This window comes from Miscanthus floridulus, unplaced genomic scaffold, assembly GCF_019320115.1.
Source record: "Miscanthus floridulus cultivar M001 unplaced genomic scaffold, ASM1932011v1 fs_698_4, whole genome shotgun sequence".
NCBI lineage: Eukaryota > Viridiplantae > Streptophyta > Magnoliopsida > Poales > Poaceae > Miscanthus > Miscanthus floridulus.
The window spans coordinates 7043-61387 of NW_027097129.1; the positions used below are offsets into that span (position 1 = coordinate 7043).

A 54345-nucleotide genomic window follows, 5' to 3' on the forward strand; every position below is an offset into this window, starting at 1 on the left:
GGCAGCGACGGTGAGGTGCTTGGAACATTCTCTGGCCACACGAGTTCATCGGTGGAGTTTGGAGAAACTCTACCGGCCCAAGATGACCAGAACATCGTAGGGCCAAGGGTGGTCTTGGCCATGGTGGCCGTGCGGGCACGGGGCAAGGACATGCCGGCGTTCTCGAATGCCGGGGCTAGGAAAGGGGGCTGTCTTGGCTCTGGTACTGTGTACGTGTGTGCGTTAGTGTGCCATGGGGCTAGAGTTCCGACCATGCATCCCCCAGGTGCGGGAACACGGCATCGGCGATCGTGACACGCTCAACAGCGAGGGCGGAACATGGCAGAAAAGGCAGGGCTCACCGTTGTGGCAGGGTGGATGGGCTAGTGGCGCATTGGAGTGTCGTGGCCATGTCGAGACAATGTTGTGCCATGCCGAGTAGCAGCGTCGACGTGGTTGATCGAGGCAACGTCCTCCACTCTGGTGACACCAGCAATGTTGGGCGGCTTCGGCGCTCCTTCTTCTTCCTCTTCTTCCCCTTTCTCTCTTGGCTCGGGTGTGTAGTGGATGGCCATAAGGTGGCGGTGGGGCAATGGGAGAGCTCTAGGGCTCTAGGGTTAGGTTTTTATAGTGGAGCGGCGATCATGGCAAGCGGCGGATGGCGGGGAACAGGGCAGGGACACGTGTAGGGCGATTAGGGGGCTCCAGCTAGGGTTTTTGGTACGGTGGGGCGTGAAGGTGCCTTGGCACCCTCGTTTTCGATCGGGCTAGTCAAGGGAAGGCACGGCAGTGGCAGGGGCGCTGTAGAGCGCGTGGGCCATTGCGCTCACATCATGGCGGCAGGTGGGCGCCAGCTGGGGAGGTTGGTGGCATGGATCACTATCGTGGCAGCCATCCAGGGGTGTGCAGGGTTGGTGGCTCGGCACGGATGGTGGGAAGTGGCGCTAGGGCCTGGGATCCTTCCCATGTGCCGGTGCTCTGCTTTTGGGCGCAAAACAGAGGAGAGGGGGGACCGAAGGAGGGGGATGACATCAGGGGTCATCCGTCAGCGAGACAGGGAAAGACGATGGTGTGGTGGCGTGTGGGCTGGCTGCGTGGGCCACGCGCAGTCAGGCCAGGCCTGCTTGTGGCTGCGCGTGGGCCAGTAGAGGAGGGCGCGAGCCGGATCGAGGTTGTTGGGCTGCTATTGCTGTTGGCGAGCTGGGCCAAGGAGGATGGGGAAGCGAGCTAGGCCTACTGTGCGCTAGTGGGACAAGAAGATGGACAGGCCACAAGCTAGGCCAGATGGCTTTTCCATATTCCTCTTCCATTTCCTTTCTTTTTCTATTTCTATTTCCTATTTTCTAAATAAATCAAGGCTCCTATATTGTATACATGTGTCGCCAACATGTACACCCCCTAGTGGGGTCCACTAGAGGTCAACTAGGGGTGGTGGGGCCTATGTCAAGGGTGGGCAACTCATGGGCATTGAGTTGATAAAGATAGTTGGCTGATTATAGAAATTAGGTCAAGAGATTCATGAGAGATTCCAGAAGGAGTCAAAAGGATTGGCTATGGACTTGTGCTCTCCAACACAAAACCCTAAACCAACTAAGGAACCCCCAACAAACTCCTACAAGCAACACTATATGTATGCAACAATTTATTTATAAATTGTTCTTTGTTTGACCTAGTATCTATATGCTTCACACATTTGCATGAGAAGTTTTAAAAAGTTCGTATTTTTGGCTTCTTCAAAAATCCGGTTTGTTACACCTTGCATGATAACATCTTTGGAGAGATCATTGATATGAAGATCGCCCATGAGATTTGGAGTTATCTCAATGATAAGTATGCGATGATCTCCGATGATGATGATGAGCCAAAGAAGGAGGCACATGAGTGTGTCGAGCATGATCACAATGTGGTGATTGAGAAAGATTGCTCTATCTCATGGTCAAGTGATGATGATAATGATCATATCACAAGATCACTTGACAAGATTGATGATGATGCGACAAGTGATGCCAATGATGATGCTACGCCATGCACACTTGATGGTGACAATGATAGATCATGCTCGGGGTATGAGAGTGATGTTTCCTTAAGCTCTCCAACTACATCACATTGCTTCATGTCACAAGGTGACACTAAGGTATCTAATGCAAATGTGATTGATCTTGATTCATATGAGGAGCTTCTAGATAGATATGGTTGCATGATCAAAGCTTTAGAAAAAGAGATGGCTAAAACCAAGAAAATTAAAAATGAAAACTCTTTTCTAAAGAACACATGTGAACAACAAAAGCATCTACTTTATGTTACTACTTGTTCACATGAGGAGCTAAAATTGGCTCATGAGGAACTTAGTGTTGCTCATGATAACTTGGTACAAGACCATGCTTTTCTCACTATGGAGATTTCTAATGAAAAAACTAAAACTAGTGAGAGCTCATCACATGGGTCAATTGATCAATCACATATCGTTGCTGACCCGTGTGATGTAGGCAAGAAGCTTGTATCCACCTCTTGCGATGATTTATTAGCTATGCCATGTTCTTCGTATATAGATGCTTGTTCTACATCTATGTCTTATGAGACTAACCTTTTAAAGGAGAACAATGAACTCAAAAATGAAGTGAAGAATTTGAGCAATAAGTTAGAGAGGTGCTATAACTCAAAAGTCACCTTTGAGCACATGTTGAAGACTCAAAGAAACTATGATGACAAATGTGGCCTTAGCTTCAAGAAGAAGATGACAAAGGGCGAAAGAGAGAGAGAGAAAGAAAGATGAAGAAGCTACAACAAAGAAAGCTCTCTCACATCATGTGCTACCGGTGTCATGAAGCGGGACACCTTGCAAATGGTTGCCCTAACATTGAGAAGCTCAAGAAGATAAAAGAAGAAGAAAGGCTCAAGCATGTGAAGTACTTCAAGTGCCACACTTGGGGTCATCTTACCTCAATATGCCCAACCAAACAATTGGTGAAGCAACTAGAAGAGCCTCAACTAAAGCCACAAGTTGAGCAAGAGAAGACACCCAAGAGCAAGTCAAGATCAACCATGAAGATGGTAGTGATTTGATGATAAAGAAGAAGAAAACTAGAAGGGGTGGAAAAGCAAGAGAAAGAGCAATGCATCCAAGGATGAATCAAGATACAAAGCATGTGAGCAAGAACAAAGAAGAGAAAATAAAGAAGATTGCTCACATGAGGTGCTATAGTTGTGACACATTGGGCCACCTAGCTTTGGGTTGTCCAAACAAGCTTGAGAAGAAGGCTCAAGCAAATAAGGAGAAGCAAGGCAATGAGAAGCACAACATGAGCAAGGAAGAAAAGGCTTAAACAAAGAGAAAGTGCTACTCATGCTGGGAAAGGGGACACATGACACATTCATGTCCCCTAGGTAACACTCCTAAGCCTATTTCAATTGAAGATGATTCTATACTTAGGAAGGATGGTAATGGTACCTCTATGGTTGCTATTGCAAAATATCCCGATACTCATACTAAGGCATTGCCTAAGTATGCTACTCCTAACTTGAGAGGACCCAAAATTGTTTGGGTACCATCAAAAGGTGGATGATTGTTTGTAGGTACCATCGGCATTGGAGGCTTGATTCAATTGATTTCATATCGATCATCATATATTGAGTCAAGATGTGAAGCCTAGTGCATTCCTATCCCAATGCCAAGCCAACAATTAGTGAAGTCTAAAAGTGCTACAACATACAAGTGTCATATTCAAGTTGTTGGTGATTCATTGGATATATTTAATGGCTAGCAAATTATTGAGTTGAAGCTTGCTACTTGGATGATCATGAGCTAACCAAGCTACTAGATAACTTAGTGAAGCACATCTCCACCAAATTTTGTGGTATTTGGATTTGTACTTTGGGAGATATGCTTATTTCTTTGAAGAGTACAGAATCTGCCAGAAAAGTGACAAATGTTGAATTGATCTAGAGTCACTTTGATTGAAAGGTCCTCAAGTTGGAAACATGTTTACAAGTGTTTGAGGTACCTAAGTTTGGTTTTGAGATGATCTAGAAGCATGACAAGCAAAGAGTACAAGGCCATTTGATTGTGGAGTGTACTTTACACACATTTGATACTTAAATTAGAAGATCAAGATGAAACTTAAGATAAAGATAAAGTTTAAGTTCTAGTGACTATTGGAAATCATTTGGTGGAAAGAAATGGACTTAAACAGGTAAAAAAGGACTTAAATAAGGAATCAAGGTTACTCATCAAGTTAAGTCCATAACTTGGATCAATCAATCAAGTTATTTCAAGTGAGTGTCAAGAATGGTTCTTAGAGAGAGGTCACTTCTCCCTATTGTAGGGGCTTGCCACCTATGAGTAGGTAAACCAAGTGTGGTACTTGAAAGGCTAACATGGAAGTGGTGATCCAAGAAATATTTGAGATGCTTAGTTGAAGCAATCAAAAGGGTTGACCAAGAAAAGCAAGCAACACCCAAAAGAGAGCTAATCATAATATTTCAATTGGTATTCTCACGTTGATGCTCTCATGCAAGCATTGATCATAAGATGAAGAAAGCCAGCCACAATAAGAAAGTGTACTTGATCATAAGTGGTATTCATTTCATATGGGTGAAGAATAGAATTCAAAATGGTATCTATTGGTCTTCACTAAGCTTATAATTAGACTTCACATTGCTATTAGAGTAATGAATTGAAATCTATATGACCATCCTCTACTCCAACATAGCAAAGGTATCATTGTAATATGCATGATCATTTCATCCCTTACTAGTATGCGGTTAGTGCATATAGTACATACTTCATAGGATCATGCGTAATAAATGAAATTTTTACATTCATAGCCTACCGCTATTGCTTGAATGATTAATTGATCTAGTGGTTGGTATATGAATTTGTTCATGAGCTAAGTAAACCCAAGTACTTGATTTAATTTGGATTGCCAACAAGTGACAAGTACAACATTGGCAAGATAACCCTTGCAAGAGGTGTGAAGAAGCTTGTCATTGGTTCAAACCAAACTTGGAAGCTTAGGCAAATCAATTTAGTTTAAGAAGCTCATGATAGTGATAAGAGTACAAGTGCAAGACGACAATGCAAATGGATATCTAGTTTGTTTGTTACAAGTGGTATCTAGACTCAAGTATTTCATCAAGAATCTACAAGTGATGTCTAGATCAACTCACAAGTGATATCCTATAAGTGATACTCATGAAGACAGCAAATGTTTAAGAAATAGTTTTTATTAATAAATCTAATAAGTGGTTCCATACTAGAAGATTCTTTCAAGTGGTATCACATCTACACATGGTATCAATCATGCAAGACGATGGTTCCACAAGTGATCCTCAACTTTAAGTGATCATCAAATGAAGAATGCATCCCTCACCTACAAGAGCTCAAGTGTATCAAATGGATGACCCATGCTATCACATAGAGGGAGGTGTCATACAAATTGATATCAAGATGAAAGATCCTATGTGTGGTATCCTAAGAAGCCCTACATAAGATACAAGTGGTACAAGTTACACGTGGTATCTACAAGTGGTGTCATTCCAACAATCAAAATGCAAGATTCAAGCCTCAACCATCTACCCCAAATGCATACCTTTGCATCAATAAGAAGCACACCTTTTATGGAAATTGATGACAAAGGGGGAGAGATTGTACAAAGATATGAAAGCTTTAAGATTGAAATTGTACAAGGGGGAGAGATAAGATATGAAAGCTTTGGAGAGGTTGGACATGGACATGGACAAAGAGAGAGCAACATTAAAGAAAAGAGATGGACAAGGGAAGCACACATGTAGGGGGAGCAAGCTCATGAACTTTGATTGATTGCATTTGATATGTGCATATTCATGTGCTTGCTTGCATTGCATAAGTTATTAAATTCAATATGCATGCTTGTGTTATGTATGCTAGCTGTAGAATTTGATTGATGAAATGAAAACTAGCATGCATAGGATGATAGCTAGACACTTGGTATGCTTTTCAAGTAATGCTAGTACCTTGCTTTTAATGTTGATGTCACGAGGTATCTAGTGCTTTTTATTTCCAAGTGTTATCTAGCTAACCATGGTGCTAAGGATGAACTTAAAGGTGCAACTCCGATTGGTATCACACTTCAAAGGTTTACTCTATACACCTTAGCATCATTCGGTAGTAATTACTCTCCCACATTTCCAATCTATGCATATGTGCAAACTTCAAACCAAACACTCTAGCACATATGTAGGGGGAGCTAATACTACCATCTCAGGTTTGTGGCACTTGTCCAAAATCATTTTCACATGGCAAAATTGCTTGGGCAAGCAACATGAATCCAAAAGAGCTTAATTTCCATATCTTTGTAGAGTTGTCATCAATTACCAAAAAAGGGGGAGATTGAAAGGTCCTTGTGTGGTTTTGGTAATTGAGTGACAACCTAGGTGGACTAATTGTGTTTATGTGAGATACACAGGTGATTGGTCTATAGGTACATGTGTGTGAGCAACATATGCCATGGAGGTGAAAATGGCTTAGAGATGTTGCAAAGCTCACACATGTGATGATGAAGGAGCTCATTACAAATGAGACATGACATTGAGTCATGTGATCAAGGTGGAGAAGATCAAGACATGATTTGGCTTGATGGACTGGTTGCAAGCGTGAAGCAAGTTGGAGGCTTTGGAGCGATGGACCGCATGGCGGTGAAGCTTAAGCAAGACTTGGCGCCGATGGACGAAGGCAACAGTGAAAAGCAAGTGAAGTAAAGATCGATGAACCAATATGATCATGTGATGATATGAAGTAGATCATATCATTGTTGATCATGTTGGTGCATGTGTTGCATCAACATTGGAGGAGATGGAATGGAAGGCGCAAGGCAAAGGTATAACCAAGGGCATTTTATTTCATCGGTCATAGGTGTGTAGAGAAGTTGATGACTAGATTTAGGATAGATGGCCGTACTATAAAGAGGGGCAAACTTGTTTGCATATCGGTGATCTAGTGCCACTCGAGTGATCTAACTTTGCATCGTCATGAGGATTGAGTGGCGTGGCAAGTTGAGTGGCTAATCCTTTAGAAAATGATTGTGAAAATACTAACACACATACATATGGTGGTGTACACTTGGTGGTGTTGGCACATTTATAAAGGAGATGAAGTTGGAGTTGATGTGGATCAACTTGGCGATGAAACGGAGGCGAGAAAGGTTCGAAACTCCACCGACGCCCTATACAGAAAAGACAGGGTCTCATACAGTGGACCGAACGCTGATCACATGGTGACCGGATGCTAGGGTCTTGCATCTGGTCAGTGGCGGCAGAGAGCGTGCAGGCGTCGGTCTTCGACCAGACGCTGGCGCTAAAAATGACCGGACGCTGGCAGGGTGCATCCAGTTAGGGTGACATACGATGATGTAGGCGATGTAGAAAAGTTGGAGAAGGACCAGACGCTGATGCTACGTCCGATCGTGACCGACCGGACGTGTCCGGTCACGAGTGGAACCTTACTGGAAGTGACCGGACGCTGGGGTCCTGTGTCCGGTCACACACTGTGCTGCGTCTGGTCACAACTTAACCATTGAGATCGAGCGCTCATTATTTGAAGTTAGGGATGATGTGGCAGCCATCCATTGACCGGACACTGAGGTCCTACGTCCGGTCAATCTGACTGGACTGTCTGGTCGTCCCGGAATTTGCCTAGTAAAGGGGTAACAGCTAGTTTAGCCCATGAGGCTATAAATAGAAGGTGGTCTCGGCCATGGCTTGTGCTGAGCACCTCAGGGGACTTTGTGCCCATGCTTGTGAGTATTTGGGAGCCCTCCATCTCACATATGCTTGATAGTGATCATCCGATTGTGTGAGAGCGATTCTAGTGCGATTGCATCATGAGGTTGCATCGAGTGGTACTAGGTGATTGAGTTACAAGCCGGTGGTGCTTGTTACTCTTGGAGGTTGCCACCTCCTAGATGACTTTGTGGTGGTCTCCGTCGAAGCCCGTAAGAAGCTTGTGTGGTGCTCCGGAGAAGAGCTTTGTGAGGGGCATTGTGCTCGGCCCGCGGGAGTCGCGAAGAGCAACTCTAGTAGAGCGAGACACAAAGGGTGACAAGTGGTCTGGTCGGATCAAGTGCTAGAGCTTGTGGTAAGCACTCCACGTGGGAGAGTGTGACTTGCGGGTCACCACTAGCAAGAGGACCGGGGGCAACCTTGGAGCTTGTCTCAATGGGGACGTAGCGTGTTGGCAAGCACATGAACCTCGGGAGAAAATCACCGTGTCAACATTGTCTTCATCATCTTCTCGGTGGTTTGCTTTCCGCGCAACATAAGCTTGTATTACTTTCATATACATTGTGCTTGTGTAGTTGCTCTTGTAATTAGTTAGCTTGTGTAGCTTGCTAGTTAACTTTTAGCTTGTGTAGCATAGACAGCTCCCTTGCGTGGCTAATTTGGTGTGTGTAACCTTGTTAGTCATATTGCTTAGTTTGTGTAACTAAGTAACTTGCGCTCTATAATTTGACTTGTGTAGCCTTGTTATTGAGCATTGCTAGTGAGCTTAGGTGGCTTTGTGCTTTTGCTTACTAGCATATGTAGGAGCTCCACCATTGCTTGAAGTACTAGTGGTATAGGTTTGTGTGACCTTGCTTCTAGAATTGATTAGGTGAGCTCTAGCTAGCCCGGCACCTTAATTGTTTAATGAGGATCTTTGCAAGGTGCTAGAGAACATAGATAGAGGGGTGTAGTCTTGGCTAGAGCGATAGTTTTAATTCCACATTTGTTTCGGTAAGCCGACACGATTAATTTAGAAAGGACTATTCACCCCCCCCCTCTAGTCCACCATCTCGTCCTTATAGTGTTGGGAATGATGGTCCATTGGGAGGCCCCTTAATACTGGTTTACCGGTAAGTACTTCGGTTCACTATATTCTTCGAGGCAGTTACATATGATGAGATTATTAATGGCTAATTCATTATCGTGTTCAATGCAGCAATGGAACGGGCAGGATACACTCCCTATAGCTCTGTATATCTGGATGGAAGTAGTGTTAGTTAGAGGGAATGCGAGGCGCAAGTATAGGGAGTACATGGACGGTCTCGATGTCCTGACACAACACCAGGTTACGCTCTCTTTACTATCATATATGTGTCTTGTTCAATATACACTATATCACAACCTAACTCAATTATGAAATGTTCAGGTGCATTGGTGTCCTTGGGATGCTCTGGAGCTCCAGTACTATCTCAGTCCTATCACTAGGGATGAGTTAGACGAGTATCGCTGCAACGTCCCTCTTATTTTCTTCCACGTGGTCGAGATTCACTTGCCCATCAGGGTCTGCAGATAGTTTGGAAGAATGACAGGCTACCCACCACCGCTTTACTCCACCAACCAAGGATTGCACGGGTGCATTATCGATTAATAACAAAGCTACAATTCAGAGGTGTGTGTGGTACAACTAACATTGTTTTGTTGTAGGTATGACCGCAGGAAGAGGTACAAGACCAAGGATTGGCGCATGACACACAACGCGCACATCCACTTGTGGGAGACTAGGGAATGATAGCCGATCTATGTGGGTCCTCCACATGACCAGTACACCTTCGACGAGTACCTACGGTGGCTTCATAGGTCTACGAGAACACATATCAAGCCCCCATACACTGAGGAGGCGATTAACGAGGACTCGGAGGAAGATGTGATTGAAGATGTGTATGACGTTGTCACTAGGGAGGACACACAGCTACAGAGAGCCCTGCTTCTAAGATATGTGGTAAGATACTTGAATGGTACAATTTGTTATCCTTTTGGTATTAAATATGTGTACTAAAACTGTCCAACCGCATTTTTGTACCTAGGCGACACAATTGTCAAGGATGTCCAACGAAGCAGCGTTCTGGCTTCACGAGTCTAGAGGACAGGGCCAGGCGTTCTTGAGGCTTTTGTGGAGGTAAACATAAACTTGTCTGTTCCCAAAATGTTTCTTTAGTGTATATGCGTTTAGGAAATGCACTAACTTTAACGTCTATTAATGCAGAAGGTGAAGAAGAGCTGTAGGAAGCTAGCTCAGACGCTAAGCTGCATGGACACTCCTTATGTGGAACCGCCACTCCCGGCGCGGTCGGGTGGCACGTCTTCAGCCTCTTTGAGGACACCAGCCGGCTCTTCTCAGCCGGTGATAGGTGCCACTTCCGCAGTGCATACACCACCACATCATAGCGCTAAGAAGGACCCTGCAACTGAGGACGACGATGACCCAGGCTTTCGCAGACAGCACGGCCAGTGGGACGATTGACCGCAGAACGAGATCGACATGTGTCAGCTAGGTGGTGCCCCGCTTGGTACCCAAGGAGCCTCATAGGTACTAACAAATGTAGTTTCTTAAAATACGTAGGCTCCATGAACTAGCGATCATAAAGATTATAAGTAATCGTGCGTGTCATATACTTGCAGGGTACGAGCCGTACGCACCGGCAACGTGACCACACTGATGTTGGCTACACTCCCAATGTGTTGCCAACAAATCCGAAGAGACAGAGGCGTCCGAGGGATCCTTACACTCCTGTGTCTTAGTTTGTTAGGTCGAACGAATATTGGCATCCGAAACTTGCAGGCTTAGTTGGTTATGTTATGTCGAACTTATGTTAAACCAATGAAAATTTTATGTGGCAGCTTGTCAACTTGCGCACGGACTGTATTTATTTGCTTCATATTCGTTTCAATGCGTCGCGGTAGCACTGCCGGCGAGGTTAAGTAGCAACTAGTTCGGAAACCGACAGTCCTGGCTTATCTCGACGCCAGTGGCCGACGTCTTGCGCGAGGGGTCGAGGAAGCCGGGGTCCATAGTTGCATCGCTGCCGATCCTACAATATGGGGCCAAAAAATAAGTGATTCGTTTTTAGCCCTTATAAAAAGAAAATAGATTCTTGAACCTCTTTCATGCTCATGTCACGTCGAGGTACTGCAAAAAAAAGAACCGCAAAATCCGATCTAATTTTTCGTAATCGATTAGTTAACATGGTGGTTAACCGTACTATGAAAGACGGAAAAAATCATTGGCTTATCAAATTCTCTATCGAGCCGTGAAAAAGATTCAACAAAAGGCAGAAACAAATCCACTATTGGTTTTACCTCAAGCAATACGTAGAGTAACTCCCACTATTGACGTGGAAAGTTCCGATTAAACCGTCTAGGTACTACCACGCCATGCGCCGTGGCGCATCACTGCCGTGCCAAGATCGGTGGCGTGGCAGACCCTGCCACGTCACCGGTCAGCGGCCCCGGTCTTCGCCACATCAGCCTTCTGCCGCGCCACCATGCATGGCGCGGCACATGCATTTCGCCGCGCCATGGCAATAGGCGCGGCTAAAAGTATTAGTTTTAAAAAAAACGATGTTAGATTTAAAATTAGTTTATAAAAAGTGTTAAATTTACCCACTGATAGTTATGAACAAAAGTTAGACTTCAAAAGTTACATACGAAAGTTGTTATGATAAGTTGTCTACAAATATTATTAAAAATATATTGACTAAATCCTACCAATAAGTTATATCTCATAAAAATTATACGTAAAAGTTATGTGGAGAAAATGTTATACGTACAAGTTATGCGTATAACTTTATCCCATAGTAAGTTATATATATAAGTTGTGCGCATAACTTTGTTGCGTAGTAAGTTATACGTTTAAGTTATGCATATAACATTGTAACTTTCTAAAGAGAAAAAAAAGTTGTGGTTTTTTTTTTTTTTGCCAAAAATGGATAGTTGCTGGATGTGTCTTATCAATCGCTGGATTTGAATAGGGTGGTCATTCGTGAATTAATGGAGTTGTTCATGCTAGTTTGCTTTCTTTCTTTCTTTCACGCACAGGCAGAGTTGCACCAAAAGAGAGCTTATTTTGTTCCCATCAGTAGCTTGCGTGCTATATATCCTTCACCTTGTATTAGCCTTGAAGGACGAAATATCCTTCAAAGAGTTGTTATGCTCCATGAGACGATTCACGAACTTCATCGAAAGAATTTAAACAGGGTTATTTTCAAGAAAGATTTGAAAGCTTATGACAAGATAAGATGACCTTTTCTATTCCATTACGTATGAAAGGCTTTTCGCCCAAATAGATCCAATAGGTGCAAACCTTCATCTCGGCCGGTAGTGTAGCAATCAATGTAAATAATGAGGTTGGGCATTACTTCCAAACAAAGGAAGGACTCCGACAAGGAGACCATTTGGCACCTCTTCTGTGTTGGCCATACTTATTAAGAGAGCAAATCAAGAGGGTCAGATAAGTGGTGTGGTGCCCCATCTAGTGGATGGTTGTTTATCAATACTACAATACGCTGATGACACCATACTCTTTATGGAACATGATCTACATGAAGCTCGAAACTTGAAACTACTACTTTATGCTTTTGAGCAGGCATCTGATCTAAAAATAAACTTCCATAAGAGCGAAATATACTGCTCAAGAGAAGCCAAGGAAGAAGAGGACAAATATACCGAGCTTTTTTATGTAAATCTGGGAACTTTCCTATGACTTATCTAGGAATTCCGATTCATTTCAGAAAGCTAATGAATGCAGATTGGCACAAGGTGGAAGAACGTTTTAAGAAATTGAGCAGCTGGAGAGGAAAACATCTATCAACCGGGGAAGGACTAACCCTGATTAATTTGGTTCGGAGTAGTCTACCCATGTATATGCTGTCTTTCTTTGCAATTCCAAGAGGAGTGCTTAAGAAGTTAGATTATTTTAGGTTTAGGTTTTTTTTTTTGGCAAAGTAACAACCAAATAAGTATGAATTGCCAAGTGGAGCATACTTTGTCATCCTAAGGACCAGGGGTTAGGAATCCATGATTTGGAACTGAAAAATATTGCACTCCTAAGCAAATGGTTGTTCAAGCTGCTGACAATGGATGGGATTTGGCAACAAATAATCAGGAACAAGTAGTTAGGCTCAAAGCCGCTATCCCAAGTTTTTTTGTGAAAGTAGGGATTCTCATTTCTGGGGAAGCCTCATGAAGGTCAAACATGATTTCCTTCAATTTGGCTCCTTTGTAATTATAGACGGTTCCTAAGTGTGGTTCTGGGTGAACAAATGGCTGAAAAATTCATCTCTAAGCGAACAGTATCCTTGCCTATATAACATTGTTAGACATAACAAAGTGTAGCATAGGTTCTAAGTTCACCACTTTTCTCACGGAGACATTTGATTGGCCCTAAATTAACAGCCTGGAATGATCTGTTTCCTCGCGTTGCTAATCTCAGGCTCACTCAAGATCAAGATGTGTTCTACTCAACTTGGACCCAAAAGGCCAATTCTCGGTGAAGTCACATTATTCGGCTTTGATCCACCAAGATGTGCCAAACCTAAACAAAATCATATGAAAAACAAAGGCCCCACCGAAGATAAAGATTTTTATGTGGTACATTCAAATGGGACTTATCTTAACAAAAGACAACTTAGCAAAACGCAATTGGCAAGGCAGTGATAAGTGTTGCTTTCGTCACAAGAGCAAGACAATTAAGCATCTTTTCTTTGAATGCCGCTTTGCACGGGCAATTTGGGGTTGTATATAAGTTACGTTAAATCTCCCCCAGCCTCGTAGTATTCCTAAACTTTTTGAGAGTTGGGTTCGAGGGTTTCAGAAGATCTCAAACCTATAATTATGTTGGGTGCAACTTGTTGGTCGATTTGGTTACGCAGAAATGATTTTTTAAATAAAAAAAACTTGTTTACTCTCCCTTGCAGATAGTTTATTCAGTTACGTACATAGATTATCCTCCAAAAGCCCTATGCACGGGCTTTGATGTTGAAGGCATCGCAATAGTTGATGCAAGCGGCTACGGTGTTTTTCTCCTCACATATGGGTGGCGATCTAGGGCCAAAGTAGTCGGTTTCGATGATACCTAGTTTTAAAGTTTGATGACCAAAATCATTTAATCAAGTTTATTCATTCCAGATCTACATGATCAGGCAGGTCATCAAGGCCAAAGTCTTTTTGACAGCTAGTCAGCCAAAATAAATCTCATGAACAATTCTGCAAATTTCATACAAACTGGAATCCCAGAGCACAAAACATGTTAACTGGGACGCCAACCAAGTACTTTAAATTCACGAGGTATTCCATAATCCAGACCAGATACCATCACTGCAGGTCTCCAATAACGACAAATCATCCATCTACAAATAGAAACACAATAATCTGAGCTCAAGCTCTAAACTAGCATCATAAAAGTTTGCAGTGATGAAAGCAACATTTGCTCTATGTTTCATTTATAATGGGCAAAACCAAGGCAACAGAGATGGCAAAACAAATAGCACAGTCTAGTCTTCATCCAAGATGACCTCCACCGCACTAATCACAGGCCTATAGAGATGCAATAAAGTCAAGAAACATACAGTACAGAGATAAACAATATTTATATTGGAGAAATAACCTCATTATTACTCGCTATGCCTATCAGAATCAACTAGCACAGAGGACATTTTGTAAGAAAAATGGAAATTTGCTAGAAATTTGTAATAAACATATCTTATCATGGATGTTCCTTCAAATCGGAACGGACCTGTAGATCTGAGGTGACGGGATAATAATCTGCTACGTTCCATCTAGAGACTGTCACACGTCATCATTACCAACTGGGCCAATACAAAAGAATCAGTCTCCTTTTTTTTCCTCAAATTTGTAATTAATGATTATGTTACATTCAAATTTATAAACGCTATTATTAAATCCACCAATAGTTCGACTTCAGCAAACCACAGGCAAAAGTCCACACAGGAAAGAAATCTTTCGTTTGGCCAAAAGGTCCACAAAATCAATAAGAGATCACTCAGAGTGACAATGGGAATCTTAGACACGGCACAACAATCGTGGCACAGCAGCTCTAGGTAAAGCATTTTGCAATTCCACAAAGGAACAATAAAAATACCTGGCTCAATACAATGTATGGCTTATAAAAATGCAGACTTCTTTTGTTCCATATTGTACATCTTAATGTGCAAGTGCAGTAGTTCACAATAGATGAATTTAGATGCAATTCCATAAGATAAAGATAGCGGGCTCTTCTTTCCACAAATCATTCTGACACGTGAACTAGTGATGGAACCTAGCCATCAACAGTTATTATTGATGGAATCTTTAAAAATTATTCACCTTTTGGGTCCCTGAAGTTCATCTATCTTGACCTACAACAATGGCCATGTGGAAAGTATAAGATTAATTTCAATATGAAAACTTTGCTACCATATTTCAGTTTTGAATTAGAAAAAGTTTATGGTTTCCATGGTGGTAATGAGACGGGTACTAAAGGCAAACTAAAAACACATATAGGCACAAACCTTAGGAACTGCTTAAGGAAGTCACACACTATCCTACCCTTGTTCATATAAAAATGTTTGAAACTACTTGTCTAACTAGAAAAATGGCTATGTTATAGAGGGAAAATATGAAAAACATCTAGAGCAATCAAACTCAAGGACTCCAAAAGGATGTAAAGCTGGTTTTATGTAAAAGGTGATCTGATGTAAGCTAAATATGTAATGTATATGATAACATATTTTTAGGACATCCTACAATGGTACGGAAATTATCTTGTGCAGAGCTTCAGTACTCCTAGTCAGAGCAATGTGAGCTCGTATTCATTTAATAAATTAAACTAAATCTGACACGGGAGCAGAAAAATTAGGTTTACAGAAGTAGAAGAATCAGGTTGGCGTTCCATTGTGGGAGCTTGAATGTCAATCAAGGAAAAAGTGATAGCCTGTTTGTTTGGTCATACAGCATTAACTTGCCTTGCTAAATTTGTTGCAGCAATCAACATGCTTGAGACCAAAATTACCCGCAGAAACATCAAAATTTTACCACTACTCTGGATGACCTAAAAGGTATGCATCTACGAAGGAAACGGGTGAGCGTGTGAACTTTGATCGGGCTTAAGCTGTCTCCTAGGTGGCAACAAGCAAATATGGTAAATAACAAATTAATCCAACATTACGAAGCAAGGAAATGAAACTGAGACCAGGGCAAATCACCTTCTGATAGCCAACCGAATCCCTTGCAAGCCGGGGCAGCGAGTAGCGACGTCATGAGCGCCGAAGCCGTGGCGCTGTGCATGGGCATCAGGGACTCCAGGCACACGCTGCTCATCTCCACCGGCGACCTAAGAACGAAACAACAGACAATAATATATCTGAGTAACAATTTCAAACAGAGCAAGCCAAAACAAAAAAGGACAAAAATACGACGGCTCCACGGGCCCAAAACCTAAGATAGTGGGCACCTTAGGAGTGCGCGGGGGGCAGAGGTGGGCAGCCGCCTCGGCAGTGGAGCAGGTCCGGCACGCGAGGCGGCTCTTGCCGCCGCGCTGCGGAGGGACGATGAGCCGCTGGACCGGAGGAAGGATCTCGCAGCGGAGGCGGAGGCGGCCATTGCGGCGGCGAGGCAGGCGGCTGCTGTGTTGCTCTGCGCTGTGGTGGCCCGTGGCCCGTGGCCGGCGCGACAGAAGAGGAGTGCGGGACTGCGGGGGCGGTGGGAGATGCTAATAAACCCTACGGCTGTGCTGGGCCGGTGGTGGTTCGTCGTTTCGACCGATCCCGCGTGAAATTGGCCCGGCTTGGGCTGGGGCGGGCTGGCCGCATGAGTTGGCCCATGCGCGGACGGGCCTGGCTCCTCTGCCGAAGGGATGGTTTGATTTGATCCTGTGAAATTATTTCCGGGCGGGTTTCGTACGTGAGCTGCACGGCAATCTTGCCGTCTTGCCGAGATGGGCGGTCGCGGAGAGATATATAGGAACGGAACCTACCTCGTGTGGTCCATGCACGTCAACAACCGGACAGCAAAGTTAGGCCTGGGGATGAGAGCACCTTTTTGCGTTGGTTGTGGCGGCCTAATCCAAAGCCTACGCTACCAAATTATGAAAAAACATCCAAAATACTAGTAGTAGTATAGCTGTATAAGCAGTGGTGGCGATACTGCTGCTGCTGCTCAAAAAACAGCTGGATATGTTCATGTTGAAAAGCACTTTTCAGCCGAACCTCAAGACGGGGCTGCCGAGTTTAATGGACCGAACGATCTGTTGCCCTGCATCAAACAAAGTGGCAGCGGGTACATGACATTGGGAGTCTTGGACTCTTGGGACGTTGGTTGGTGCGTAAGCGTAACGAGATGGACGCAAGTGTACGTCCAGCAGGCAACAGTTTTGTCATGCACACTGGCCCGTCAAAATTATGGCCTGCATGTCGTACCGTTTGTCCGCTAGACTGGATGGGACGAAATTATTGCGCGTAGCCGATTGACGCCGTGAAAATGGCAAATTTTGGGAGCGAAAATGAAATTAAACGAAACAATTTAAAGTGCTCAGGTGGTCCGTGTTCGTGCAAAATAATGGGATTGATATCAATAATGCCCTTCAATTCGAGGACAAAACAAAAGGTTTGATGTCTTTTTTAACCCTTTTTGCTGGAGCACGAAGTGCCTTCGACCGAGGACGAAAAGTTGGTGCATGATAATGGATTAATTGGCTGCTGGTTGGCGTAGCATTAACAAGATGGATCTAGTGTCCAGCAGCAGGCAGCAGTCCACAGTTTTGTCAAGCATGCACACAGGAACGTCGAAATTGTGGCCTACCACAACATGTCGTTCGTCCCATTGTCTGCTGATGAAATTATTGCGATCTACGGGGCGTACGGATCAACGTGAAAAAAATTACAAAAATCACCCTGCGTAGTAAGTTCGTACAGTTTTTAACCCACTGATCATTGCAGCCACACGAATTGGATCAGTGTGCACCGACAGATGAACAGTAGGTGGATATATGGTGGCATTTTGATCTGCAATACACAGTACACACAGTTCTATTGTACGTACGCACACCACTTCTTCATTCATTGGTTGCGTTGCGTCACCATTAGTGCACGTAGGCGTGCACAGAGCAGAAGACAGAAGCAGCCAGCTGGTTCCGCCCACAGGTACTCGGCGATGGAGCACACGATGCGATCATCACTAGTACTAGTAGCAACACACGACTGAGGACTGACACATGGCACAATGCAAACTCATGGAATGTATAATCCGTTCTGGCCTGCTTCCTCCTGGAAGCCGTTCGTGTTCTGATCCATGGCTCCATTCCCGAACTCCTCGCCGTTGCCGTGCTGCTGCTCCTGCTGGTAGCCCGCCGCCGCCGCATCGCCGTAGCTACTGCCCCGCCTGCCGCCGGCGGCGCCGTGGGGTCGGCCGTACCCGGAGCCGAACTCCTCCTCGTCGGGGCGCGTCCGCATGGGGTTCGACTCGCGGCCGTAGCCGTACCTGCCGGCGTCCACATCGTAGTAGTAGCGGCCGTTCTGGTACAGCCTCGTGTCGCTCATCCCGTAGCCCCGCTGCTCCTGCTCCTGCTGCCTGCTGCCGCGGTGGAAGCCCGTGTAGTACCACGGCGGCCGGCCCCTGCCGCTGCCGTTTTCCGGGTACGGCTGGACGCCGTCGAGGTCTCCTCCGGCGGGGGCAGCCTCCTCCTCGGTGCCGGTGGTGACCGGCACGTCGGTCGGCGGGCGGCCCTTGCCGCTGCCGTTTTCGGGGAACGTCCCGACGCGCTCGCCGCGGCCTCTTACAGTTACAGGGGCCGCCTCCTCCAGGGAACCTGCTGTGGCCGGCGTCGTCGTCAGCTTCTCGGCGTTGCGGTGCACGCCACGGCGGAAGTAGTCCGGCGGGTAGTTCTCCTCGGGGCGGCCGTAGAGCCCGTACCCGCGGCCGCTGCCGCCGGTCGAGGGGCGCGAGAACTCCGGCGCGGCATCGGTGTCCGCGGGCGCGGCGTTGGTGGGCACGGCAGCCTTGTCGGGCTCAACGGTGGATTCGGGACGCGTGGTCTTGCTGAAGAAGAAGCGGCCACCGCCCCACGCGTCGGCCGAGCGAGGCGCCGCGACGGCGAGCACGGCCACTAATAAGGCAGCGAGGAAGAGGTGGCGAGCAGCAGAGGCAGCCATCGGGTCGGAAACCGTCGGTGGTGAGTGTGTTTCCGTGCGCGCCCACTTATTTATAGCGCGGTCCGGTCCTTTCCGGGTCCAGCGACCACCGGCGGTGCAGGACAGTTCAATCAGGTCTCGCAGCTAACAGCGGTAGAAAGCTGATGGGAACAGAAAGGCATCCTAGACAGTGTGGGTGGTCACTGGTCACTGATCAGGTCGGGCGGGGCGCGCCGATGATGGCGGGGGATTGGATTGAGTGAGGGAGACGGGCCGGGAGAGCGTGCGCGGCGCGGTGTGCACGATGGGATTTGGTGCACGCTGGCTATAGCTGAGAGAGGCTGTCAGAGAGCATGTGAGATCTAGGAGACACGCGGAGGGGCTCGCATTGATGGAAGAAGTCATGGCTCGTGTGGTATGAACAGGGAGCAGGCGATTTTTCCCGGGTTCCGGCCGTGGGCACTGAGCGTGAGATTATAAATGCCTACTGCTCGCTCCACGTGATCCATTTATCACTAGCTCGAGTTACTGTCATGCTTTGGTTCTAAGCAAGAATCAATCTTTTGTTACCGGGTCTATGATCGACCCCAAAACACCGAGCGTAGCACTAGTCTGTTTTGATCTGTGGTTTACTTGTACTGACAAGTGACTACTGTAGCATGCAGTGTATACGCCATGATCGGAAGAGGAGGCACAGATTGTCAAGCAGTGACAGTCCAGCAGTACTCATGTCAAGACGCCAAGTCATGCCAGCACAGATCTCGGAGCGAAAGTTACCTCTTTAAGGGGAAAGAGATTGCCGCTTTCAGATTAGGCAGATAGCACATGAAATCATTGGGGCTCAACGCGGCGGCAGCCGAGAGCTGCATTTTTTTCTCTCTCTTTTCTTAACCCTTTCCCTTGCTTGATCACCTCTTCATGCGCTGCGACAGATCAAGTCATCAAGGAGAATCTCAGGTGAACTGGATCGGGTATTCGGGTTGTTCCGCCATTCTCGCCGCTCGCGTTCGCCCTGTCGCTGCAGCATGATCCAAAACACGAGAATCGAGAACAGATCCAACACGAACGCGCACGGATCGCGGAACTGCAACAGCCCAGACAATTGTACAATTCGGTCCACGGTCACGTAGAGAGAAGGGATTCGGCCCTGAAGAAGTCCTTTTACAGCCCGAAATTTTGTAGTCCGTGTACTGCTCGGTCCAAGATATAAAGACAGGGATTCGGTCTACTGGAGCCTTATTCTGTTGGGCCTTCGATATGGGCCATTAGGCCGACCATGCTAAAAAAAACTACAGGTTAACGCCCATAGGTTTAAAGGGTCAATGGTGACCCAAGTTCCATATCAATACGCTGTTTCTTCTATAAAAAAAAAATCTATATACGCTGTTTGATAGCTAGGAGGTCCTACTCGAAACCTAAGCCGTAGTTCCTTGGATGTGTCAGATCGAGCCAAAATAAAATATTGAATAAGCTTATCATGAAACATATTTCTTTATAGCATACTTACTTGGTATCATAAAGAGTGATCATTTTTTTCTATAACCTTGGTCAAATATTAAATAGTTTAAGTAAAAAAAACTAGAATTATGTCTTTTTAGACAGAGATAGCATCAAATAGTAGTAACTAGAGTGTTCTCGTGTGGTTGATATGTACGTCCATGCTGGTGTTCTAGCTCTATAAAACCTAAAATAGCACAAATGGCTCGAGTTAATGTTGTAATCTATTTTCTTACTACAATAGTAGTGTTAAAAGGAGCGGCTATAGCCGCCTAGAGAACACATAAAGTACGAAATTAATCGAAAAATAAAAGAATATAGACAGTTGGTTTTAGTGGTTATCTAGCAATTTAGATTTAGCTAAGCAGCCTATATCAAATAGGATAAATATATAGAGCTAAATTTATGTACTATCTAAAGAAAGAATGAACATTAAATAGAATTAGTCTGTGAAAAGGAGATGGAACGACAGATACGGATTGAACGTAGTGAATCCAAATAGCAATTTTTCAAATATAATTGCTAGAGTCCAATGCATGGAAAAGACACACAGAGTATTTGGAGAGGAACATCTGTGTGGTGTCTGTATATTGTTGGTAAATTTTGCGTCTAACTAGTGATTAGTGTATTATGCACTTCGAATGAGAGGTAGCACGTAGGACATTGATTTATATTGTTTTTGGTACGAGTATGCACTTATTTGTAAGTATATATAGGATGCTATCTTTTTTTTACCAACATTTTGTAATCTTTTATTGAATATTTAATTTATACTACTAAACAAACTCAAATGGAAAAAAAAGTTTCAGTAGTAACATGAGATGAGAGCAAGCAGCGAGACGGATCCAAAGTCGTAACACAAATGGCATAATATCTCTCTATCATTCTTCTTTGGATCTTGTCAAACACTATGGCTTTGGTATATACAAGATTGTTTAAAAATTTCAAAGGATTGAATCTCAAAATACATGAATTTAAAATAATAAATAAAAACGTTATCAATAACAAACTAAAGATCGGGTTGGCAATGAACTTTCGGCCTGCTCGGTTGGCTGGTTCGTATCGTTGCTGGTTCGTGAAGAAGTACTGCTGGCTGGTTTGTGTAAGAGAAAATACTGTTTCGGCTGAAAATTTACGATCGTTTACGACAAGCTACAGCCAAACGAACAGGCTATTTGCTATTAACTATGTGAACATTTCATAATATTGTTCCTAAAAACTGTCTTGTCAGAATTGCATTGGTAACTGTGATGAGTTTTATATAGATGAAACTTTATGAGACTCTCTCTATCTCTCTTTTTTCAAGATGTCAACGGGGAATTCCCCGTTGGGGGTTACTGCCTCATCCCGTCCCCGCGGGGGCAAATTTCCCCTGTCCCCGTCCCCACGAAGGCTCACGGGTCCCCACGGGGATCCCCATCCCCGCATCAACTCACCACCTGAAGTGCTAGCTTTATTGAAGCAGCTGCAGAAACATAGGCCCATGTTGGCCCATTAGTCCGAAATGGAAACTAACGGTCCAGAGAACACAATTTTGCTTTGTTTTGGCTGGGGTGCCCCTTATTTTATAGCTCCCTCCCTCCGCGCTCCGCGCTCCGTAGCCGACGTGGTACTAAAGTTTTGCCTCATCTCCAGTTCTCCACCAAACGCAACGTGTTTTTTTTATTGGGCCTCCCGTCGCATCCGGCCCATTGCTCGAACGGGGGAGGAAGTTGTCAGGCCAGGCCATTGCTCGAACGATGGAGGAGGCTGTCAGGTCGGCCCAGCTAGCTTAAGCAGGAGCCTCCTTAGTGCACATGGAATTGGGCCTTAAACATTTTGGGTCCCCGTGGGGAATGGGGACGGGGGCATGCATCCCATCCCTGTCCCCGTCATACCTGATGGGGATGATTTTTCCCCATCTAGGCCCCGTTCGGCTTACCCAGAAACCGGCTTGTTCGGCTTGTTTTTTCAACCGGAATAATATTTTTCTCTCACAACAATTCAGGCAGAACAGTGTTTTCAGCCAGTTTCAGCCAAGGGCCAGTTTGGATGCCAAAATTTTTAGCAAAATGCTACTGTAGCGTTTTTGTTGTTATTTGACAATTAGTATCCAATCATAGTCTAATTAGGCTTAAAAGATTCGTCTCGTGGATTTCGTCTAAACTGTGTAATTAGTTTTATTTTTTATTTATATTTAATGCTTCATGCATGCGTCTAAAGATTCGATGTGACAGAAAATCTTGAAAAAATTGACGTTTTGGTGGGGAACTAAACAGGCCCCAAGCTTCAGCAACCGAACGGGCCCTATTCTCCATGAGAAGAAGATTTGTACTATCCCCGTCCCCTAATGGATGAATTCCCCACGAGGAATCGGGGAACGGGGCCGTTGACATCTTTACTCTCTTTGTAATTAATCTGACAAGTCATAAAATCTGCCGATAGTATGTCATAATATCAAATGTAAATGAAACATGCACAGAGACTAGCCTTAGACCTATCCTGACCAGGTGTTCAACTTTTGACACAAAACGACTGTCAACACTATCTTTATTAGGCCATAAAACATCATCATGTATAATTAATGCACCCACCACTAGAAGAAGACACTTGTTCAATTAACGAGGGCAAGAGTACTCGGCAACCGGTAACTGTAGCAGTATAGACCACCAACGCCGTGGAGAAAAGGAGCGATGAAAATATCGCAAGTTCGCAACCTGCATCACCTGCGAGCTAGAAGGGCACTTCACCCCTGACAAGGCCCTTTTCCTGGCACGTGAAGAGTTGTAAACCGGGACGAAGACAGCAGCACCAGCATGCTCCAGGGCATCCGTAACCGTAACATGAGATGAGACTGAGAGCAACCAGCGAGACGGATCCAAAGAACGCAAGCGGGGACGGGGGACGCGGGCCAGCCCCTGCCCGGCCTGAGACGGGACGAGACAAATCGCGCGCTGTTGGGCGCTGGCCCCCGCCCCCTGGCTAGACGCCTATAGGCTGGCCGGGTAGGAATAGTAGACCGCTACTGGGAAAAAGTGGACACGCCCCGCGGGGCCCGCGCGCAAGCAGAACGGCTCTATGTCTTGTCGACGGATGTGCCACCCGTGCCCCCGTGCCCCCGTGCCGTGCGGTACCCCCACAGGCAAAGCCATCAGCGGGCAGCGACGCGCTCCGGGAACTCATCGCTCGCTGCAAAAGGCGTCGCGCCGTCACCCCGCGTACGCTTCTGCCGGTGCCGATGCCTCTGCCACCCCTCGCGTTTGAAAAGACGAGCAAAGCTGAGCACAGGCGTGGGGAGAACAGGAACAGAGCACCCGTCCTCCCGAAGAAGAAAACGTGAGCGCCGTGTACGGGGTTGGAGCGCCCCCCGGGATAGCTGCTGCCGCGGCAGAGCTGCCGGTGGCCCACAGGACCCTTTTGATGCCCCCACGGAGCACGGGCACGGGCACGGTGACTGTCTCCTCCTTTTACGATTTTACGCCGTCGCCAGTAGCCACGCAGGCTCGGCTCGGCTCGGCTAGGACAGATCTCGTCGTTGTATAGTTGTGCCACGCGCCCACGCCCCGGCAGACGGGGCAGTGACGCTGATGCGTCAGTGCCGCGTGCCGGCGAGGCCCAGCACGTCCACGTCCACCAGGGTACGTGAACAGTGTGTGGTCTCGTGTATTCCTTGGCGTACAAAAGCCTTTGTTTTCACCCCTCGACCCTCGTTGGCTGGGCCGTTGCGAGCGAGACGCATGTGCACGTCGGCGTCGATGTGCAGCGCTCAGGAGCACCACCACTGGCCGCTGGGTAGTGGCGGCATGAAACGGCCCTATCCTACCACGTTCCCGGTTCCCGTATGACCACGCCACACCGCTTTGTTGCGTTGAGGTTGACGGCGCACCAGACCAGTTGCTACCGGATCCGGCGTTGGTTCCCTGTCTGGCACGGAGACGACACAAGACAGGCAGGCAGGCAGAGACGGTGGTGCGATGTGGCCGTAAGCCCGTGTGGGGGGCGTGCCGTGTGCGCGCCGTGCGCGCGAGACGGCATGAGTCGTGAGAGAGTGCGCGCGCCAGAGCGCTCTGGCGGAGAGAAGGTGGCACACTCATTACTTAATCACTGCGTATGTACTTATCGGCCATTGATTGCGACTGGGTGGGTCAGATCCGTCCGTCCGTCGACTGCTAGCTTTGGCATTGAAGGGCACCGGCGAAGACATGGTGAGAATTAATACGTGTCCAGCAATGGCATGGAGGCGGCAGCAGAGCACTGCTCCTACCGCCGACCCAGAGGCCAGCCAGAGTCATAACGCCCTTCGATTGCGTTGCATGGTGGTAGTACTATTTGCATATGACTATATGAGCAGGAGTACATATGACCTACAGCTACAGACATCTCCTGAGCTCCTACAACTATACAAGCGCTATTCACCCACCTCCACCTGCAAAATGCAGCAGCTACTCCCGTGAAAAAGGCAGGATCTACTTGGCGTGAACCTGATGTCCTAATCCGATCAAACGAACCGAGACGAATTTCAGGTCAAAACCCTGATGACCGATGCGGTTGGGCGGGGTACGTCAGAGGACGGGGAGGACTGCACCGTGCAGGTCCAGTCGTGCACTCTTTCCCCGAGGCGCTGGCGGGTGGCCTCCTGCTGGGGGAACAGTGGCACCTAAAGCAGCAGCCTGCCACTGCTGCTGCCGCGGCCGCGCACGGTGGCCAGTAAGCGCGCAACAGCACCGCAGAGCGCAGCGCCGTGCCACTCCGCAACAACGCAGCAGCCCGGCCCCACTAAAAAAACCCCCGGCGCCCAAGGGCAAAAGGAAACAGCCCATCCAATCCATCCCCTCATTGCCTCTCTCACCCGCACCTCACCTCATCCCCACCTCACCACACCTCTCCTCTCCTCGGCCTCACTTCACAAGTTCACTGCCCTGTTCGCTTGGACATCAGCAGCAGCTCACGAAACAGGAGCGTCATAAAAGACATGGGCGTCGCAGGGTAGCCTCAGACCAGCGACGCAGCGGCAGCGGCAGCGGCAGCGGCACAGGAAGCAACAGCGACCGGCATCGATCGCGGCAGCCGAGGTGGGGGGAGAGGGAGCGGTCGCCGCAGGAGCAGAGCGGCATGGGGTCCTGAGCGACTGACTGATGACTGAGAAGGAGATGGCTGGAGCGCGACGGCCCCGGAGGCATTAATGGGGTGCTCACCCTCCTCGTCCTCCCCCTCCTCGCCTCCTCCCCGCCGGGTCGCGGTCGGCTCCGCCTTTTAACCGGCTTGTCCTGGAGCGGGGCGAGCGGGGAAGCGCACGGGCGCCGGAACACGAACCGGAACCCTAGTGATGGTGGCGCGCCCCATGGGAATCGATCTCAACATGGTGGACGGCGAGGGCCAGGAGCGCCGCTCGCCGCCGGTGGAGCTGTGGCACGCGTGCGCGGGGCCCGTGGTCGCGCTGCCGCGGCGGGGCAGCCTGGTCGTGTACCTGCCGCAGGGCCACCTAGCCGCGGCAGGCGGCGGGGACGTCGCTGCGGACCTGCCGCCGCACGTGGTGTGCCGCGTCGCGGATGTCGAGCTATGCGTGAGTGCAGCAGTACTTGCCACATCTGCCGATTTTGGGGGCGCGGCTGTATTGAGGCTCCATTGTTTTGATGATGAGGCTCGCATGGCTGTGTGCAGGCGGATGCGGCGACGGACGAGGTGTACGCGCGGCTGGCGCTGGTTGCGGAGGGCGAGGTAAAAATGTCCTAAAAAAAATCACCCGATTGGATTCGCATGCTCATGGGGATCGCGGAGATTCGTGTTCCCCGTGTTTGGAGAAGATTTTTGGGTTGATGTGTGTGTCAGCCCTGTTTCCTTTTCTGTTAGGGCACGTTCGGTTCCCATGGAATGGTGGCATGGAATGATTCCCGGCCGGCTTCCTTCTCTAATTTGTATAATCTTTGATGAGCTGGATTGATTCCTGGTTGAAATCCTGCTAACCGAACATGTCCTTAGCAGTGTGGTGTAACTGTGTAAGCGTTCGTACGGTGTGCGTGCGTGTACACTTTTAGATTTTGGCTGCTCAGGTTGATTTGGGAATGGCGAGGCACAGTTAAATTGAAATAGACATTTTTAGTTCTATATATATAGTTGTAATTGAGCTACTAGGTTGGAATAGGCATGTTCGTGTGCTGTGGTTACATTTAGCATGCCTAGCATACTACTATTGGCATATTTCAGTACCTAGTGAATTTGTAGCAAGAAATATGGACGGAACGATGGATTTATTTCCTTAGAAATGAAAAAGAGCACTTACCATATGAAACAATGCTATTTCTCTTATCTTGTTTAATGCATGAACCACCCATCTTAATGGCTCAGGCATTTGGGAGAAATCTGCGTGGTGGTGGAGTTGAAGGGGACGATGACATGGAGGATTTGGATTCTGAAAGGAAGTCCCGGATGCTGCACATGTTCTGCAAAACCCTTACAGCCTCTGACACAAGCACCCATGGAGGGTTCTCTGTTCCTCGCCGTGCTGCTGAGGACTGTTTCCCGCCTCTGGTGATATTGCTGATCTTTTGTGCCATTTCTCTTGAAACTGCGCCTAGTCTCGTGCTTCAGTACTAACCACATTTCGTTGCTGTGTTTCATAGGATTATAATCAGCTCAGGCCTTCTCAAGAGTTGATTGCCAAGGATTTGCATGGAGCGAAGTGGAAGTTTCGTCATATATATAGGGGTGAGATCAATTTTATTAGACAAGGAGTGAATGATGCCCTTTTTAAAATGTATTTACTAAGTTTCAAATGAATGTTTGGTATGACATCAATGTTACTTCCATATGATTTTGTATACAAAGGCAAACAAAGATTCGTGCTAAAACATATGTTACATGTAACGTAAATGTTGGATGAATATTTTGATCATCAATATGAAACATGTAGCTGTTGTAGCTTCAAAGCTTTCAATTTCCTATTTTCTTGTTTTGGCATTGGTCAAATCTTCTTGATGTGAATTATGTTTCACATTATGCTCTTTTGTGTTTTATAACTTCTGTTGTGTGTGTGTGTGTGTGTGCACACTTGTGCTGTGCGTGCGCGTGCGTGCATATGTGTGTCATGAAATATTGATATGTTCCTCGAATATTGTGTGCACTGCGAATAGCCGAAGATTACTTGCAATGTGTTGTTTATTACTCCCTCCGTCAAACAATCTTAAGTTTGACTAGATTTAGAAAAGATATTATCTACATTTGGATCTTCAATTAGATTTATTATGAAAATATATTCAATGATTAATGAAGGGCAGGCCTGGTGCAGTGGTGAGAGCTGTCTCACCGAGTCACCAGGTCGCGGGTTCGAAGCAGCCTCTCCGCAGATTTTGCGGGGGGAAAGCTTGCCTCGGTTTTTCCTTCCCCAGACCCCACTCATGTGGGAGCCTCCGGCACTGGGTCTTCCCTTTTATATTCAATGATTAATCTAGTGATACTTATTATACATCATAAATATCAATACATTTATATATATATTTGGTCAAAATTTAGATAATTTGACTCCTCGGGAAGCGAGACTTCCATTCTTTTTGGGGCAGAGGAAGTACAAGAATTAGTATCTTTGAAATAATGGTCCAGCTGATATTGGTGTTTATTGAGTTGCTTTGGTCATCTATTATGAAATCTGAATTATTATTATGATGGAAGTGCTGTTATTTTCTTCAAGTTCAAGCAAGTGATGAAATTGCTTTGCATTCCAGGTCAGCCTCGTAGGCATCTCTTGACTACTGGATGGAGTTCATTTGTCAATAAAAAGAAACTGGTTTCAGGGGATGCTGTGTTATTTCTCCGGTAAGCAGATGAACCATGTGGTAGCCATAGGTGCATTGTGTATCTTTATTAAGCGAAGTGTCTTCTTTTTTAATCTTTGTAGAGGTGATGATGGTGAACTAAGGCTGGGTGTACGGAGGGCCATTCAGCTTAAAAATGAGGTCTTTTTTGAAGATTTCAGTAGTGACAGTACAAAGCGGCATACATTGTCGGCTGTAGCTGATTCCTTGAAGCACAGAAGTGTTTTTCACATTTCTTACAATCCAAGGTGAAAATACATTATTCATTTTTATACTGTCAATTTGACTTTAGATCAAACATGTAGTCCTGAATTGCTACAATTCGGCATGTTGATAAGATGACATACTGCAAGAAGTTCAACAGTTAAAAGTTAAGCAGCGATTGTGCTTAAAACTTGATATGCTGGGCAACTTTCTTACTCTCCTGGGAGGATTTCCCCAGAGTTTTTGGGTCAAAAAATTCCGAGCCTAAATCCTTCTTTGGACATACATATATAATATAAATATAATTTGTTGCCAAAGTTACTCCACGATATAGTATTTTTTATTTATTTCTGCTAGTATATGACGAAATATCAGTCAAAATCCTTGTAAAAATAAGACATGTTTCAATACCTGCCGAGTAAAGCTGTGTGGGTTTAGAATAAAATAATAAAAGATCATCTGACTCGTTTCAATTTTAATTCTTTCTCTGCAGAGCTACTGCTTCAGAATATATTATTCCATACCATAAGTTCCTGAAGAGCCTCAATCATCCAGTCTGTATTGGAGCAAGGATCAACTTTCAGTGCCATAATGAAGATGTTAGTGAAAGGTCTATTTCTTCTCAATTCAACTTTATTTTTGTTGTATGCATTTGTTTCCTGTTTCTTATGTTTTATGTTTTTTAGGCGATCTGGAATGATTGTTCGCATTAGTGAAATAGATCCCATGAAATGGCCTGGCTCGAAGTGGAGAAGCCTGCTGGTATGCATTTCAGCTTATTTTGTTAAGCTCTAGTCTGAATGTTATCATTGCCAGCTTCCTGGTCTCCTGGGAAGCTTTTATAGATGTATATTCTTTTGGAGATTGTTTGGATTCTGGTAAAAAATGTTGTTTTAGTGCAGTCTTGTGTTAAGGGAGTTAAGGAAGGAGAATGCTAACCAATAAACATTCCTATAGCCTGTTGCCCACCCAACACCTTAGGGCCCTGACTAATAAAGCAGGGATTTGGCATATAACCCCTTACCCCTACCACAAGAGAAATGCAACAGCAGAGACAATACTAGTCTCATGCTGTTGTTAACTTGTTATTATTTGCTTTATGATGGTTATATTTGACCTGTTGGAAATAATCTTCCATGATGCATGCTGTGCTAACTCTTCTATTCTTTGTACCAAGGTAAAGTCACAAATACACTGTAACCCTAACTGTAGCAAGCTTATAAGGAAATTTGAATCATACCACCAGCCTGAGCGTCCAAATTTCTTGATCTTGCAAGACCCTGGGCAAGCTTTATGAGGGCTTCTCTGGATACTGAAAATTTTGCTACCACGTGATATTCCTAGTAACTTAGAATTGTTTTATGTTTTGACCTTCAGTTCAAGTATTTCTTGACAATCAAATTATAATGATGAAGATGTCTACTATTTTGCAAGAACGGATGATGTTTGACTTGTTTTTCTTTGGAAATGAGAAATATTATATGCCATATCACTTATATGATAATCAAATTATAACTATCCGTTCATAATGAACTGCACTATTAATATCTGGTTGCTAAAGTGTTGCCTTTTATACAGGTAAGATGGGAGGGCGTTGCTGATTGTAACGGCCAAGATAGAGTATCTCCATGGGAGATCGAGATAGCTGGTGGTTCTGTCTCTGTTGCTCATTCTCTGTCCGCATCTAGTTCTAAAAGAACCAAGTTGTGTGCTCAGGGAAATTTGGACGTTCCAACAATGTGTAAGCTCTCATAGCACAAGACTAATGCCTGTACATATGTATGCTATCCTTTAACCTATATGCTAATTGACTGTCGCATTAGATGTTACAGGGAATGGTTGCACTGACTCCGTGGAAACTGGAAAGTTACCCAGGGTCTTGCAAGGTCAAGAATTGATGGGTTTTAGGACTCGTCATGTTCCGTGTGCTCCTCAAACTGCTGAGGCTGCAAAACTTCAATCTTCTGATGCTAGTAGGTTCCTTAGGAATGCACGTGGCTGCGCATTGAGTGGTCCAACAAGCAGACTCGCAGTGCATAACTCTGGTTTTACCTACCAATCTGTAGGCTTCAATGAATCTATTGGATTCTCAGAGGTCTTGCAAGGTCAAGAAATTTCTCGGGCAGTTCCTATGTTCCAAGGAATGATGTCTGAGGCTTGTTCACTGAAAGGCGGATATGGGCTGCATAGTTATATGCATACCCCAGTTGCTGTTAATGGATTATCAGCCACAGCTCAAGAATGTTGTCTCACACTATCTACTCCGCCAGGAGCACAAGTGCCCTCTCTCTACCCTGATAATATTTTTAACCGAACTGTGGTTCCACAGCTTGGACTGGCAAGCAAGTTTGGTGGAGGTACAAATGGCCAGCAGTCTGGCCCATTTGACAGGACGAGGGAAATTTGGACCAGGCCACAGCATGAAACACCTGATCAAATGAACTTGGATCAGTTTGAGACTAGAAGAGCTTCAGCACTTGGAGATGCTGCTAAGCTTGGGTCTGGTGGAGGGGAGGTTCGCAAAACTAGCTGCAGACTTTTTGGTTTCTCCTTGACTGAGAAGATCTTGCCAGCAGATGATGATGGCGTCAAGGAAGTGAGCTATGAGCCTGAGTGCCAGAACCCACGGATGCTGGACCTGTTTGGGTACAACTGCTCAACCCCGAGTGCTGCTCTGCCAGCTCTGTGTGCTGCCCCTATTGGAATGTGATGCTACTTCAATAATGTTGCCGAGTATTTCGATGTACTCTTAGAAGTTTTACTTTTCCAGTACCCCAGTGTACGTCATAAGCTGGCTTTTGACATCATTCCCTCTATTGGTCTGCCTCAAGCTAAGCAATCATTTGCACAAGTAAACAAAGGATCGTTGGTGAACCACTCCTCGCCAGGCCTCACCCTGTCATGCAAGCTATTGTGGTGTGTCTCAGGATACCCAGAGACACTACATTGTAACTTCTGTGGCTGATCCCTCAGAACTGTTGTGCGATCAAGCTAATAATTTGCTCTAAAAGTACTTGGATCGCAGATTTTAGATTCACGGGAAGGTTTGCCAGCTTTAATGTACCGGCTATGTATCTTTAAATCAGCTCCTGTATGACTTTTTTTTTTATCTCTCACAAGCCCTGGTTGCAGTCGCCCAGTCGCCTAGGCCGTGTGATTGTATCAGTATGTACGGCAGATGCTATGTTTTAAGCTCTGTTGCTTATGGATCTTTTTTCTGGTGGATTGTGTGTGAATACTCTGTTCTTCATCTCATGCAAGTCATGTCTTCTGTTGGCTTGGTAGGAGATACTCGATTTTGCAAACATAAGCCATTTAGATTTTTATTGGTCAATTCAACTCTGATCATCAATATACAAGGAATTCGACAGAGTGGATTATGAAGTTTTGAGATTTTGGAAATACACTCAATGAATGATCCCGCGGTGTCACCGGAGCATTGGTTGGAGTTTCAACGGCTAGTTTGCAATGGCGTAATTATTGGTACTACTTAAGCAGGGTTACTGTTCAATTGTCTGATGTTCACATTTTTTTTCTAACCGCTAGATCATACGGTGTTAAGAATAAATCCAGGAATTGTCGAATTCAATCTTTCTTAAGTCGTTATGTAGAACCTTTGGGCTTCTTTGAGCTATCTAGTGCAAGAATTTCCTTACTTCTGTTGAACTTCTGGGCTTCTTTGAGCTATCTAGTGCAAGAATTTCACAAATGAGTATCTTATCAAGTCTATGCTCGACTACAAACTTTTACCTCCTCTTTATAGTATGGTCAAAAGATCAAAAGCTACCCCCTTCATTCCAAATTGTAAGTTGTTCTGATTTTTTTTAAAAACTTTTGATGTGTACCTAGATATACATTATGTCTGGATACGTAGCATGTATCTTGAAAAGTTAAAACGACTTACAATTTGGGATGGAGAGTAATTCAAAAAAAGGACTGAAAGCTATAAAACCTATACTACTCTAAGTGTCCTTCATCTCCTTGTATCATTTAGATCTAGAAGATCCTTAGTCTTGACAACCATATACTTTGATCTCTCGTTGTTAAATTAGGGACCAAGAATGCCCTAAGTTATTGTGACTTAACTTTCAATGTCCTTTCAAACAACTTTGCTAGTCGTAATGATACGATTTTGATTAATCGCTAAAATACTTACCACTTATCTAAGGACCTAGATGCTTACAAAGTGCATTGGCAAAATAAGTCCACACCAAGGCCTACAGGCTACATGAGTGGTTGGTACTAGTATCACCATATCTCTAGTAGAACCACTTGACTGCTAATAGTGTCGTCATTCGTCAAAGAGAATTTTCCCTAAGGCTTGCCTACTTTTGGGGATTTATCTATAAATACCCTTATACTCGGTGATTTTCTGTCATTAAAGCTTAAGGGAGTATCATCATACATATTTGAGAGCTTCAGCCACCTAAGTGTTGGTATTGAAGATTAGGATGGGTTGTGTAATATTGTGGACTTAGAGGATGTTTGGTTTCCCTCCGTAGATTGCCAACGTCTAAGGTGTGGCACGCCATGCGATAAAATGCTAATGTTTGGTTCAAGCAAAGCTGCAAAAGCCACAATTCTTTTTTCACAAAACTCAACGTATACATTGAGAAACGAAAACTATCAAATCTTGTTAAGGGATAAATTGGACCAATTAAATAATTGGTAGGGAGTATCTCAAAACAAACATTAGTTTATTCTGGCCAACGTTGGAGGGAGGGTATAGGTAATCTAATTCATAAAAAGGAAGGAAATAAAATTCAAGATAAAAGAGGGAATCATTAATAATTGCAGCATGACCATGCATGATCTTGGTAATGAAAGGATTGTGAACACATATACACGCGCTGCAGGGGAATTTTTTCCGGTCAAATGCCTAAATGCTAAAGATGAAGGAAATGAAAGCCAAAACATGATGAGGAGTAAACATGGCATAATTGTGGGGGAGGACCATGTAAGGTTGAGGAAGGGACTGTGAACATAAAAGCCAAAAGGTGGACAAAGGAAATCATGCTTGATTGTGTTGTGATTGACACATAGGGATGACACAAAAGGGTGGGTATATGTGGAAATGCATGTTTGGGAGTCTAAAATTAGGTGTAGTAGAAACATTTTTTTTGGAAATGTGTCTATGATAGTGTAACAAGGGTGATGCTGTATTCTAGGCGCCTGAAAACTTTGCTTCTTTTAGGCAACGAAGCTCATCCGTCCGATCTCCATCCAACGGCAAGACATGTTCTTCTTCTTCCCGACAAGCTCTCTTCTTCTCTGTCCTCCCAGAGCATGCGACCCCACCATCGCTGCCATCCACCGCCCCATCGCAGCGCGGTAGGGGCGGCGGCGGAGCTCTGGCAAGACCCTACCGCACCCCTGATGGCCTCCCTCTCCTCCCACCCTCTTGCCGCCGCTTTCTTCTCCAACTCCGGCGAGAACAGCCGCAGTGCCCCCGCCCCAACGTGGCTCGGCTGCCTCCACCGCCGCCAGGGCCCCAAAGCCGCCCTGCCGCCTTCCCCACCGCTTGGCCTGCCTACCTCCTCCCAAAACCCTTATATACCTGCCGGATTTGAATAAGAAGGTGGGGGAGAGGCTAGAGAGAGAGAGAGGACACTGGACTTACCCGATGACGACGAGGTCTCGCCTGAACCCTAGTCGCGGGCACTGATACTGGTCGAGTGTGTGGGGAGAGAAGGAGGAGCCATGTGGGGAGCGTGCGTTGGGAAGGAGCCGCATTGGGGCGCGTGGGGAACATGAGCATACGGGGCGTGGGCGCCGTCGCCTGAATGACCAGCAAATCTCAGACGAATGAGATGTAGGAAGTGTAACACCCTCGGTGTTACACAGTAAATCATCTACTAAAACATATCATGAGCATCATGTTTATGTGTTAATGCATGTGATAAAGTGTGTACATAAATTCCTATAACTCAAAATGATCAACAAAAATGCAAAACGAAAGTTGATTCGATAGTTCATGCATATCAAGTAGGGTTTAAAACCAATTTTTATTAAGCAAAAATACTATAGAACGTGTATGTGACACTTAAATAAAGTTTGAAGTGCAAACTTTGTAGATGATAATGAAATACTTGCTTTTGAAAAATAATATTGCCTTGTAATATTTTCAATAGCCTAGAAATCACAAATTAAAATCAAGTTCAGTTCAAAACTAAGAAAATTTCCAAGTCTATCAACCGCCAGACATTGCTATGTTTAGCAATTTAATTTGAGAGATTGGGTTAAGGGGTAGTATAGAGTTATAGCTCGATTTGGTAGTCTCATGTGCCATCTTGAGCATAGTGAAGATGGTTTGGCTCTTGGAGCAACCATTTAGTTTTTATGGGGGCTTTAAAATTCATGCACGTCACATGTCTCGAGATGGTGGCGTTGTGTGCGCAGTCACCGCGCGGCCACCCCGCACCGCGCCCATGACCGCGCCCCACGCGGTCACCCTGTACCGTCACACTTGGCCGGTCGGGCCGCCTGGGCTTGGCCGAGGCCGGCCACAGCGAGCCGCTGGCCCTGCGCCCTGTTGTCCAGCTTCACGCTACCGCCAGTGGTGCCGCCATGGCCACGCTGCATTGCTATCATGTCTGCACTACTGACCCTCTTTGTGTCGTGACGCTGCCGCTGCCGTCGCATCGTCGACGCGTCTATGCCTGTCCACTATAACCCTGCACAGCTGCCGACCCAGCTCAAGGCTGTCACTGCCACACGCACGTGGCCGAGCCGCCATCGCCATGTCATTTATGACACTGTGGCCATATGGGCCACGCTAGTCGGGCGCACGTGCCTGTCAGTTAGCGCCGGCGTGTGGGTCTCCCAATCTCGCCGCTCACATCCTGCCATGGCGAGGACGAGCCGAGCCCACTGCCGCGCCCCATCTCTCTCTTTCTCTCTTTCTTCCTCTGCTTTCTGCCACTATCGAGTCGTGGTCATGGCGAGTCAGAGAGCGAGCACCTCTCATCAATTCCTCGTGCCCGCGCCTCCGCCTTTACGTCCTCTTGTAGACCGCCCCCACCCTGCTTTGATTGTGGCTCAGCCGAGCTCCAATTTTGGAGCTTTGCCCGCCACCGTGCCGTTAAAACCCGTCACCGCCCGCGTTGTGGCTAGCTTCCACCACTTCACCCCGCGCAAATTCCTCTGCACCACTAGTTTGCCTTAGCTCCCTCTCCATCGTGCGCACGCTAGTGGGAGAGCTACCGCCTCGCCGCCACCGCTGACGCATCCATGTCTGCCGTGGCTCGTCATCGTGCTCATCGCGCGCACATGGCCAGCCTAGCTCAGGTAGTCACTGGCAGAACCACCACTTCGGGCAGGTTCGCGATATGCCCCTGGTGCTTATCCCCTATCTCTACCATCCTGTTAGCACTGTAGCTCGCTGGGATGACAGTGGCACTGCCGTGGGTGACCGTGCGTGGTGGCAGCTCGCTCTAGTGCACCCTGTTGCTCCGTATTGCCACTTAGGGTAGGCGTTAGGGTCGTAGATGGGGTTCGGCTCGTTAGTTGGGTCGGTGGGAGCCTCGAGTGGCCGACGTACCGCCTAGTGCCACCGTCCACCGCGCCGGCGACCGCGGGGTGTCTCGGGGACCTCTCCGATGCGAAGGTGAAAAGATACGAGAGCTTTGTTGCAAAGTCATTGTCTATAGAAATAATACGTGTTGTGTTCGCACTATTGTCTGATAACGCGAGGGTGTTTTTGCAAGAATGCCAGCGCGCGTGGGCTCCCTACCGCGGGCCACCTCCACGCGTGGGCCACGCCCCGCGTGGGCCACGTTGGGCCAAAATCGGTTTATCTTTTTCGTGGAAAATAGAAATAGCTTTTTATTTTAATTTTGAGCCAAACTTTGGTAATTAATATAAAATAATGTAGATATCCAAAAATTATAAAATAAATTTTATTAGGTTCCTAAAATTGTGCTCTATCTATTATTGTATTTAGTTCATATATGTACTTGTTGATACCAGGAGCTATTAAATCAATTGAGAGTGCTTAATATTATTAAGTTAATTATTGTAAGAATTTTTGTGGTAGATTGGTGATAGCTTTAACTCTGAAATTTCTGTAGTAGCTTCATGGCATTATTAGATGCTTGCTGTAATTTTTGTAGCCCTAAAATAGACTATTTAATATGGTAGCTAAATACCCATTAAGGCTAAATGAATAATAGCATGATATTGGTTTATAAAAAATAGGCACTTGTAGGGTGAGCTTGGAATCTATTTGGTAGAGATAATGATTGGCTTAATATCTTAGTCATTAGAGCTAGCTTAGTAACTTAGCATGTGTATTCTTATTTTAAGAGTTGCTGTTGCCAAAATACTATGTGTTGCATCATCGTTGCATGCATGTAGAGAACGAGTTGGTGGAGTTCGTACCCGTCGGAGAGAAGGAGTATGAGGAGGTGATCGAGGAGTACAAGGAGGCGGTCCTCGTACAGGAGGAAGCCCCACCGCCACTGACTGACTCAGCTAACACCGCACATGCCCAAGGCAAGCCCCACAACCACTGATCGTCCGTTGCTGTGGATTCTACTTAGGTCACAGACTTATTATCCTGAGCACATACTTGCTTATGGGAGTGGGAAGGTTTGTTGCTCTCTTATCGTGGGTTCTGGCTCTTTCCGGACCGACTGATTAGAGACGGGGATGGTGGAGGTCTAAGCACCATACTGAGTCCAGGAGTTAGGAGTGGGAGCTTGGAGTCTAAGTTTGGACGGGGACCTGGATCCCTTGACAGGAGAGTGATGTGTTGGTCTTGCTTATGCCTGGGGTACAAGCGGGGCATGTGTTTCAGGTACCTAGCTAGGATATATTGGTTCGCGAATCATCGTGTGATATGGTACGACTTGTCTATGATCTAGCACCGTAGTAAGAACTAAAAGATGAAAGATGATAAAATGGATTTAATTGCTCAACTCTTGCTTGAAAGTAGAACATGTACTTACATAGAATGGTTAGCTAATGAACTAATCATGACTGCTAATAAAACATATACATAAGGATTTACTTCTAGTAATGCTTTTTACAAAAAGGAAACACAACAAACCATACAGTTTATCATATCCTTTGGAGTCGAAAAATTATTCCTACTAGTCGGGTATGTCTTATGAGTATATTGTGTACTAAGGGTTTATTTACCCCCGTTGTAGGTGCAGCTTGATGAGTGACTGTTGTGTGGAGGATTCTTCTAGTTGGCACAGACGGATCCTTATATCTTATCGTTAGATGTTTATTTCAATTCCGCTGTTTAAATTTTGCACTCTGAACTTGGTATTGTAATAAAGTATTTTTGAGAACTCTTAATGTATGAAATGAACTAAGTATTGTAAGCTCGTTCTCATTACTGGATCCTGGATGAAAAACGTGGATTATTCGAGTTCTCTCTTGAGTGTGCTCGACAGAACCGTCTGATGTAGCCAACTTTTGTGGTGCTTAGTGTCTGGTGAAAGACGAGCGTCTTTGGAAACATGCTGTTTCGGACGATTCTACCATAGAAAGTGTGGTGTAATGAACTTTAACACTCATAACCTAACAAGTGAGTCCATCATGAGGGCATAAGTGGTTTTGGTCTCATAACCTAACAAGTGAGTCCATCATAAGGGCATAGGTGGTTTTGGTCAGGTGAAAACAACGTAAAAGACTCTTCCTCTTTAGGCCAGCCCCAACGCGGTGAAGTAGCTTGTAGCCTCAACCAGCCAGGTAGGTTGGGATGCCAGGTTAGAGGTAAAGTAGTGGCTTGCAGGTTGTCAGAGAAGCTTCTACAGGCTACTAGTGCTTCGTGCTAAAGATGGTGATTGAAAGGGACATTTGAGGGTAGGAGAAAGAAAAATAGAATGCAGAGAAGTAAAAAAGCTAGTTGTGGTTTTCAATGTGAGTCTAGTAAGTAGTAACCATGAAGCCTTTAATCTACATGAAACTATACTTTTTATCTGCGTTGGGCGTGCTTTTATAGTACTCCTTAACACGAAATGGAACCAACAATACGAGCTTGCGAAAGAAAAGGCATTGGGGGAAAAGTGTGGCAGCAGTTTAATGGCAGTCCTAAATTTTAGTTAGGAATTGGGGGGAAAATAACGAAACGAACCTGAAAACTTAAGAAAATATAAAGGTAGAATATAACACAGACGAAATTCTATTACCATTGCGTTTAGATTACACTGAAGATTCAAGAACAGTGTGGATTCTGAATAGTCCGTTTTTAGTCTTAAGAAAATCAAGGGTAGACCTCGATCACAGACCGGATCCCGAGGACGGCAACGATTTTGTGGCCGCTGAAGCCTGCGTCTTGGAAGATCTTGCGCCACTCACGTTCGTCCCGCTCGGGGCTCCCCACCACCCCCATCATCATCACGTCCCACAGCAGCTGCGTCTCGGTGGCCTTCTCGTCTGCCGGGCTCGATCCCACAACCAGGTCCATCACGATCACCCTGCCGCCGTCCTCCTTCGAAGGGATCGCCTCCCTGCACCGCCGCAGTAAACGCACGCAGTTCTCGTCGTCCCATCCATGGAGGATCCACTGCACAAGTACACAGCAACCGCGCGCAACGTCATTCTTCAGTTTCACAAGGCAAAGGAGAGCGCGCGATGTGCGCGCCACTGCGCCAGACCTTGAGGAGGACGGCGTCGGCCTTGGGGACATGCTCGAACATGTCCCCGGCGACGAACTCCACGCCGCCGAGTTCGCCTGTTGGGACGGCGGCAACCACGTGCGGCAGCTCCAGGACGCTGCACCTGATGCGCGGGAACGCGGTGGCGATGGCCCTGGCGGCGCCGCCTGACCCGCCGCCTACGTCGACCAGAGAAGCGAGGCCTCGGAACACGTTGCTGTGGTCGCGCACGAGCACGTACATCACGAACCGGCCGTCGCACGCCATGGCGTCGTTGAACGCCACCCCGAACTCCCGGTCGTCCTTCGCCACCGCCCAGAGGTCGCGCCCGTGCGCGGACTCGAACGGGACGCGCGCCGCGGCGTTGACGGCGTCTGCGGCGCGGAACCAGGACGCCAGGGACATGGACGGCGACACGATGACAGGGTGCAGCATGGCCAGCGCGAACGGCGAGAGGCCGCCCTGCCCACCGGCGCCGCGCGTGGCCGTGGAGACGAGGAGGCGCGAGAGCGGGGTCAGCCCATAGCTGGCGGCGGCGGCGTCAAAGACGAAGAACCCGGCGTGCGCAAGCAGCCGCATGAGGCGGCGCAGATACGGCGCCCTGGGCAGCGGCAGGGAGAGCGCCGCAACAAGCTCCGGGACCGATGCGGCGCCACCGAGGCGGTTGACGGCGTCGGGGATGCCCAGCTCGACGGCGCATCGGAGGGACATGGATCTTGTGTACGCGAAGACGTGGTTCCAGAGCTCGGCCTGCGCCTGCATGAGCTCGTCGCCGGTGGTGAGGCCCCTGTCTCGGCTGGTGTCCATAGCTTGCTCTTGCAAGAACTAGCTAGTAGGACTACTTGGGTTCGAGGTCAACAGAAACGGTGCCCGTGTATTTTGGTCAGTTCGGCTGGTGTTAATGTCGGGTTAAGGGGGTTGAAGCTGCGTTGTTGTTGTGAGAAAAAAATATTAAATGATAAATTGACCGATAAGTTTAAGTTAACAGACCAAAATAACAGAAACGGGTCAAGTTTGTACTTGTTGAAAGGTTCCTAGATTCTCTGTCCCTCCTCGCAGACGTTCCACGGAAGACGAAGAATGGTGGTTGTCGTTTTTCGTCTTGCAAATGATAGTAGAAGTAATCTGTAGCCAGCGGAATCAGCTCGCACTTTAATTTATTACTAATAGTTTGTAGTTATATGCAATTTTAATGTGGTAGATCTTTTTCAATAGGATTAAGGTCCTGTTTAGTTCTCTAGTTCATTGACTAAAGTTTTAGTCCACTTTAGTTCATAAACTAAAAGTGGACTAAATTGGTGTTTGATTTCTTGAACTAAAATAGACTAAAGTAAAAAAATAATGTGAAAGAAATACCCTTTTACCCATCCTTTTACCCTTCTCCCCACTGACCTGCTACACTGTTCACGTTTCTAGCGCCACTCTGTTCCCCTCCCCATCCTTCTTCCCCTTCATCTCAATCCTTCCAAAATGTCCACGGATCAGAGATTAGCGCTTTCTTGGTGAAGATTCCGGCTTTGGGCCAGCGGAGATGGAGTTCCTGGCGTCCATCATCGACACGGTGTTCTGGCTGTTCAAGGACTACATTGCGCGGACCGTCAGCTACACCATGTCCTGCGACGACTACGTCAACCTGTTGGTCGACAAGATGTGTGAGCTCAAGAGCAAGCGCGATGACGTCCAACGCATGGTCGCCGCCGCCCTCAAGGAGAAGGCCGACTTCCATAAGGTCACCGACTAGCTCGTGCAGCTGCGCTTCGAGGAGATGCCCAACGCTTCGAGGAGGCGGAGGTCCAGATCCCGGTCTCATCCCCGCGCGTGCGCCGACGAGCTGGCAACGACGGCCGCGGGGCGGGGCTCCTTGGCGGTGGAGAGGTGGAGCACCGTGGCCAGCACCTCCATCACGCGACCGGGCGGAGCGTCCGGTCACTTTTCGTCAGCGTCCGTTCCAACGTTCGGTCACCTCTGTGAGCTCGTTTCTTTGTGATCTTGCGTACGGCGGTTCCTATCTTCGTGCTTAAACTTTGCTTGATATTTTAGGTCTTCTCTTATGCTCCTAGGGTCTTGCTTATGGTGTTGATCATCGGATCATCACGTTGCCTTCGTCCAAGTCACGTCTTGCACCCTATTGAACTACAAAACAATCACTTGCAAATTCATTAGTCCAACTTAGTTGTGTTTGTCATCAAACACCAAAATCCAAAGTAAATGGGCCTAGGGTCTATTTTCCTTACAATCTCCCCCTTTTTTGTGATTGATGACAACACAACCAAAGCAAGCAAATAATAGAATTTTAAAATTTGAAAACTACCTACTTGCTAGGATGCAATGCAAGGAGTAAGGTTATATGATGCTAAAAGATACTACTTGTAAAACTAAAGGATACCACATAAAAATTTATCTTGCCCTTGCAAATATCCCCATATGGCATTATGGATTTAAGCCTTGCTTCCTACAAATTTTTCCATTACATAGACTAATCCATAATACATTATTCTCCCTTTCTCGGACCATTACCACTTGTAGATCATTATCACTTGTAAATTATTATGATCTAGCTTTTGGTTCTACAAAATAATGCTTGCTTTTGGTCCTCTAAATTCTCTCCCTTTGGAATCAAACACCGAAAATGAAGACATTAGTAGCACAAGGAAGGATCAAACTTTGTGATCCTTTGTGTGTAGAGTGGAATATGTCATAAAATTTGACTCTCATATTATATAGATTAAGCTCTCCCTAAATATATACATACATATGGTAGAAGACAAAGCATATGCATAATTGGCAAATTATTGCTCAAGGGAATTTAATCTATATAATGCATGGAGAAAGCATATAAATATCAAAATGGAATCAACATGATGATATTGGTTTAGAAATACCGCTTGTGGAAACCAATTTGATTTCTACCACTTGCAATAGGTGGTGGATATTTGAAGTATGATGCTTAACTCTGGGGACTCCATTTTTCTTGCAATGAGACTACTACACACATGATAAGCTTGAAAAGGTGTTAGTCTCAAAGCATCCAACTTATAGAGTAACCTCCCTCTAAATTTGTGCACACAAGTATGAAATACTTGTAGGAAACATGCACATTGATTTTAGAATAAAAAATACCACTTGAAAGATGACATCACACGAATGTGAGAATCATTTTCGAAAGTGATATTCGAGAGAAATTATCTACAATTTGGACTTTAACACATATTAGATGAACAATCGAAAGACAAGCTATGTGCCGTGCTTCTAAATAATTTTAAACCATGTAGGATTGCTCTAAGGAATAAGAATGAAACCGAGCAAGCCTACCATAAGATATACCTAGTGTATGCATGACAAAAGATAATAAGCATGCAAATGCAAACTTAGGCATAAAGAGTAACTAGATGCTTAAAGATGCTACTTGTAGGAGATTAAATCTAGTACCACTTAAAGCAAATTAAATCTAGTTACCTAACATGGGAAGAAGAATTTGGGTCCATAGTATTTACTAACCCACTTGGCAATAATTTTGTCCATCATGATGCACCCCATGAAATACATCCATACTTTGCCAAGTCTCCAAATTCACCATAGTCCATTGGACCTCTCACTTCTCTTTCGGGATCCAAACCTTCTTGGTGCTCTTCATGTTTGAAATGATCTCCTTTGGCACCTAAAAGCATTTGACCCCATTGTTGGCTTGCTTGTTCACCTTGATGGCCACCACCTTGTTATTTTTCTTCTTCTTTAAGAGATAAGGTGTGGAGGCCTTCTTTGTACACCTTGTTGGTGTAGGTGTTGGAGAGCTTGCTTGTTTTCTTCTTCTCTTTCTTCTTTGCTCCTCCCCCATTCTTCACCTTGCACTCATAGGACTTGTGACCTTCCTTGTGGCACACATAGCAAACCACAATTTGTCCTTCATCAAGCTTCTTCACTCCATTGATGGTGTTGTCTTGATGAAGTTGGGCTTGCTTCACCTTGCCTTTCACTTGAGTCAAGTCCTTGGTGAGGCTAGCTACTTCTTGCTTGAGTTACTCATTCTCCTTTGCAACCTCTTGTGTGCATGTATCTACAATAACTTTCTCAACACAAACTTGGTTGCACAAAGATGAGTCTAAACATAAATCATTACAAGAAGTAGAGGCATCCTTTTTAGACATGTTAAAGATATAACTTTTCCTTTTAGATGCCTTGGTGGGTGTTGTACTAACAGCTTTAAGATTAGCAACTTTATTAGTTAGCTCATCATAATGTTTGCACATGGTTTCTATTTTAGCAAGCAAACTTTTATAAGCATCTTGTGAGCTAGCTAACTTTTCTTTTAATTTTGCATTTTTCTTTATAAGTTGCTCATCATTAATTGTGCATGCATTTGTTGTTGCACTAGCCTCAAGTTGCTTATTTTTAGTAGATAGTTCAACATTGAGATTAGCAAAGTTATCATATTGTTCAAGCAAAGTTTTGTATGCTTCTTATAAACTATCTAGCTTTTCTTTTAATTTTTCGAGCTTCTTTTGTTGACTAGTGCAAACTTTAGCACAATTAAGATTTTATTGCATAATTTCATCATAAGAAGGCATTTCATCATCACTATCACTCTCACTAGAGGATGAGCTTTTGTTACCTCATGCCATAAGGTACATACATTAAGAGCTTGATGATGAGTGCTTGCACCCTCACCTCTTGTGATGGTGTTCTTCTTTACTTGAAGAATCATCTCATGACCTTATTAATGTGAGGGCTTGGTTCTTGCATGCCTTCTTCTTTATCTTGGGTGTGGGCTTGTTTGGACAAACTTCCACAAAGTGCCCTAACTTGCCGCATCCATAGCATCCACTCTTTCTTTGCTCATTTCTTTGATTGGTGAAAATAAGATCTTAGATTTGGATGGGCACACCCTTGACATTGAGCCTTTGGATCATCTTCTCCACCTTGTTGATTAGTTTGATTGATTCTTCATCAAGGTCGGAGGTAGAGGAGGAAGATTGATCATCTTCACTTGAATCTTCATCATCGCCCTCATCTTCTTCTTCATCTTCACTTGAGGAGCTTGAGCTTGAGCTTGTCTCAACTTGCTTGCCCTTCATCTTTTTTTTCTCGCTACATGCAAGAGCTTTGCCTTTGCTCGATGAAGAGGCTTTGTCTTGACCCATCTTATGTGATATTTCAAATGCCACTATCTTCATGTTGTGAAGGATGGTGATGATGCTTGCATATTTCTTTTATGGTAGCATGAAGATGATCTTCCTCATGATGTTCGCATCATTTAGCTTTGTTAATCCTATTGAATGGAGCTCATTGATAATTAGATTTAAACGAGAATACATATCATGAACAAGCTCATCATCATTCATTGTAAATGAATCATAATTTTGTTTAGCTAGACAATGTTTTTGCTCACAGACATTAGATGTGCTGTCATGGAGCTCTTAAAGTTTTAACCAAATTTCATGTGTCGTATTTAAAGTGAACACTTGGTTAAACACATCTATACTAAATGATTCAAACAAGTAATTTTTTGCTCTAGCATTGAAATGAATTTCCTTTTCTTCACTCTTCGTGGGTTTATCGGGATTCTTAATGGGTTTTATCCCATCACGAGTGACTCTCCAAACACCCAAATCAACCGCCTCAAGGTGGCTAGCCATTCTAGCTTTATAATAGGGGAAGTTAGTGCCGTCAAAGTGCGGAGGCCTAGAATCCATCCTAACCACTCTAAAAAGCGTCGACTCAACAGCGGTGAAGCTAAAAGTCCAAATTGAGCCAACCTTGCTCTGATACCACTTGTAGGGGACGTGACGCCTAAGAGGGGGGTGAATTAGGCAACTTAAAATTCTAACTCTAAACAATGGCCTCTTTTTCTAACCTTAGCAAAACCTATACAAAAGATAAACTATCTAAATATGCAACTACGATTTTGGTAGTGTGTTTCTATCTCTACCACAAAAGGTGTAATACAATCAATGTAAATGCGGAAGCTAAAGAGCAAGGTAGAGATATGCAAACTCCTATCGACGACTCTGGTATTTTTACCAAGGTATCGAGAAGCACGTATGCTTCCCCCTAGTCCTTGTTAGAGCCCCTCGCAAGGGCCAAGCTCCCAGTCAGGTAACTCTGTGGATAGCCTCAGGCCTTCTCCACGCGCAAGTGGGTCTCCGACGTGCCTTCCTGCAAGCCTCTCCCGGATGCTCCCCGCCATCTTCACTATCAAGCTTTCGGTCAAAACACCGCAGGCCTTGTTCCCTCCGGTACACGGTGGCGGCCACACCACAAACACGGTTGGTGTGATCTCACAAGACTACAAGCCCCTCTGATGTACAACAATGGTGTGTGCAAGCACCGAGTGGTAAGAGGTATGCAAACTTCACTAAACACTAGGTCTAAACCTAGAGCAAGCGCATAAGCGGTGGTCTAATTAACCTAAGCACTTCGCAAAGCACCTACGCTAATCACCTAATGAATCACTAAGCACTATGCAAGTGGAGATCACTAAAATGGTGTATCAACACCCTCGATATGTTTCCTCAGCTCCACACACTTCAAATGGCTAGTTGAGGGGTCTATTTATAAGCCCTACTGAGAAAGTCACATCTTGATCGGACGCATCCAGTCGTCCCGACCGTTAGAGCCACAATCAACTAATCAGACGCTGCCAGCGTGTCACAATTTTGCCACTCTAGAACCTTTCTGTACTCGATTAGATGCTGTAGTTCTGTGTCCAGTCAATTTGCCACTAGCGTCTAGTCTAGCGTTTGATCATTGCTGCTAATGCCTGCTGTTGCTGAGCCTCTTGATCAGAGCATCCGGTCACTTTCCGCCAGTGTTCGATCCAGCGTCCGATCACCTTTGTGACCTCGTTTCTTCACGATCTTGCATATGACTTGGTTCCTATCTTCGTGTTTGGACTTTGCTTAATATTTTGGGTCTTCTCTTGTGCTCCTAGGGTCTTGCTTATGGTGTTGATCATTGGATTATCACGTCGCCTTCGTCCAAGTCACGTCTTGCACCCTATTGAACTACAAAACAATCACTTGCAAATTCATTAGTCCAACGTGGTTGTGTTTGTCATCAAACACCCAAATCCATAGTAAATAGGCCTAGGGTCCATTTTCCTTACACTTTGATCCTAGCCAATTCGGCGCGAACATGGTTGGAGCACCTTTCGCACAATCGGATTCAAAGTTGGGCAGACCTAAAAGAGATTTTCATGGGAAACATCTTGGGCACCTACATGTGCCCTAGTAACCATGGGATCTCAAAAACTATCGACAGAAGTTTGGGGAAACTCTTCCTGAGTACATTCAGCGCTTCTCTCGACAGTGCAACGAGCTGCTCGACATCGCCGACGCTAATGTTATAGGAGCCTTGCTGCCTAGGACCACCAGCGAGTCCCTAGTTCACAAGCTAGGACACAGGGGCCCATGAACCACCAAGGAGCTCCTCGACATCACCACTAGCCAAGCCTCGAGCGAGGAGGTGGTCAGAGCAATTTTTGACCGCCCCAAGGGCAAGGTGAAGCGGGACAAGGATGCCAGTGAAGGCGCCTCCAACCACCCCAATAAGAAGAAGAACAAGCAGTGGTCTACTAGTTCAAGGGGGTCAGAAGCCCATCGAGGGTACCCCAGACCACTTCAAGAAGCTGCTCGAAGGGCCATGCCCGAACCATGCCTTCCCCATCAAGCACCTATACAAAGACTGCGCCCTCATGAAGCAGTTCCTGACCGGTGGCTCCAATAAGGGGGAGCATAGGAAGGAGCCTAAGCCAGTGTCAGACCATGCCGAGGGGAAGGATGATGGGTTTTCGATGCCGGATGGCTGCCTCATGATCTTTGGAGGGTCAGTGGCCTATGACTCCAAGCGCCGCCAGAAGCTTGCACGCCGTGAGGTCTATATGGCTAAGCTGGCTAAGCCTTCCTTCCTCTGATGGTCAGAGTCCACCATCACCTTTGATGGGACCAACCACCTAGTAAGTGCCCCACAACCAGGAAGATAACCGCTTGTGGTTAACCTAATCATTGGCACGAAGTGGCTCACCAAGGTGTTGATGGATGGAGGCAGCGACCTTAACATCATGTACGTTGAGACGCTCAACGCCATGGGCATCGACCAGTCACGCATCTAGCTGACCGGGTGCCTTTCCACGACATCATGCCTAGAAAGCAGGCCATGCCACTCGGGCAGATTGATCTTCCCATCACCTTTAGGAATCTTACCAATTATAGGATGTAGACCCTTACCTTTGAGGTGGTCAGTTTCCATAGGACCTACCATGCCATCCTAGGATGTCCATGCTATGCAAAGTTCATGGCCATCCCCAACTACACCTATCTAAAGTTGAAGATGTTGGGTCTATGTGGGGTCATCACCGTCGGCACCTCCTTCCAGCGCGCCTATGAGTGCGAGGTCGAGTGTTGCGAACACGCCATGGCGATTATCACCTCCAAAGAGCTCGCGGCCATCAAGGAGGAGATCATCGAAGAAGCGCCCTACCCCAAGTGGTCGGCTAGGTCTTTTGAGGCCATGGAAGGCACCAAGGAGGTCCTCATAGACCCCAATAGCTCTGAGGGCAAAGTGGTGTGCATTAGCACCATGTTTTCCTCAAAATAGGAAAGCGTGCTCATTGACTTCCTCCACGCCAATAGAGATATCTTTGCGTGGAGACCCTCAGACGTGCTAGGCATTCCAAGAGAAGTCACCGAGCATGCCTTGAAAATCAGTCTAAGCTCCAAGCCGGTGAAGCAATGCCTCCGAATCTTTTGGCGGACAGATTCATCAAGGAGGTGCATCACCCTAAGTGGTTAGCCAATCTTATTCTTGTAAGAAAAAAGAGTAGGAAATGGAGAATGTGTGTTGACTACACAGGTCTCAACAAAGCATGTCCAAAGGATCTATTTCCTTTGCTACACATAGACCAAGTAGTCGACTCAACCTCAGGGTGTGAAACCCTTTGCTTCCTTGATGCATACTCTAGGTACCATCAATTCGCGATGAAAGAGTCCGGTCAGCTCGCAACATCTTTCATCACCACATTCAGATCGTTCTGCTACATCACTATGCCGTTCAGTCTAAAAAACACGAGGGCTACGTAGCAACATTGTATGCACAAGTGTTTCGGGGACCTCATTGGGCAAATCGTTGAGGCCTACATAGACGACATCATGGTCAAGTCCAAATGGGCTGACCATGTTGTAGCTGACCTAGAGCAAACCTTCGCAAAACTCTAAGCAAATGACATCAAACTCAACCCTAAGAAATATGTTTTTGGGGTCCCGAGGGGTATGCTGCTGGGTTTTATCATCTCTAAGCGTGGCATCAAAGCCAACCCAGAGAAGATCTCAGCCATCACAAGGATGGGCTTGATTCAGAACATAAAGGGGTAGAGCGAGTTACAGGGTGCCTCACCGTGCTCAGCTATTTTATCTCGTGCCTCAACGAACAAGGTATCCCCCTCTATCGACTTTTGAAGAAAGCTAGCCATTTCGAGTGGACGCCTGAGGTCCAGGAGACGCTTAACAAGGTCAAGTAGCTCCTGACGAAGACCCTAATCCTAATTCCCTCGACCGACAGGGAACCACTCCTGCTCCACATTGCGGCCACCACGCAAGTGGTCAACGCCACCCTGGTGGTAGAGCGGGGAGAAGAGGGACACGCCCTCAAAGTACAGCATCCCATGTACTTCGTTAGTGAGGTCTTTTCTAATTTCAAGACTCGCTACCACCAAATCCAGAAACTTCTATATGCCATCTTGAACGTCAAGAGGACGTTGCGTCACTACTTTGAGTCACACCCGGTGATGGTTCTAACATCCTTCCCTCTCGGTGAGGTCATCCAAAACTGGGATGCCAGAGGAAGAATCATGAAGTGGGCACTCAAGCTGATGGGTCAAGGCATTTCATATGCCCCTCGGACAGCCATCAAGTCCCAAGTGCTGGCCAATTTTGTTGCAGAATGGAACAAGAGCCAAATGTCGCCAGCAACCATCGATAAGAGTACTGGACGATGTACTTCAATAGATCACTGATGAAGAAAGTCACCAGCATGGGGCTGGTCTTTGTTTTGCCCCTCGGGGTACGCATGAGGTGCATGATTCGCATCCATTTCCTTGCCTCCAACAATGTGGCTGAATTTGAGGCACTCATCAATGGCCTATGCATCGCCATTGAGTTGGGCATCCAATGGATTGACATCCAAGGCGACTCCCAGCTAGTCATCGACCAAGTCATGAAGGAGTCAAGCTACCACAATGCCAAAATGTCTACATATTGCTAAGAAGTCCGCCAGCTAGAGGGCAAGTTCAACAGTCTCGAGCTCAATCACATCTCGAGGCAGCTCAATGAAGAAGCCGACGCACTAACAAAGATGGAGTCCAGCCAAGAGCCAGTGCCGATGGACATCTTTGCAAGCAATCAATACAAGCCCTTGGTCTACTATGAGGAGTCAGAATAGACTGGTGATGGGCCGCCTACCCTAGGCTCAGGGGCTGACCGACCGTCAGCTCCTTCCGACCCTAAAGTCATAGAGCTTGACAAAGATCTAGCGATAGAGCCTGACCCTCTAGATGACTAGACAATGCCTTACCTTGACTACCTCCTCTATGAGGTGCTATCGATGGACAAAATGGAAGCTTGGTGGCTCACGCATCGCGCCAAGTCCTTCATTGTTGTTGAGGGAGAGCTCTATAAGCAAAGCCACACCAGATCCTATAGCGCTGCATCCCCATCGATCAAGGGAAGTAGTTGCTGAGAGATATCTATGGTGGGGTCTATGGGCACCATGCCGCACCTAGGATCCTGGTTAGAAATGCATTTCGACAGAGCTTCTACTGGCCGACTGCAGTAGTCAACGCTAAACAAATTGTGCGCACCTGCGAAGCATGTTAATACTACGCTTGACAGACCCACCTGCTGGCCCAAGCACTTCAAACGATCCCCATCATGTGGCCATTCATGGTCTAGGGGCTCGATATGGTTGAACCTCTCAAGAGAGTGCCTAGGGGCTATACGCACTTGCTTGTCACCGTAGATAAGCTTACAAAGTGGATAGAGGCTCGATCGATCTTCGTGATCAAGTCCAAGCAAGCCATGTTGTTCTTCCTTGACATCGTCCATCGCTTTGGAGTCCCGAACTCCATTATCACAGACAACAGCACACAGTTCACTAGGAAAAAGTTTCTTCAATTATGCGATGAATACCACATCCGCATCGATTGGTCCACCATGGCACACCCCTACATGAACGGGCAGGTCGAGCGCTCAAATGACATGGTCCTAGAAGGCCTCAAGCTTAGGATCTTTAATCAGTTGAAGAAGTTTGGTGGACGATGGGTCGTGGAGCTCCCCATGGTGGTCTAGAGCCTGAGGACAACCCCTAGCTAGGCCACTAGCTACACACCCTTCTTCATGGTCTATAGTTTTGAGGCTATCCTCTTGACTGACCTTGACTATGGAGCACTGAGGGTCATCACGTATGATGAACAAGGAGCCAAGGCATCCCTCGAAGACGCAATGGATCAACTTGATGAAGCATGTGACATTGCCCTCCTCCGCTCAACCAAGTACCAGCAAGCATTACATTGGTACCACGGCCATCGAGTGTGGGGTCAGGCCTTCAATGTTAGGGACCTGGTGCTCTGCCTTGTCTAGAGCAACAAGAACTGCCACAAGCTCTCTCTACCATGGGAGGGACCATACGTTGTCGTGTAGGTGCTCTGACTAGGCAACTACAAGCTCAAGACCATCGATAGCGAGGTCTTTATCGACGCCTGGAATATCGAGCAGCTATGTCACTTTTACACCTAATCTATGCACGTACTTATGAAAATTAAGAATGACGTTTTTGAAATGAAAAACACTTTCTCTTATCAATTTCATTATCGTTTCCTCGATCTTTATTGACACCCGACCCCAGCAACAGCAAGGGGTTGGGCCTTACTCAGGGGCTAATAAGAGTATATCTGCTAACCGTCTCCTATGTTAAGATCTAGAAGCAAGGGTAGTATAAACAAACGCTGAGTAAAACTGGTTGGACTACAAGAAACCTACGCCCCAGCGACTACGACGTTTTTGCTCACCAGCGTGATCAGAGCTTTTTTGCCTGCACCTCAAGCTTTATAGCCTTAATAATGGAATGGGTTGGAACTTATTAACCTTTTTTAAATGAAAAAAGGGAGAAGGGCCAAAAGTCTATTCGGCCATAAAAATGTTAAGAACTTGCCCACTTATTAGAAGTTCGCTGCCTGGCCTATCTAACTAACTAATTCTTTGGGGGGATAATCTCATCCTCTATCTTGGCAGATAAGTCCTGCACTAGAGAGGCCACTTCCTTCTCGATGTCCTCTAGCTTGGTGTTGGAGTAGACGGGCGTGAAGCCCTAGCTCATCATCGCCAGATCGATGTTCTCATAATGAGAACAAGAGATTGCAAACGATCGGTGAACGTCGAAGCAAAACACATCCCTCATGATCTCATGTGCTTGATCCATAATCTGGATGGTGCAAACCATGTACGAGCTTGTCTCCTACTGTAGGGCTAGTTCGAGGTCATTGAAGACCAGCTAGATGGTGACGCATAGGGAATCATGCTCATCGCTCTCCTTTAGGAGGAAGGCCTTCACCTCGTCGAGCTCCTTCTCTAGGCCATAGCTCTTCATCACCTCCACACCAAGCTTATCGCTGAGACCTATCCGAGGCACATATCAATCATGTCAAAAGGCCTACCTTAGATTCTAGGGAGAAAGATAACAAGGAAAACTAGAGGCTTACTATCCATGTCCACGCAAAGCCTACGCACCTCATCACACCACTAGGTCACCTAGGCCTCCAGGCACCAGACCTGTTCCTGGCGTTACTCACGCTGCCAAGTCACCTCAGCCTCTAGGCACTGGACCTCTTCCTAGCACTGATTGACCTCCATGGCAAGCTAGCGGCCATGCCCTCGACCACAACATTTAGGTCCCCCTCCCCCTCAAGCTCAACCTCAAGGAGGTTGATCTACTGTTGGGCGTTAGTGCGCTCCTAACAAGCCAAGTCACACTCTGTGTGAAGCCCCTCTATGGTCCAGAGCAAATCATTTCACTCCTTCCATAGCCGCTCGGCCTCCACGGCGTTCATGCATGCCCTCTCAATTAGGACAATACTTAGAGGCACAGAAAGGGAAAATGAGGGTCAGGAACATGGTCATATCATACCTAGTCAACCGGGGCGACAATGTCATGTAGCGAGCTCAGCACGGTGGTTAGGGCATGAACCGCTTTCCCAACCTCTGTGTGGATGCTCCACCATTCCCTCTCCTCTGCTATGTCATCAAGGACAACCACCCGGACCAGAGACTAGGATGGCTCTGCACCGATCCCAAGCGACGCCAACCCCTATTACAGCAGCAACTCCTCTAGAGCGGACCCTCCTATGGAAGAGGGGGTGGGTGATGGGGGTGTAGAGGCATGCCCCATTGCCACATCTGCTAAGGATGCCTCGGGTATGTCCTCCTCTATCTGCCCCACCAGGGAGGTGGCCACCTGTACGAATGATGGCTTCAGCTGCGCCGCTTCCTCCTGTGATGTCATGGTCACACCCAGCTATGCCATGCTCACCATGGGCACCCCAGACATGCCTACCTCCATCTGCTCTCCCATGCATGTAGCCATCAGCTGCACCTCCATGGTCGACGCCGTGGCCACCCCAGCACCACTCCTGCTCACCTTTGGCGTGGCGCCATTTGACACCTGGCGCGACTGCTAGAGGAGGCTCTTCTTTGGCATAAGCCTTAGGAGAGTCCCACATCCTTTGACACCACAAAGGACATGATGGTCAGTTTATGCCAAAAATTCATTAGAACAAAGGGATGAAAAAACTCCTACTCACCCCGATGCCATCGGATGATGACATTTTGCTACTGATCTGCCCAACCCCAGCTGCTCCTCGGTGGCATGTTGCCACTTTGAGCCCTCCCTCTACTCGAAGGGTCTAGAAGGAGCAGGGCGACCAGTTCCTACTAACTCTAGGGGTGCCACAGGAGGCTCGGATGGGGCGGGGTGGCCTAACTCTGTTGGCCCTAGGGATGCATCCTCCCCCTCTAGCCTAGGGCATGCCATGTGAAAGGCCCCACCTATGATAGAGACGAATCCTTGTCCCTGTTGCCCAGCTCATCCCATTAGATGGGCGACCCAAAGCCATCCCTGCCACCCAGCTTGTCCCATTGAACGGGTGACCCAGAACCATCGCCTTCTTCTTCTTCCTCCTCCTCTTCATCTTCCTCCTCCGAGCCATGCCGCCGCTTTCCCTGGTTCAGCCTTGCCCGCTGCTTTGCCTACTGCCTCGCCTCCTTCTTGTCCATATCCTTCTTCCTCCACTCATTTGTAGCATGGTTCACCACTGTCACGGCCACATGCTCCGATAGTAGCGCGATGGAGGCCTGAAAGCCCAAGTCCATCGGTAGCTCGATAAAGCCTGACTCCGGCCACATCACGGGATGTCCTAGGATTAGGAACATGGTGTCGAACTCGTCCATTGCCTCCTTGATGCACTGCATGACCTCATTGTCATGGACTGGCCCCTGGGCGAGCACTGTCCCATCAAGCTACCTGCCGAGCATCATCCTAGACAGTGAGAGGGCGCACGCCATCAGTGGTGCCACCCTCGTCGCGTGGCATGCCCCAATGACATCGGCCCCATGAAGGTCATGCCTCCTTAGGGATGCGATGGCTTCGAGGAGGTGATGTGTCCTCTTCTTTTCCTTGACGGGTGGCCCCCACGGCCACATCGGCGGTGCCTCTTCGATCAGGTGCCTGGTGAAGACTGGCAAGGGGGTTGTGGGGTCATTCTTCAAGTAGAACCACCATGCATGCCACCCCTTGTTGGATCTACATAGCTGGCAGGGCATGTACTCGGTCGCTCGCTGCCCCCGAAGGTGGATGCCAGCGCATCCCATTGACACCGGGATCTCCCTACCTCTATCCTTCATCTTAAGTAGGGAGACGGAGAAGAAGTACCTCCACAGTTCGAAGTAGGGTTCGGTCCCCAGGTATCCCTCACATAGCGCGATGAAGGCCATGATGTGCAAGATCCCATTAGGGTTCAAATGTTGCATCTCAATCTAGAAGTGGTGTAGCAGTCCCTAGAAGAATGAATGGGGAGGAATCATGAGTCTGTGCTCGTGGAAGGGAGTGAAGGACACAATGTAGCCATCAGGTGGCACCGGCGCATCCTCACGACCGGGCACAAGCCACTTCGCCATGTTGGTCCTCCCATAGAGAAGACCACACTTGATGAGGCCGTCCATGCGTATGTGGGTGACGTCAAAGCGATACCATGACCCCATGGAAAGTGAAGATAGAGGAGCAAGGACTTTTTGGCGTCAGCGGAGAAGCAAA

At 46.5% G+C, this 54345-nt stretch overlaps 4 protein-coding genes across 10 annotated transcripts; 1 reads left to right on the forward strand and 3 right to left on the reverse strand.

Annotated features, from left to right (window-relative positions):
- Window positions 1–13875: 13875 nt before the first annotated feature.
- Window positions 13876–16451, reverse strand: LOC136532741 (protein NUCLEAR FUSION DEFECTIVE 6, mitochondrial-like). Of its 6 annotated transcripts, XR_010778300.1 has the most exons (5): window positions 16223–16451; window positions 15975–16102; window positions 15097–15128; window positions 14507–14579; window positions 13876–14307 (listed from the first exon to the last, which is right to left on the reverse strand). XR_010778300.1 is itself a non-coding variant. In XM_066525336.1 (4 exons), the coding sequence occupies exons 1-3, from the start codon at window positions 16369–16371 to the stop codon at window positions 15115–15117; spliced, it is 291 nt and encodes a 96-aa protein (XP_066381433.1). In that variant the 5' UTR covers window positions 16372–16451; the 3' UTR covers window positions 13876–14120; window positions 15097–15114. The 6 variants fall into 6 exon arrangements, 5 of the variants coding, with proteins under 5 accessions (XP_066381433.1, XP_066381432.1, XP_066381435.1 ...); XM_066525336.1 differs by lacking the exon at window positions 14507–14579 and having other exon boundaries at window positions 13876–14120; XM_066525335.1 differs by lacking the exon at window positions 14507–14579.
- Window positions 16452–17793: 1342 nt separating this feature from the next.
- Window positions 17794–18952, reverse strand: LOC136532740 (uncharacterized). The gene has a single exon (XM_066525333.1). The coding sequence runs from the start codon at window positions 18915–18917 to the stop codon at window positions 17997–17999; it is 921 nt and encodes a 306-aa protein (XP_066381430.1). The 5' UTR covers window positions 18918–18952; the 3' UTR covers window positions 17794–17996.
- A 6242-nt stretch (window positions 18953–25194) lies between these two features.
- LOC136532738 (auxin response factor 3-like) lies at window positions 25195–31625 on the forward strand. Of its 2 annotated transcripts, none has more exons than XM_066525329.1 (10): window positions 25195–25935; window positions 26034–26090; window positions 26718–26900; window positions 26993–27077; window positions 28091–28181; window positions 28264–28428; window positions 28878–28994; window positions 29071–29146; window positions 29963–30125; window positions 30208–31625. In XM_066525329.1, the coding sequence occupies exons 1-10, from the start codon at window positions 25699–25701 to the stop codon at window positions 31092–31094; spliced, it is 2061 nt and encodes a 686-aa protein (XP_066381426.1). In that variant the 5' UTR covers window positions 25195–25698; the 3' UTR covers window positions 31095–31625. The 2 variants fall into 2 exon arrangements, with proteins under 2 accessions (XP_066381426.1, XP_066381427.1); XM_066525330.1 differs by having other exon boundaries at window positions 25196–25935; window positions 30217–31625.
- A 6893-nt stretch (window positions 31626–38518) lies between these two features.
- On the reverse strand, window positions 38519–39930 carry LOC136532745 (trans-resveratrol di-O-methyltransferase-like). Its single transcript, XM_066525340.1, has 2 exons — window positions 38995–39930; window positions 38519–38903 (listed from the first exon to the last, which is right to left on the reverse strand). The coding sequence occupies exons 1-2, from the start codon at window positions 39799–39801 to the stop codon at window positions 38601–38603; spliced, it is 1110 nt and encodes a 369-aa protein (XP_066381437.1). The 5' UTR covers window positions 39802–39930; the 3' UTR covers window positions 38519–38600.
- Window positions 39931–54345: the final 14415 nt, after the last annotated feature.

Coding starts and splice junctions, on each gene's coding strand:
- LOC136532741 (XM_066525336.1), bottom strand. CDS start 16,371: ATGGCCGCCTCCGCCTCCGCTGCGAGATCCTTCCTCCGGTCCAGCGGC. Junction 16,103..16,222: donor GCCCCCCGCGCACTCCTAAG/GTGCCCACTATC, acceptor TTTCGTTCTTAG/GTCGCCGGTGGAGATGAGCA.
- LOC136532740 (XM_066525333.1), bottom strand. CDS start 18,917: ATGGCTGCCTCTGCTGCTCGCCACCTCTTCCTCGCTGCCTTATTAGTG.
- LOC136532738 (XM_066525329.1), top strand. CDS start 25,699: ATGGTGGCGCGCCCCATGGGAATCGATCTCAACATGGTGGACGGCGAG. Junction 26,901..26,992: donor AGGACTGTTTCCCGCCTCTG/GTGATATTGCTG, acceptor TGTGTTTCATAG/GATTATAATCAGCTCAGGCC. Junction 30,126..30,207: donor TTTGGACGTTCCAACAATGT/GTAAGCTCTCAT, acceptor CTGTCGCATTAG/ATGTTACAGGGAATGGTTGC.
- LOC136532745 (XM_066525340.1), bottom strand. CDS start 39,801: ATGGACACCAGCCGAGACAGGGGCCTCACCACCGGCGACGAGCTCATG. Junction 38,904..38,994: donor CCGACGCCGTCCTCCTCAAG/GTCTGGCGCAGT, acceptor GTACTTGTGCAG/TGGATCCTCCATGGATGGGA.